General features: G+C 48.2%; 1 long non-coding RNA gene across 1 annotated transcript; it reads right to left on the bottom strand.

Moving 5' to 3' along the window:
• Nucleotides 1-44,746: 44,746 nt before the first annotated feature.
• LOC135330635 (uncharacterized) lies at nucleotides 44,747-62,797 on the bottom strand. Its single transcript, XR_010392619.1, has 3 exons — nucleotides 62,730-62,797; nucleotides 51,178-51,249; nucleotides 44,747-45,256 (listed from the first exon to the last, which is right to left on the bottom strand). It is a non-coding gene; the product is annotated as an uncharacterized LOC135330635 (long non-coding RNA).
• Nucleotides 62,798-71,169: the final 8,372 nt, after the last annotated feature.

Raw genomic sequence — 71,169 nt, 5'->3', positions numbered from 1 at the left:
GTGCCTCCTAGGCCAGTGTCAGGCTCATGGCTGCTGGCTGTGCTTGTGAGGTCACAGCAGCCTCAGTGCCTCCTAGGCCAGTGGCAGGCTCCTGGCTGCTGGCTGTGGTTGTGAGGTCACAGTAGCCTCAGTGCCTCCTAGGCCAGTGTCAGGCTCATGGCTGCTGGCTGTGCTTGTGAGGTCACAGCAGTCTCAGTGCCTCCTAGGCCCGTGGCAGGCTCCTGGCTGCTGGCTGTGCTTCTGAGGTCACAGCAGCCTCAGTGCCTCATAGTTTAGTGTCCAGCGTCCCCTGCTGGCTCTACTTGTGAGGTCACAGCAGCCTCAGTGCCTCCCAGGCCAATATCAGGCTCCTGGCTGCTGGCTGTGCTTGTGATGTCACAGCAGCCTCAGTGCCTCCTAGGCCCGTGGCAGGCTCATAGCTGCTGGCTGTGCTTGTGAGGTCACAGCAGCCTCAGTGCCTCCTAGGTTAGTGTCCATCGCCCCCTAGTAGCTGTGCTTGTGAGGTCACAGCAGCCTCAGTGCCTCCCAGGCCAATATCAGGCTCCTGGCTGCTGGCTGTGCTTGTGAGGTCACAGCAGCCTCAGTGCCTCCTCTGCCAGTGGCAGTCTCACGGCTGCTGGCTGTGCTTGTGAGGTCACAGCAGCCTCAGTGCCTCTCAGGCTAGTGGCAGTCTCATGGCTGCTGGCTGTGCTTGTGAGGTCACAGCAGCCTGGAAGCCTCCTAGCCCTGTGGCAGGCTCATGGCTGCTGGCTATGATTGTGAGGTCACAGCAGACTCAGTGCCTCAAAAGTTAGTGTCCATCGCCCCCTGCTGGCTGTGCTTGTGAGGTCACAGCAGCCTCAGTGCCTCCTCTGCCAGTATCATGCTCATGGCTGCTGGCTGTGCTTATGACGTCACAGCAGCCTGAATGACTCCTAGCCCAGTGGCAGGCTCATGGCTGCTGGCTATGATTGTGAGCTCACAGCAGCCTCAGTGCCTCATAGTTTAGTGTCCAGCGTCCCCTGCTGGCTCTGTTTGCAAGCTCACAGCAGACTAAGTGCCTCATAGTTTAGTGTGCAGCGCCCCCTGCTGGCTGTGCTTGTGAGGTCACAGCAGCCTCAGTGCCTCCTAGGTTAGTGTCCATCGCCCCCTGCTGGCTGTGCTTGTGAGGTCACAGCAGCCTCAGTGCCTCCTCTGCCAGTGTCAGGCTCATGGTTTCTGGCTGTGCTTGTGAGGTCACAGCAGTCTCAGTGTCTCCGTGGATAGTGCCATGCTCATGGCTGCTGGCTGTGCTTGTGAGGTCACAGCAACCTCAGTGGCTCTCAGGCCAGTATCAGGCTCATGGCTGCTGGCTGTGCTTCTGAGGTCACAGCAGCCTCAGTGCCTCCTCTGCCAGTGGTAGTCTCATGGCTGCTGGCTGTGCTTCTGAGGTCACAGCAGCCTCAGTGCCTCCTCTGGCAGTGCCATGCTCATGGCTGCTGGCTGTGCTTGTGACATCACAGAAGCCTGAATGCCTCCTAGGCCAGTGGCAGGCTCATGGCTGCTAGCTGTGCTTGTGACATCACAGAAGCCTGAATGCCTCCTAGGCCAGTGGCAGGCTCATGGCTGCTGGCTGTGCTTGTGAGGTCACAGCAGACTTAGTGGCTCATAGTTTAGTGTCCAGCGTCCCCTGCTGGCTCTGCTTGTGAGGTCACAGCAGACTCAGTGCCTCCTAGGTTAGTGTCCAGCGCCCCCTGCTGGCTGTGCTTGTGAGGTCACAGCAGCCTCAGTGCCTCTCAGGCCAATATCATGCTCATGGCTGCTGGCTCTGCTTGTGAGGTCACAGCAGCCTGAATGCCTCCTACACCAGTGTCAGGCTCATGGCTGCTGGCTGTGCTTCTGAGGTCACAGCAGCCTGAAAGCCTCCTAGGCCAGTAGCAGGCTCATGGCTGCTGGCTCTGGTTGTGACGTCACAACAACCTCAGTGCCTCCTCTGCCAGTGCCATGTTCATGGCTGCTGGCTGTGCTTGTGAGGTCACAGCAGACTCAGGGCCTGATAGGTTATCTCCAGTGCCCCCTGCCGGCTGTGCTTGTGAGGTCACAGCAGCCTCAGTGTCTCCTCTGCCAGTGTCAGGCTCATGGCTGCTGGCTGTGCTTCTGAGGTCACAGCAGCCTCAGTGTCTCCGTGGATAGTGCCATGCTCATGGCTGCTGGCTGTGCTTTTGAGGTCACAGCAACCTCAGTGCCTCTCAGGCCAGTATCAGGCTCATGGCTGCTGGCTGTGCTTCTGAGGTCACAGCAGCCTGAATGCCTCCTGGACCAGAGTCAGGGTCATGGCTGTTGGCTGTGATTGTTAGGTCACAGCAGCCTCAGTGCCTCCCAGGCCAATTTCAGGCTCCTGGCTGCTGGTTGTGCTTGTGATGTCACAGCAGCCTCAGTGCCCTATAGGCCAGGGGCAGGCTCCTGGCTGCTGGCTGTGCTTGTGAGATCACAGCAGACTCAGTGCCTCCTAGGCCAGTGGCAGGCTCATGCCTGCTGGCTGTGCTTGTGAGCTCTCAGAAGCCTCAGTGCCCTATAGGTCAGTCTCAGGCTCCTGGCTGCTGGCTGTGCTTCTGAGGTCACAGCAGCCTCAGTGCCTCATAGGCCAGTGGCAGTCTCATGGCTGCTGGCTCTGCTTGTGAGGTCACAGCAACCTCAGTGCCCCATAGGCCAGTATCAGGCTCATGGTTGCTGGCTGTGCTTGTGAGGTCACAGAAGCCTGAATGCCTCCTAGACCAGTGTCAGGCTCATGGCTGCTGGCTGTGCTTCTGAGGCCACAGAAGCCTGAATGCCTCCTAGGCCAGTGGCAGGCTCATGGCTGCTGGCTGTGATTGTGAGGTCAGAGCAGCCTCAGTGCCTAATTGTTTAGTGTCCAGTGTCCCCTGCTGGCTGTGCTTGTGAGGTCACAGCAGCCTCAGTGCCATCTACACCAGTGGCAGGCTCATGGCTGCTGGCTGTGGTTGTGAGGTCACAGCAGCCTCAGTGCCTCCGAGGCCAGTGGCAGTCTCATGGCTGCTGGCTGTGTTTGTGAGGTCACAGCAGCCTTAATGCCTCCTAGGTTAGTATCCATCGCCCCCTACTGGCTGTGCTTGTGAGGTCACAGCAGACTCAGGGCCTGATAGGTTATCTCCATTGCCCCCTGCTGGCTGTGTTGTGAGGTCACAGCAGCCTCAGTGCCTCCCAGGCCAATATCAGGCTCCTGGCTGCTGGCTGTACTTGTGAGGTCACAGCAGACTCAGTGCCTCGTAGGCCAGTATCCGGCTCATGGCTGCTGGCTGTGCTTGTGAGGTCACAGAAGCCTGAATGCCTCCTAGGCCAGTGGCAGGCTCATGGCTGCTGGCTGTGATTGTGAGGTCACAGCAGCCTCAGTGCCCCATAGCTTAGTGTCCAGCGTCCCCTGCTGGCTCTGCTTGTGAGGTCACCGCAGACTCAGTGCCTCAAATGTTAGTGTGCAGCGCCCCCTACTGGCTGTGCTTGTGAGGCCACAGCAGCTTCAGTGCCTCTCAGGCCAGTATCATGCTCATGCCTGCTGGCTGTGCTTGTGAGGTCACAGCAGCCTGAATGCCTCCTAGACCAGTGTCAGGCTCATGGCTGCTGGCTGTGCTTGTGAGGTCACACAAGCCTGAATGCCTGCTAGGCCAGTGCCAGGCTCATGTCTGCTGGCTGTGATTGTGACGTCACAGCAGCCTCAGTGCCTCACAGATAAGTGTCCAGCGTCCCCTGCTGGCTCTGCTTGTGAGGTCACAGCAAACTCAGTGCTTCATAGGTAAGTGTCCAGCGCCCCCTACTGGCTGTGCTTGTGAGGTCACAGCAGCCTCAGTGCCTCCCAGGCCAATATCAGGCTCCTGGCTGCTGGCTGTGCTTGTGATGTCACAGCAGCCTGAATGCCTCCTAGGCCATGGCAGGCTCATGGCTGCTGGCTCTGCTTGTGAGGTCACAGCAGCCTCAGTGCCTCACAGGCCAGTGGCAGTCTCATGGCTGCTGGCTGTGCTTCTGAGGTCACAGCAGCCTCAGTGCCTCCTCTGCCAGTGGCAGTGTCATGGCTGCTGGCTCTGCTTGTGAGGTCACAGCAGCCTCAGTGCCTCCTAGGTTAGTGTCCATCGCCCCCTGCTGGCTGTGCTTGTGAGGTCACAGCAGCCTCAGTGCCTCCTCTGCCAGTGTCAGGCTCATGGTTTCTGGCTGTGCTTGTGAGGTCACAGCAGTCTCAGTGTCTCCGTGGATAGTGCCATGCTCATGGCTGCTGGCTGTGCTTGTGAGGTCACAGCAACCTCAGTGGCTCTCAGGCCAGTATCAGGCTCATGGCTGCTGGCTGTGCTTCTGAGGTCACAGCAGCCTCAGTGCCTCCTCTGCCAGTGGTAGTCTCATGGCTGCTGGCTGTGCTTCTGAGGTCACAGCAGCCTCAGTGCCTCCTCTGGCAGTGCCATGCTCATGGCTGCTGGCTGTGCTTGTGACATCACAGAAGCCTGAATGCCTCCTAGGCCAGTGGCAGGCTCATGGCTGCTAGCTGTGCTTGTGACATCACAGAAGCCTGAATGCCTCCTAGGCCAGTGGCAGGCTCATGGCTGCTGGCTGTGCTTGTGAGGTCACAGCAGACTTAGTGGCTCATAGTTTAGTGTCCAGCGTCCCCTGCTGGCTCTGCTTGTGAGGTCACAGCAGACTCAGTGCCTCCTAGGTTAGTGTCCAGCGCCCCCTACTGGCTGTGCTTGTGAGGTCACAGCAGCCTCAGTGCCTCTCAGGCCAATATCATGCTCATGGCTGCTGGCTGTGCTTGTGAGGTCACAGCAGCCTGAATGCCTCCTACACCAGTGTCAGGCTCATGGCTGCTGGCTGTGCTTCTGAGGTCACAGCAGCCTGAAAGCCTCCTAGGCCAGTAGCAGGCTCATGGCTGCTGGCTCTGGTTGTGACGTCACAACAACCTCAGTGCCTCCTCTGCCAGTGCCATGTTCATGGCTGCTGGCTCTGCTTGTGAGGTCACAGCAGACTCAGGGCCTGATAGGTTATCTCCAGTGCCCCCTGCCGGCTGTGCTTGTGAGGTCACAGCAGCCTCAGTGTCTCCTCTGCCAGTGTCAGGCTCATGGCTGCTGGCTGTGCTTCTGAGGTCACAGCAGCCTCAGTGTCTCCGTGGATAGTGCCATGCTCATGGCTGCTGGCTGTGCTTCTGAGGTCACAGCAGCCTGAATGCCTCCTGGACCAGAGTCAGGGTCATGGCTGTTGGCTGTGATTGTTAGGTCGCAGCAGCCTCAGTGCCTCCCAGGCCAATTTCAGGCTCCTGGCTGCTGGTTGTTCTTGTGATGTCACAGCAGCCTCAGTGCCCTATAGGCCAGGGGCAGGCTCCTGGCTGCTGGCTGTGCTTGTGAGTTCACAGCAGACTCAGTGCCTCATAGGCCAGTGGCAGGCTCATGGCTGCTGGCTGTGCTTGTGAGGTCACAGCAGCTTCAGTGCCTCCTAGGCCAGTGTCAGGGTCATGGCTGCTGGCTGTGCTTGTGAGGTCACAGCAGCTTCAGTGCCTCCTAGGCCAGTGGCAGGCTCATGCCTGCTGGCTGTGCTTGTGAGCTCTCAGAAGCCTCAGTGCCCTATAGGTCAGTCTCAGGCTCCTGGCTGCTGGCTGTGCTTCTGAGGTCACAGCAGCCTCAGTGCCTCATAGGCCAGTGGCAGTCTCATGGCTGCTGGCTCTGCTTGTGAGGTCACAGCAACCTCAGTGCCCCATAGGCCAGTATCAGGCTCATGGCTGCTGGCTGTGCTTGTGAGGTCACAGAAGCCTGAATGCCTCCTAGACCAGTGTCAGGCTCATGGCTGCTGGCTGTGCTTCTGAGGCCACAGAAGCCTGAATGCCTCCTAGGCCAGTGGCAGGCTCATGGCTGCTGGCTGTGATTGTGAGGTCAGAGCAGCCTCAGTGCCTAATTGTTTAGTGTCCAGTGTCCCCTGCTGGCTGTGCTTGTGAGGTCACACCAGCCTCAGTGCCATCTACACCAGTGGCAGGCTCATGGCTGCTGGCTGTGATTGTGAGGTCACAGCAGCCTCAGTGCCTCCGAGGCCAGTGGCAGTCTCATGGCTGCTGGCTGTGTTTGTGAGGTCACAGCAGCCTTAATGCCTCCTAGGTTAGTATCCATCGCCCCCTACTGGCTGTGCTTGTGAGGTCACAGCAGACTCAGGGCCTGATAGGTTATCTCCATTGCCCCCTGCTGGCTGTGTTGTGAGGTCACAGCAGCCTCAGTGCCTCCTAAACCAGTGTCAGGCTCATGGCTGCTGGTTGTGCTTGTGAGGTCACAGCAGCCTGAATGCCTCTCAGGCCACTATCAGGCTCATGGCTGCTGGCTGTGCTTCTGAGGTCACAGCAGCCTGAATGCCTCCGAGGACAGTGGCGGTCTCATGGCTGCTGGCTGTGATTGTGAGGTCACAGCAGCCTCAGTACCTCATAGTTCAGTGTCCATCGTCCCCTGCTGGCTCTGCTTGTGAGGTCACAGCAGACTCAGTGCCTCTGAGGCCAGTATCAGGCTCATGGCTGCTGGCTGTGCTTGTGACGTCACAGCAGCCTCAGTGCCTCCTCTGTCAGTGGCAGTCTCATGGCTGCTGGCTGTGCTTGTGAGGTCACAGCAGCCTCAATGCCTCCTAGGCCAGTATCAGGCTCATGGCTGCTGGCTGTGCTTCTGAGGTCACAGCAGCCTGAATGCCTCCGAGGACAGTGGCAGTCTCATGGCTGCTGGCTGTGATTGTGAGGTCACAGCAGCCTCAGTGCCTCATCGTTTAGTGTCCAGCGTCCCCTGCTGGCTCTGCTTGTGAGGCCACAGCAGACTCAGTGCCTCTGAGGCCAGTATCAGGCTCCTGGCTGCTGGCTGTGCTTGTGACGTCACAGCAGCCTCAGTGCCTCCTCTGTCAGTGGCAGTCTCATGGCTGCTGGCTGTGATTGTGAGGTCACAGCAGCCTCAATGCCTCCTAGGCCAGTATCAGGCTCATGGCTGCTGGCTGTGCTTGTAAGGTCACAGCAGCCTCAGTGCCTCCTAGGTTAGTGTCCATCGCCCCCTAGTGGCTGTGCTTGTGAGGTCACACCAGCCTCAGTGCCTCACAGGCCAGTATGATGCTCAAGGCTGCTGGCTGTGCTTGTGAGGTCACAGCAGCCTCAGTGCCTCCTCTGCCAGTGCCATGCTCATGGCTGCTGGCTGTGATTGTGAGGTCACAGCAGCCTCAGTGCCTCCTAGGCCAGTATCAGGCTCATGGCTGCTGGCTGTGCTTCTGAGGTCAGAGAAGCCTGAATGCCTCCTAGGCCAGTGGCAGGCTCATGGCTGCTGACTGTGATTGTGAGGTCACAGCAGACTCAGTGCCTCAAAGTTTAGTGTCCAGCGTCCCCTGCTGTCTCTGCTTGTGAGGTCACAGCAGCCTCAGTGCCTCAAAAGTTAGTGTCCAGCGCCACCTGCTGGCTGTGCTTGTGAGCTCACAGCAGCCTGAATGTCTCCTAGGCCGTGGCAGGCTCATGGCTGCTGGCTCTGCTTGTGAGGTCACATCAGCCTCAGTGCCTCCTAGGTTGGTGTCCATCGCCCCCTAGTGGCTGTGCTTGTGAGGTCACAGCAGCCTCAGTGCCTCACAGGCCAGTATCAGGTTCATGGCTGCTGCCTGTGCTTGTGACGTCACAGCAGCCTCAGTGCCTCCTCTGCCAGTGCCATGCTCATGGCTGCTGGCTGTGCTTGTGAGGTCACAGAAGCCTGAATGCCTCCTAGGCCAGTGGCAGGCTAATGGCTGCTGGCTGTGCTTGTGACGTCACAGAAGCCTGAGTGCCGCTGAGGCCACTGGCAGGCTCATGGCTGCTCGCTGTGTTTTTGACGTCACAGCAGTCTCAGTGCCTCCTAGGCCCGTGGCAGGCTCATGGCTGCTGGCTGTGCTTCTGAGGTCACAGCAGCCTCAGTGCCTCCTAGGCCCGTGGCAGGCTCATAGCTGCTGGCTGTGCTTGTGAGGTCACAGCAGCCTCAGTGCCTCCTAGGTTAGTGTCCATCGCCCCCTAGTGGCTGTGCTTGTGAGGTCACAGCAGCCTCAGTGCCTCCCAGGCCAATATCAGGCTCCTGGCTGCTGGCTGTGCTTGTGACATCACAGCAGCCTGAGTGCCTCCTAGGCCCGTGGCAGCCTCATGGCTGCTGGCTGTGCTTGTGAGGTCACAGCAGCCTCAGTGCCTCCTCTGCCAGTGGCAGTCTCATGGCTGCTGGCTGTGCTTGTGAGGTCACAGCAGCCTCAGTGCCTCTCAGGCTAGTGGCAGTCTCATGGCTGCTGGCTGTGCTTGTGAGGTCACAGCAGCCTGGAAGCCTCCTAGCCCTGTGGCAGGCTCATGGCTGCTGGCTATGATTGTGAGGTCACAGCAGACTCAGTGCCTCAAAAGTTAGTGTCCATCGCCCCCTGCTGGCTGTGCTTGTGAGGTCACAGCAGCCTCAGTGCCTCCTCTGCCAGTATCATGCTCATGGCTGCTGGCTGTGCTTATGAGGTCACAGCAGCCTGAATGACTCCTAGCCCAGTGGCAGGCTCATGGCTGCTGGCTATGATTGTGAGCTCACAGCAGCCTCAGTGCCTCATAGTTTAGTGTCCAGCGTCCCCTGCTGGCTCTGTTTGCAAGCTCACAGCAGACTAAGTGCCTCATAGTTTAGTGTGCAGCGCCCCCTGCTGGCTGTGCTTGTGAGGTCACAGCAGCCTCAGTGCCTCCTAGGCCAGTGTCAGGCTCATGGCTGCTGGCTGTGCTTCTGAGGTCACAGCAGCCTCAGTGCCTCTCAGACCATATGCAGTCTCATGGCTGCTGGCTGTGCTTGTGAGGTCACAGCAGACTCAGTGCCTCGTAGGCCAGTATCCGGCTCATGGCTGCTGGCTGTGCTTGTGAGGTCACAGAAGCCTGAATGCCTCCTAGGCCAGTGGCAGGCTCATGGCTCCTGGCTGTGATTGTGAGGTCACAGCAGCCTCAGTGCCCCATAGCTTAGTGTCCAGCGTCCCCTGCTGGCTCTGCTTGTGAGGTCACCGCAGACTCAGTGCCTCAAATGTTAGTGTGCAGCGCCCCCTACTGGCTGTGCTTGTGAGGCCACAGCAGCTTCAGTGCCTCTCAGGCCAGTATCATGCTCATGCCTGCTGGCTGTGCTTGTGAGGTCACAGCAGCCTGAATGCCTCCTAGACCAGTGTCAGGCTCATGGCTGCTGGCTGTGCTTGTGAGGTCACACAAGCCTGAATGCCTGCTAGGCCAGTGCCAGGCTCATGGCTGCTGGCTGTGATTGTGACGTCACAGCAGCCTCAGTGCCTCACAGATAAGTGTCCAGCGTCCCCTGCTGGCTCTGCTTGTGAGGTCACAGCAAACTCAGTGCTTCATAGGTAAGTGTCCAGCGCCCCCTACTGGCTGTGCTTGTGAGGTCACAGCAGCCTCAGTGCCTCCCAGGCCAATATCAGGCTCCTGGCTGCTGGCTGTGCTTGTGATGTCACAGTAGCCTGAATGCCTCCTAGGCCATGGCAGGCTCATGGCTGCTGGCTCTGCTTGTGAGGTCACAGCAGCCTCAGTGCCTCACAGGCCAGTGGCAGTCTCATGGCTGCTGGCTGTGCTTCTGAGGTCACAGCAGCCTCAGTGCCTCCTCTGCCAGTGGCAGTGTCATGGCTGCTGGCTCTGCTTGTGAGGTCACAGCAGCCTCAGTGCCTCCTAGGTTAGTGTCCATCGCCCCCTGCTGGCTGTGCTTGTGAGGTCACAGCAGCCTCAGTGCCTCCTCTGCCAGTGTCAGGCTCATGGTTTCTGGCTGTGCTTGTGAGGTCACAGCAGTCTCAGTGTCTCCGTGGATAGTGCCATGCTCATGGCTGCTGGCTGTGCTTGTGAGGTCACAGCAACCTCAATGGCTCTCAGGCCAGTATCAGGCTCATGGCTGCTGGCTGTGCTTCTGAGGTCACAGCAGCCTCAGTGCCTCCTCTGCCAGTGGTAGTCTCATGGCTGCTGGCTGTGCTTCTGAGGTCACAGCAGCCTCAGTGCCTCCTCTGGCAGTGCCATGCTCATGGCTGCTGGCTGTGCTTGTGACATCACTGAAGCCTGAATGCCTCCTAGGCCAGTGGCAGGCTCATGGCTGCTAGCTGTGCTTGTGACATCACAGAAGCCTGAATGCCTCCTAGGCCAGTGGCAGGCTCATGGCTGCTGGCTGTGCTTGTGAGGTCACAGCAGCCTCAGTGCCTCATCGTTTAGTGTCCAGCGTCCCCTGCTGGCTCTGCTTGTGAGGTCACAGCAGACTCAGTGCCTCATAGGTAAGTGTCCAGCGCCCCCTGCTGGCTGTGCTTGTGAGGTCACAGCAGCCTCAGTGCCTCTGAGGCCAATATCAGGCTCATGGCTGCTGGCTGTGCTTGTGACGTCACAGCAGCCTGAGTGCCTCCTAGACCAGTGGCAGTCTCATGGCTGCTGGCTGTGCTTGTGAGGTCACAGCAGCCTCAGTGCCTCTCAGGCCAGTGGCAGGCTCATGGCTGCTGGCTGTGCTTCTGAGGTCACAGCAGCCTCAGTGCCTCCTAGGTTAGTATCCATCACACCTACTGGCTGTGCTTGTGAGGTCACAGCAGACTCAGTGCCTCATAGTTTAGTGTCCAGCGTCCCCTGCTGGCTCTGTTTGTGAGGTCACAGCAGACTCAGTGCCTCACAGGCCAGTATCAGCCTCATGGCTGCTGGCTGTGCTTGTGACGTCACAGCAGCCTCAGTGCCTCCTAGGCCAGTGCCATGCTCATGGCTGCTGGCTCTGCTTGTGCCATCACAGTAGCCTGAATACCTCCTAGGCCAGTGGCAGGCTCATGGCTGCTGGCTGTGCTTGTGAGGTCACAGCAGACTTAGTGCCTCATAGTTTAGTGCCCAGCGTCCCCTACTGGCTGTGCTTGTGAGCTCACACCACCCTCAGTGCCTCACAGGCCAGCATCAGGCTCATGGCTGCTGGCTGTGCTTGTGAGGTCACAGCAGCCTGAATGCCTCCTACACCAGTGCCATGCTCATGGCTGCTGGCTGTGCTTCTGAGGTCACAGCAGCCTGAGTGCCGCTGAGGCCACTGGCAGGCTCATGGCTGCTGGCTGTGTTTTTGACGTCACAGCAGTCTCAGTGCCTCCTAGGCCCGTGGCAGGCTCCTGGCTGCTGGCTGTGCTTCTGAGGTCACAGCAGCCTCAGTGCCTCATAGTTTAGTGTCCAGCGTCCCCTGCTGGCTCTACTTGTGAGGTCACAGCAGCCTCAGTGCCTCCCAGGCCAATATCAGGCTCCTGGCTGCTGGCTGTGCTTGTGATGTCACAGCAGCCTCAGTGCCTCCTAGGCCCGTGGCAGGCTCATAGCTGCTGGCTGTGCTTGTGAGGTCACAGCAGCCTCAGTGCCTCCTAGGTTAGTGTCCATCGCCCCCTAGTGGCTGTGCTTGTGAGGTCACAGCAGCCTCAGTGCCTCCCAGGCCAATATCAGGCTCCTGGCTGCTGGCTGTGCTTGTGACATCACAGCAGCCTGAGTGCCTCCTAGGCCCGTGGCAGGCTCATGGCTGCTGGCTGTGCTTGTGAGGTCACAGCAGCCTCAGTGCCTCCTCTGCCAGTGGCAGTCTCATGGCTGCTGGCTGTGCTTGTGAGGTCACAGCAGCCTCAGTGCCTCTCAGGCTAGTGGCAGTCTCATGGCTGCTGGCTGTGCTTGTGACGTCACAGCAGCCTGGAAGCCTCCTAGCCCTGTGGCAGGCTCATGGCTGCTGGCTATGATTGTGAGGTCACAGCAGACTCAGTGCCTCAAAAGTTAGTGTCCATCGCCCCCTGCTGGCTGTGCTTGTGAGGTCACACCAGCCTCAGTGCCTCCTCTGCCAGTATCATGCTCATGGCTGCTGGCTGTGCTTATGAGGTCACAGCAGCCTGAATGACTCCTAGCCCAGTGGCAGGCTCATGGCTGCTGGCTATGATTGTGAGCTCACAGCAGCCTCAGTGCCTCATAGTTTAGTGTCCAGCGTCCCCTGCTGGCTCTGTTTGCAAGCTCACAGCAGACTAAGTGCCTCATAGTTTAGTGTGCAGCGCCCCCTGCTGGCTGTGCTTGTGAGGTCACAGCAGCCTCAGTGCCTCCTAGGCCAGTGTCAGGCTCATGGCTGCTGGCTGTGCTTCTGAGGTCACAGCAGCCTCAGTGCCTCTCAGACCATATGCAGTCTCATGGCTGCTGGCTGTGCTTGTGAGGTCACAGCAGCCTCAGTGCCTCGTAGGCCAGCATCCGGCTCATGGCTGCTGGCTGTGCTTCTGAGGTCACAGAAGCCTGAATGCCTCCTAGGCCAGTGGCAGGCTCATGGCTGCTGGCTGTGATTGTGAGGTCACAGCAGCCTCAGTGCCCCATAGCTTAGTGTCCAGCGTCCCCTGCTGGCTCTGCTTGTGAGGTCACCGCAGACTCAGTGCCTCAAATGTTAGTGTGCAGCGCCCCCTACTGGCTGTGCTTGTGAGGCCACAGCAGCTTCAGTGCCTCTCAGGCCAGTATCATGCTCATGCCTGCTGGCGGTGCTTGTGAGGTCACAGCAGCCTGAATGCCTCCTAGACCAGTGTCAGGCTCATGGCTGCTGGCTGTGCTTGTGAGGTCACACAAGCCTGAATGCCTGCTAGGCCAGTGCCAGGCTCATGGCTGCTGGCTGTGATTGTGACGTCACAGCAGCCTCAGTGCCTCACAGATAAGTGTCCAGCGTCCCCTGCTGGCTCTGCTTGTGAGGTCACAGCAAACTCAGTGCTTCATAGGTAAGTGTCCAGCGCCCCCTACTGGCTGTGCTTGTGAGGTCACAGCAGCCTCAGTGCCTCCCAGGCCAATATCAGGCTCCTGGCTGCTGGCTGTGCTTGTGATGTCACAGCAGCCTGAATGCCTCCTAGGCCATGGCAGGCTCATGGCTGCTGGCTCTGCTTGTGAGGTCACAGCAGCCTCAGTGCCTCACAGGCCAGTGGCAGTCTCATGGCTGCTGGCTGTGCTTCTGAGGTCACAGCAGCCTCAGTGCCTCCTCTGCCAGTGGCAGTGTCATGGCTGCTGGCTCTGCTTGTGAGGTCACAGCAGACTCAGTGCCTCCTAGGTTAGTGTCCATCGCCCCCTGCTGGCTGTGCTTGTGAGGTCACAGCAGCCTCAGTGCCTCCTCTGCCAGTGTCAGGCTCATGGCTTCTGGCTGTGCTTCTGAGGTCACAGCAGTCTCAGTGTCTCCGTGGATAGTGCCATGCTCATGGCTGCTGGCTGTGCTTGTGAGGTCACAGCAACCTCAGTGGCTCTCAGGCCAGTATCAGGCTCATGGCTGCTGGCTGTGCTTCTGAGGTCACAGCAGCCTCAGTGCCTCCTCTGCCAGTGATAGTCTCATGGCTGCTGGCTGTGCTTCTGAGGTCACAGCAGCCTCAGTGCCTCCTCTGGCAGTGCCATGCTCATGGCTGCTGGCTGTGCTTGTGACATCACAGAAGCCTGAATGCCTCCTAGGCCAGTGGCAGGCTCATGGCTGCTAGCTGTGCTTGTGACATCACAGAAGCCTGAATGCCTCCTAGGCCAGTGGCAGGCTCATGGCTGCTGGCTGTGCTTGTGAGGTCACAGCAGACTTAGTTGCTCATAGTTTAGTGTCCAGCGTCCCCTGCTGTCTCTGCTTGTGAGGTCACAGCAGACTCAGTGCCTCCTAGGTTAGTGTCCAGCGCCCCCTACTGGCTGTGCTTGTGAGGTCACAGCAGCCTCAGTGCCTCTCAGGCCAATATCATGCTCATGGCTGCTGGCTGTGCTTGTGAGGTCACAGCAGCCTGAATGCCTCCTACACCAGTGTCAGGCTCATGGCTGCTGGCTGTGCTTCTGAGGTCACAGCAGCCTGAAAGCCTCCTAGGCCAGTAGCAGGCTCATGGCTGCTGGCTCTGGTTGTGACGTCACAACAGCCTCAGTGCCTCCTCTGCCAGTGCCATGTTCATGGCTGCTGGCTGTGCTTGTGAGGTCACAGCAGACTCAGGGCCTGATAGGTTATCTCCAGTGCCCCCTGCCGGCTGTGCTTGTGAGGTCACAGCAGCCTCAGTGTCTCCTCTGCCAGTGTCAGGCTCATGGCTGCTGGCTGTGCTTCTGAGGTCACAGCAGCCTCAGTGTCTCCGTGGATAGTGCCATGCTCATGGCTGCTGGCTGTGCTTTTGAGGTCACAGCAACCTCAGTGCCTCTCAGGCCAGTATCAGGCTCATGGCTGCTGGCTGTGCTTCTGAGGTCACAGCAGCCTGAATGCCTCCTGGACCAGAGTCAGGGTCATGGCTGTTGGCTGTGATTGTTAGGTCACAGCAGCCTCAGTGCCTCCCAGGCCAATTTCAGGCTCCTGGCTGCTGGTTGTGCTTGTGATGTCACAGCAGCCTCAGTGCCCTATAGGCCAGGGGCAGGCTCCTGGCTGCTGGCTGTGCTTGTGAGATCACAGCAGACTCAGTGCCTCATAGGCCAGTGGCAGGCTCATGGCTGCTGGCTGTGCTTGTGAGGTCACAGCAGCTTCAGTGCCTCCTAGGCCAGTGTCAGGGTCATGGCTGCTGGCTGTGCTTGTGAGGTCACAGCAGCTTCAGTGCCTCCTAGGCCAGTGGCAGGCTCGTGCCTGCTGGCTGTGCTTGTGAGCTCTCAGAAGCCTCAGTGCCCTATAGGCCAGTGGCAGGCTCCTGGCTGCTGGCTGTGCTTGTGAGATCACAGCAGACTCAGTGCCTCATAGGCCAGTGGCAGTCTCATGGCTGCTGGCTCTGCTTGTGAGGTCACAGCAACCTCAGTGCCCCATAGGCCAGTATCAGGCTCATGGCTGCTGGCTGTGCTTGTGAGGTCACAGAAGCCTGAATGCCTCCTAGACCAGTGTCAGGCTCATGGCTGCTGGCTGTGCTTCTGAGGCCACAGAAGCCTGAATGCCTCCTAGGCCAGTGGCAGGCTCATGGCTGCTGGCTGTGATTGTGAGGTCAGAGCACCCTCAGTGCCTAATTGTTTAGTGTCCAGTGTCCCCTGCTGGCTGTGCTTGTGAGGTCACAGCAGCCTCAGTGCCATCTACACCAGTGGCAGGCTCATGGCTGCTGGCTGTGATTGTGAGGTCACAGCAGCCTCAGTGCCTCCGAGGCCAGTGGCAGTCTCATGGCTGCTGGCTGTGTTTGTGAGGTCACAGCAGCCTTAATGCCTCCTAGGTTAGTATCCATCGCCCCCTACTGGCTGTGCTTGTGAGGTCACAGCAGACTCAGGGCCTGATAGGTTATCTCCATTGCCCCCTGCTGGCTGTGTTGTGAGGTCACAGCAGCCTCAGTGCCTCCTAGACCAGTGTCAGGCTTATGGCTGCTGGTTGTGCTTGTGAGGTCACAGCAGCCTGAATGCCTCTCAGGCCACTATCAGGCTCATGGCTGCTGGCTGTGCTTCTGAGGTCACAGCAGCCTGAATGCCTCCGAGGACAGTGGCGGTCTCATGGCTGCTGGCTGTGATTGTGAGGTCACAGCAGCCTCAGTACCTCATAGTTCAGTGTCCATCGTCCCCTGCTGGCTCTGCTTGTGAGGTCACAGCAGACTCAGTGCCTCTGAGGCCAGTATCAGGCTCATGGCTGCTGGCTGTGCTTGTGACGTCACAGCAGCCTCAGTGCCTCCTCTGTCAGTGGCAGTCTCATGGCTGCTGGCTGTGCTTGTGAGGTCACAGCAGCCTCAATGCCTCCTAGGCCAGTATCAGGCTCATGGCTGCTGGCTGTGCTTCTGAGGTCACAGCAGCCTGAATGCCTCCGAGGACAGTGGCAGTCTCATGGTTGCTGGCTGTGATTGTGAGGTCACAGCAGCCTCAGTGCCTCATCGTTTAGTGTCCAGCGTCCCCTGCTGGCTCTGCTTGTGAGGCCACAGCAGACTCAGTGCCTCTGAGGCCAGTATCAGGCTCCTGGCTGCTGGCTGTGCTTGTGACGTCACAGCAGCCTCAGTGCCTCCTCTGCCAGTGCCATGCTCATGGCTGCTCGCTGTGCTTGTGAGGTCACAGCAGCCTCAATGCCTCTTAGGCCGTGGCAGGCTCATGGCTGCTGGCTCTGCTTGTGAGGTCACAGCAGCCTCAGTGCCTCATCGTTTAGTGTCCAGCGTCCCCTGCTGTCTCTGCTTGTGAGGTCACAGCAGCCTCAGTGCCTCAAAAGTTAGTGTCCAGCGCCACCTGCTGGCTGTGCTTGTGAGCTCACAGCAGCCTGAATGTCTCCTAGGCCGTGGCAGGCTCATGGCTGCTGGCTCTGCTTGTGAGGTCACAGCAGCCTCAGTGCCTCCTAGGTTAGTGTCCATCGCCCCCTAGTGGCTGTGCTTGTGAGGTCACAGCAGCCTCAGTGCCTCACAGGCCAGTATCAGGTTCATGGCTGCTGCCTGTGCTTGTGACGTCACAGCAGCCTCAGTGCCTCCTCTGCCCCTGCCATGCTCATGGCTGCTGGCTGGGTTTCTGAGGTCACAGAAGCCTGAATGCCTCCTAGGCCAGTGGCAGGCTCATGGCTGCTGGCTGTGCTTGTGACGTCACAGCAGCCTCAGTGCCTCCTCTGCCAGTGCCATGCTCATGGCTGCTGGCTGTGCTTCTGAGGTCACAGCAGCCTGAGTGCCTCTGAGGCCAGTGGCAGGCTCATGGCTGCTGGCTGTGCTTTTGAGGACACAACAGTCTCAGTGCCTCTTAGGCCCGTGGCAGCCTCATGGCTGCTGGCTGTGATTGTGAGGTCACAGCAGACTCAGTGCCTCTGAGGCCAGTGGCAGTCTCATGGCTGCTGGCTGTGCTTGTGAGGTCACAGCAGACTCAGTGCCTCATAGGTTAGTGTCCATCACCCCCTACTGGCTCTGATGGTGAGGTCACAGCAGACTCAGTGCCTCTGAGGCCAGTATCAGGCTCCTGGCTGCTGGCTGTGCTTGTGAGGTCAGAGCAGACTCAGTGCCTCCTCTGTCAGTGGCAGTCTCATGGCTGCTGGCTGTGCTTGTGAGGTCACAGCAGACACAGTGCCTCCTAGGCCAGTATCAGGCTCATGGCTGCTGGCTGTGCTTGTGACGTCACAGCAGCCTCAGTGCCTCCTCTGCCAGTAGCAGCCTCATGGCTGCTCGCTGTGCTTGTGAGGTCAAAGCAGCCTCAATGCCTCCTAGGGCAGTATCAGGCTCATGGCAGCTGGTTGTGCTTGTAAGGTCACAGCAGCCTCAGTGCCTACTAGGTTAGTGTCCATCGCCCCCTAGTGGCTGTGCTTGTGAGGTCACACCAGCCTCAGTGCCTCACAGGCCAGTATGATGCTCAAGGCTGCTGGCTGTGCTTGTGAGGTCACAGCAGCCTCAGTGCCTCCTCTGCCAGTGCCATGCTCATGGCTGCTGGCTGTGCTTGTGAGGTCACACCAGCCTCAGTGCCTCCTAGACCAGTATCAGGCTCATGGCTGCTGGCTGTGCTTCTGAGGTCACAGAAGCCTGAATGCCTCCTAGGCCAGTGGCAGGCTCATGGCTGCTGGCTGTGATTGTGAGGTCACAGCAGACTCAGGGCCTCATAGTTTAGTGTCCAGCGTCCCCTGCTGGCTGTGCTTGTGAGGTCACAGCAGCCTCAGTGCCTCACAGGCCAGTATCAGGCTTATGGCTGCTGCCTGTGCTTGTGACGTCACAGCAGCCTCAGTGCCTCCTCTGCCAGTGCCATGCTCATGGCTGCTGGCTGTGCTTGTGAGGTCACAGCAGCCTCAGTACCTCTTAGGCCAGTATCAGGCTCATGGCTGCTGGCTGTGCTACTGAGGTCACAGAAGCCTGAATGCCTCCTAGGCCAGTGGCAGGCTCATGGCTGCTGACTGTGATTGTGAGGTCACAGCAGACTCAGTGCCTCAAAGTTTAGTGTCCAGCGTCCCCTGCTGTCTCTGCTTGTGAGGTCACAGCAGCCTCAGTGCCTCAAAAGTTAGTGTCCAGCGCCACCTGCTGGCTGTGCTTGTGAGGTCAAAGCAGCCTGAATGTCTCCTAGGCCGTGGCAGGCTCATGGCTGCTGGCTCTGCTTGTGAGGTCACAGCAGCCTCAGTGCCTCCTAGGTTAGTGTCCATCGCCCCCTAGTGGCTGTGCTTGTGAGGTCACAGCAGCCTCAGTGCCTCACAGGCCAGTATCAGGTTCATGGCTGCTGCCTGTGCTTGTGACGTCACAGCAGCCTCAGTGCCTCCTCTGCCAGTGCCATGCTCATGGCTGCTGGCTGTGTTTCTGAGGTCACAGAAGCCTGAATGCCTCCTAGGCCAGTGGCAGGCTCATGGCTGCTGGCTGTGCTTGTGAGGTCACAGCAGTCTCAGTGCCTCCTCTGCCAGTGCCATGCTCATGGCTGCTGGCTGTGCTTGTGAGGTCACAGCAGACTCAGGGCCTGATAGGTTATCTCCAGTGCCCCCTGCCGGCTGTGCTTGTGAGGTCACAGCAGCCTCAGTGCCTCCTCTGCCAGTGTCAGGCTCATGGCTGCTGGCTGTGCTTCTGAGGTCACAGCAGCCTCAGTGTCTCCGTGGATAGTGCCATGCTCATGGCTGCTGGCTGTGCTTGTGAGGTCACAACAACCTCAGTGCCTCTGAGTCCAGTGCCACACTCATGGCTGCTGGCTGTGCTTGTGAGGTCACAGCAGACTCAGTACCTCCTAGGCCAGTATCAGGCTTATGGCTGCTGGCTGTGCTTGTGAGGTCACAGAAGCCTGAATGCCTGCTAGGCCAGTGGCAGGCTCATGGCTGCTGGCTGTGATTGTGAGGTCACAGCAGACTCAGTGCCTCATAGTTTAGTGTCCAGCGTCCCCTGCTGGCTCTGCTTGTGAGGTCACAGCAGACTCAGTGCCTCACAGGCCAGCGTCAGGCTCATGGCTCCTGGCTGTGCTTGTGACGTCACAGCAGCCTCAGTGCCTCCTCTGCCAGTGCCATGCTCCTGGCTGCTGGCTGTGCTTGTGAGGTCACAGCAGACTCAGGGCCTGATAGGTTATCTCCAGTGCCCCCTGCCGGCTGTGCTTGTGAGGTCACAGCAGCCTCAGTGCCTCCTCTGCAAGTGTCAGGCTCATGGCTGCTGGCTGTGCTTCTGAGGTCACAACAACCTCAGTGCCTCTGAGTCCAGTGCCATACTCATGGCTGCTGGCTGTGCTTGTGAGGTCACAGCAGCCTCAGTACCTCCTAGGCCAGTATCAGGCTCATGGCTGCTGGCTGTGCTTGTGAGGTCACAGAAGCCTGAATGCCTCCTAGGCCAGTGGCAGGCTCATGGCTGCTGGCTGTGATTGTGAGGTCACAGCAGACTCAGTGCCTCATAGTTTAGTGTCCAGCGTCCCCTGCTGGCTCTGCTTGTGAGGTCACAGCAGACTCAGTGCCTCACAGGCCAGCGTCAGGCTCATGGCTCCTGGCTGTGCTTGTGACGTCACAGCAGCCTCAGTGCCTCCTCTGCCAGTGCCATGCTCCTGGCTGCTGGCTGTGCTTGTGAGGTCACAGCAGCCTCAGTGCCTCCTAGGCCAGTGGCAGGCTCATGGCTGCTGGCTGTGCTTTTGAGGTCACAGCAGTCTCAGTGCCTCCTAGGCCCGTGGCAGGCTCATGGCTGCTGGCTGTGCTTGTGAGGTCACAGCAGACTCAGTGCCTCAAAAGTTAGTGTCCATCGCCCCCTGCTGGCTCTGCTTGTGAGGTCACAGCAGCCTCAGTGCCTCTGAGGCCAATATCAGGCACATGGCTCCTGGCTGTGCTTGTGAGGTTACAGCACCCTCAGTGCCTCTGAGTCCATTGGCAGTCTCATGGCTGCTGGCTGTGCTTGTGAGGTCACAGCAGCCTGAATGCCTCCTAGCCCTGTGGCAGGCTCATGGCTGCTGGCTATGATTGTGAGGTCACAGCAGCCTCAGTGCCTCATAGTTTAGTGTCCATCGCCATCTGCTGGCTGTGCTTGTGACGTCACAGCAGCCTCAGTGCCTCCTCTGCCAGTGCCAGGCTCATGGCTGCTGGCTGTGCTTATGACGTCACAGCAGCCTTAGTGTCTCCTAGACCAGTGGCAGGCTCATGGCTGCTGCCTGTGCTTCTGAGGTCACAGCTGCCTCAGTGTCTCCGTGGATAGTGCCATGCTCATGGCTGCTGGCTGTGCTTCTGAGGTCACAGCAGCCTCAGTGCCTCTCAGGCTAGTGGCAGTCTCATGGCTGCTGGCTGTGCTTGTGAGGTCACAGCAGCCTGGAAGCCTCCTAGCCCTGTGGCAGGCTTATGGCTGCTGGCTGTGATTGTGAGTTCACAGCAGACTCAGTGCCTCAAAAGTTAGTGTCCATCGCCCCCTGCTGGCTGTGCTTGTGACGTCACAGCAGCCTCAGTGCCTCCTCTGCCAGTATCATGCTCATGGCTGCTGGCTGTGCTTGTGAGGTCACAGCAGCCTGAATGACTCCTAGCCCAGTGGCAGGCTCATGGCTGCTGGCTATGATTGTGAGCTCACAGCAGCCTCAGTGCCTCACAGTTTAGTGTCCAGCGTCCCCTGCTGTCTCTGTTTAAAAGCTCACAGCAGACTAAGTGCCTCATAGTTTAGTGTGCAGCGCCCCCTGCCGGCTGTGCTTGTGAGGTCACAGCAGCCTCAATGCCTCCTAGGCCAGTGTCAGGCTCATGGCTGCTGGCTGTGCTTCTGAGGTCACAGAAGCCTGAATGCCTCCTAGGCCAGTGGCAGGCTCATGGCTGCTGCCTGTGCTTCTGACGTCACAGCAGCTTCAGTGCATCTGAGGCCAGTGGCAGTCTCATGGCGGCTGGCTATGATTGTGAGGTCACACCAGCCTCAGTGTCTCACAGGCCAGCATCAGGCTCATGGCTGCTGGCTATGCTTGTGATGTCACAGCAGACTCAGTACTTCATAGTTTAGTGTCCAACGTCCCCTGCTGTCTCTGCTTGTGAGGTCACAGCAGACTCAGTGCCTCAAAAGTTAGTGTCCATCGTCCCCTGCTGACTGTGCTTGTGAGGTCACAGCAGCCTCAGTGCCTCATCGTTTAGTGCCCAGCGTCCCATGCTGGCTCTGCTTGTGAGGTCACAGCAGACTCAGTGCCTCAAAAGGTAGTGTCCATCGTCCCCTGCTGACTGTGCTTGTGAGGTCACAGCAGCCTCAGTGCCTCCTAGGCCAGTGTCAGGCTCATGGCTGCTGGCTGTGCTTCTGAGTTCACAGAAGCCTGAAAGCCTCCTAGGCCAGTGGCAGTCTCATGGCGGCTGGTATGATTGTGAGGTCACACCAGCCTCAGTGCCTCACAGGCCAGCATCAGGCTCATGGCTGCTGGCTGTGCTTGTGACGTCACAGCAGCCTCAGTGCCTCCCAGGCCAGTGCCAGGCTCATGGCTGCTGGCTGTGCTTGTGAGGTCACACCAGCCTCAGTGCCTCACAGGCCAGTATCAGGCTCATGGCTGCTGGCTGTGCTTCTGAGGTCACAGCAGCCTGAATGCCTCCTAGACCAGTGTCAGGCTCATGGCTGCTGGCTGTGCTTCTGAGGTCACAGCAGCCTCACTGCCTCCATGGACAGTGCCATGCTCATGGCTGCTGGCTGTGCTTTTGAGGTCACAGCAACCTCAGTGCCTCTCAAGTCAGTATCAGGCTCCTGCCTGCTGGCTGTGCTTGTGAGGTCACAGCAGCCTGAATGCCTCCTAGGCCAGTGGCAGGCTCATGGCTGCTGGCTGTGCTTGTGACGTCACAGCAGCCTCAGTGCCTCCTAGGCCCGTGGCAGGCTCATGGCTGCTGGCTGTGCTTGTGAGGTCACAGCAGCCTCAGTGCCTCTGAGGACAGTGGCAGCCTCATGGCTGCTGGCTCTGCTTGTAAGGTCACAGCAGCCTGAATGCCTCCTAGACCAGTGGCAGGCTCATGGCTGCTGGCTGTGCTTGTGAGGTCACAGCAGCCTCAGTGCCTCTCAGGCCAGTATCATGCTCATGGCTGCTGGCTGTGCTTGTGACGTCCCAGAAGCCTGAATGCCTCCTAGACCAGAGTCAAGGTCATGACTGCTGGCTGTGCTTCTGAGGTCACAGAAGCCTGAATGCCTCCTAGGCCAGTGGCAGGCTCATGGCTGCTGGCTGTGCTTGTGAGGTCACAGCAGACTCAGTGCCTCATAGGTTAGTGTCCATCACCCCCTGCTGGCTGTGCTTGTGAGGTCACAGCAGCCTCAGTGCCTCCCAAGCCAATATCAGGCTCCTGGCTGCTGGCTATGCTTGTGACATCACAGCAGCCCCAGTGCCTCCTAGGCTAGTGGCAGGCTCATGGCTGCTGGCTGTGCTTGTGACATCACAGCAGCCTGAGTGCCTCTGAGGACAGTGGCAGCCTCATGGCTGCTGGCTTTGCTTGTAAGGTCACAGAAGCCTGAATGCCTCCTAGACCAGTGACAGGCTCATGGCTGCTGGCTGTGCTTGTGAGGTCACAGCAGCCTCAGTGCCTCTCAGGCCAGTGCCATGCTCATGGCTGCTGGCTGTGTTTGTGAAGTCACAGCAGCCTGAATGCCTCCTATACCAGTAGCAGCCTCATGGCTGCTGGTTGTGCTTGTAAGATCACAGAAGTCTGAATGCCTCCTAGACCAGTGGCAGGCTCATGGCTGCTGGCTGTGATTGTGAGGTCACAGCAGACTCAGGGCCTCATAGTTTAGTGTCCAGCGTCCCCTGCTGGCTGTGCTTGTGAGGTCACAGCAGCCTCAATGCCTCAAAAGTTAGTGTCCAGCGCCCCCTGCTGGCTGTGCTTGTGAGGTCACAGCAGCCTCCGTGCCTCCCAGGCCAATATCAGGCTCCTGGCTGCTGGCTATGCTTGTGACATCACAACAGCCTCAGTGCCTCCTAGGCTCGTGGCAGGCTAATGGCTGCTGGCTGTGCTTGTGAGGTCACAGAAGCCTCAGTGCCTCCTGTGTCAGTGGCAGTCTCATGGCTGCTGGCTGTGCTTGTGAGGTCACAGAAGCCCCAGTGCCTCCTCTGCCAGTGGCAGGCTCATGGCTGCTGGCTGTGATTGTGAGGTCACAGCAGCCTCAGTGCCTCATAGTTAAGTGTCCAGCGTCCCCTGCTGGCTCTGCTTGTGAGGTCACAGCAGCCTCAGTGCCTCATACGTAAGTGTCCAGCGTCCCCTGCTGGCTGTGCTTGTGAGGTCACAGCAGCCTCAGTGCCTCACAGGCCAGTATCAGGCTCATGGCTGCTGGCTGTGCTTGTGACATCACAGCAGCCTGAATGCCTCCTAGACCAGTGTCAGGCTCATGGCTGCTGGCTGTGCTTCTGAGGTCACAGCAGCCTCACTGTCTCCATGGATAGTGCCATGCTCATGGCTGCTGGCTGTGCTTTTGAGGTCACAGCAACCTCAGTGCCTCTCAGGTCAGTATCAGGCTCCTGCCTGCTGGCTGTGCTTGTGAGGTCACAGCAGCCTGAATGCCTCCTAGGCCAGTGGCAGGCTCATGGCTGCTGGCTGTGCTTGTGACGTCACAGCAGCCTCAGTGCCTCTGAGGCCAGTGGCAGGCTCATGGCTGCTGGCTGTGCTTGTGAGGTCACAGAAGCCTATGTGCCTCCTAGGCCACTATCAGGCTCATGGCTGCTGGCTGTGCTTGTGAGGTCACAGCAGCCTCAGTGCCTCATAGTTTAGTGTCCAGCGTCCCCTGCTGGCTCTGCTTGTGAGGTCACAGCAGACTCAGTGCCTCATAGGTTAGTGTGCAGCGCCCCCTGCTGACTGTGCTTGTGAGCTCACACCAGCCTCAGTGCCTCTCAGACCAGTATCATGCTCATGGCTGCTGGCTGTGCTTGTTAGGTCACAGCAGCCTGAATGCCTCCTAGACCAGAGTCAGGGTCATGGCTGCTGGCTCTGCTTGTGAGGTCACAGCAGACTCAGTGCCTCAAAGGTTAGTGTCCAGCGTCCCCTGCCTGCTCTGCTTGTGAGGTCACAATAAACTCAGTTCCTCTCAGGCCATTATCAGGCTCAGGGCTGCTGGCTGTGCTTCTGAGGTCACAGCAGCCTGAATGCCTCCTAGACCAGTGTCAGGGTCATGGCTGCTGGCTGTGGTTGTGATGTCACAGAAGCCTGAATGCCTCCAAGGCCAGTGGCAGGCTCATGGCTGCTGGCTGTGCTTGTGAGGTCACAGAAGCCTGAATGCCACCAAGGCTAGTGGCAGGCTCTTGGCTGCTGGCTGTGCTTGTGACGTCACAGCAGCCTCAGTGCCTCATCGCTTAGTGTCCAGTGTCCCCTGCTGGCTGTGCTTGTGAGGTCACAACAGCCTCACTGCCATCTAGACCAGTGGCAGGCTCATGGCTGCTGGCTGTGGTTGTGACATCACAGCAGCCTCAGTGTCTCCTAGGCCAGTGTCAGGCTCATGCCTTCTGGCTGTGCTTGTGAGGTCACAGCAGACGCAGGGAGTGATAGGTTATCTCCAGTGCCCCCTTCTGGATGTGATTGTGAGGTCACAGCAGCCTCAGTGTCTCCTAGGCCAGTCTCAGGCTCATGGCTGCTGGCTGTGCTTCTGAGGTCACAGCAGACGCAGGGAGTGATAGGTTATCTCCAGTGCCCCCTTCTGGCTGTGCTTCTGAGGTCACAGAAGCCTGAATGACTCCTAGGCCAGCGGCAGGCTCATGGCTGCTGGCTGTGCTTGTGACGTCACAGCAGCCTCAGTGCCTCATCGTTTAGTGCCCAACGTCCCCTGCCGGCTGTGCTTGTGAGGTCACAGCAGCCTCAGTGCCTCCCAAGCCAATATCAGGCTCCTGGCTGCTGGCTATGCTTGTGACATCACAGCAGCCCCAGTGCCTCCTAGGCTGGTGGCAGGCTCATGGCTGCTGGCTGTGCTTGTGACATCACAGCAGCCTGAGTGCCTCTGAGGACAGTGGCAGCCTCATGGCTGCTGGCTTTGCTTGTAAGGTCACAGAAGCCTGAATGCCTCCTAGACCAGTGGCAGGCTCATGGCTGCTGGCTGTGCTTCTGAGGTCACAGCAGCCTCAGTGCCTCATAGTTTAGTGCCCAGCGTCCCCTGCTGGCTCTGCTTGTGAGGTCACAGCAGACTCAGTGCCTCAGAGGTTAGTGTGCAGCGCTCCCTGCCGGCTGTGCTTGTGAGGTCACAGCAGACTCAGTGCCTCCCAAGCCAATATCAGGCTCCTGGCTGCTGGCTATGCTTGTGACATAACAGCAGCCCCAGTGCCTCTGAGGCCCGTGGCAGGCTCATGGCTGCTGGCTGTGCTTGTGACGTCACAGCAGCCTCAGTGCCTCTGAGGACAGTGGCAGCCTCATGGCTGCTGGCTGTGCTTGTAAGGTCACAGCAGCCTGAATGCCTCCTAGACCAGTGGCAGGCTCATGGCTGCTGGCTGTGCTTGTGAGGTCACAGCAGCCTCAGTGCCTCTCAGGCCAGTATCATGCTCATGGCTGCTGGCTGTGCTTGTGACGTCACAGAAGCCTGAATGCCTCCTAGACCAGAGTCAGGGTCATGACTGCTGGCTGTGCTTCTGAGGTCACAGAGGCCTGAATGCCTCCTAGGCCAGTATCAGGCTCATGGCTGCTGGCTGTGCTTGTGAGGTCACAGCAGTCTCAGTGCCTCATAGTTTAGTGTCCAGCGTCCCCTGCTGGCTCTGCTTGTGAGGTCACAGCAGACTCAGGGCCTCATAGGTTAGTGTCCAGCACCCCCTGCTGGCTGTGCTTGTGAGGTCACAGCAGCCTCAGTGCCTCCTCTGCCAGTGTCAGGCTCATGGCTGCTGGCTGTGCTTCTGAGGTCACAGCAGACTCAGTGTCTCCGTGGATAGTGCCATGCTCATGGCTGCTGGCTGTGCTTGGAGGTCACAGCAATCTCAGTGCCTCTCAGGCCAGTATCATGCTCATGGCTGCTGGCTGTGCTTCTGAGTTCACACAAGCCTGAATGCCTCCTAGGCCAGTGGCAGGCTCATGGCTGCTGGCTCTGCTTGTGAGGTCACAGCAGACCCAGTGCCTCATAGGTTAGTGTCCAGAGCCCCCTACTGGCTCTGCTTGTGAGGTCACAGCGGACTCAGTGCCTGATAGGTTATCTCCAGTACCCCCTGCTGGCTGTGCTTGTGAGGTCACAGCAGCCTCAGTGCCTCCGAGGCCAGTGGCAGGCTCGTGGCTGCTGGCTGTGCTTCTGAGGTCACAACAGACTCAGTGCCTCATAGCTTAGTCTAGAATGTCCCCTGCTGGCTGTGCTTGTGAGGTCACGGCAACCTCAGTTCCATCTAGGCCAGTGGCAGGCTCATGGCTGCTGGCTGTGCTTGTGAGGTCACAGCAGACTCAGTGTCTCATAGCTTATTCTACAGCACACCCTGCTGGCTGTGCTTGTGAGGTCACAGTAGACTCACTGTCTCCTAGGCCAGTGGCAAGCTCGTGGCTGCTGGCTGTGCTTTTGAGGTCAAAGCAGCCTCATTGCCTCCCAGTCTAGTGGCAGGCTCCTGCCTGCTGGCTGTGCTTGTGAGGGCACAGCAGCCTCAGTACCTCCGAGGACAGTGCCATGCTCATGGCTGCTGGCTGTGCTTGTGAGGTCACAGCAGACTCAGTGCCTCTCAGGCCAGTGGCAGGCTCATTGCTGCTGACTGTGCTTGTGAGGTCACAACAGACTCAGTGCCTCATAGCTTAGTCTACAGCGCCCCCTGCTGGCTGTGCTTGTGAGGTCACGGCAGCCTGAGTGCCATCTAGGCCAGTGGCAGGCTCGTGGCTGCTGGCTGTGCTTCTGAGGTCACAGTAGACTCAGTGTCTCCTAGGCCAGTGGCAAGCTCGTGGCTGCTGGCTGTGCTTTTGAGGTCAAAGCAGCCTCATTGCCTCCCAGGCTAGTGGCAGGCTCATGGCTGCTGGCTGTGCTTGTGAGCTCACAGCAGCCTGAATGCCTCCAAGGCCAGTGGCAGGCTCATGGCTGCTGGCTGTGCTTGTGCGGTCACAGCAGCCTCAGTGCCTAATAGGTTAGTGTCCATCACCCCCTGCTGGCTGTGCTTTTGAGGTCACAGCAGACTCAGTGCCTCATAGATTATCTCCAGTGCCCCCTGCTGGCTGTGCTTGTGAGGTCACAGCAGCCGCAGTGACTCTCACGACAGTATCATGCTCATGCCTGCTGGCTGTGCTTGTGAGGTCACAGCAGCCTCGGTGCCGCATAGGTTAGTCTACAGCGCCCGCTGCTTCAGATGCTTGTGACGTCACAGCAGCCTCAGTGCCTCTGATGCCAGTGGCAGGCTCATGGCTGCTGGCTTTACTTGTGAGGTCACATCAGCCTCAGTGCCTCATAGGTTAGTGTGCAGTGCCCCCTGCTGGCTGTGCTTGTGAGGTCACAGCAGACTCAGTGCCTCCTAGGCCAGTATCAGGCTCCTGGCTGCTGGCTCTGCTTGTGAGGTCACAGCAGACTCAGTGCCTCTGAGGCCAGTATCAGGCTCTACTCTGCTGGCTGTACTTGTGATGTCACAGAACCCACAGTGCCTCCTAGACCAGTGGCAGGCTCATGGCTGCTGACTGTGCTTGTGAGGTCACAGCAGCCTCAGTGCCTCATAGTTTAGTGTCCAGAGTCCCCTGCTGGCTCTGCTTGTGAGGTCACAGCAGACTCAGTGCCTCAAAGGTTAGTATGCAGCGCCCCCTGCTGTCTGTGCTTGTGAGGTCACAGCAGCCTGAGTGCCTCCTACGCCAGTGGCAGGCTCCTGGCTTGGCTGAGACTTCCAAAGTGAAGTGGAAGTGGGCAATCAAAGCAGGGAGTCCCCTGCATCGTTGATGGGGAGCTCCAGAAGGCAGCTGCTGGAAGCTGCCTGGGACTGCACACGCCGGGTGAGCTGGTGTGAGCACCAGAGGGGTTTGGTCTCTGTGCCCTGCTGCCGAGCTGTGCGCCTGCCTGCGCCGCAGCAGGTGGTCCTGCAGGAGAGGGAGGTAGATGCGACTGCAGGCGTTGAAATCCACAAAGCAAGGGGCAGAGAGACAGAGGCACAAGAGGAGGCTCTAATTCCTCGTCAGGAGTAAAACGCAACCGATGGCAGAGTCTCCCCAAACCCTGGCACGCGCTTGCCCCTCCCAAGGAGACGTACCTCCCTGGGCCAGGTGCCCATCACTGTTGCCAGGTCACACAGCTGTTGTGTCCATGGGAATCACCTCACTCCCCCATGGAGCACACGGCCCCCCTTTTCCCTGGCCCAGACTCTCCCCTGGTAGGAGGCTCCTTGCCCACCCCTTTCTGCCTGTTGCTGCCTCCAGATGCATGGCAGTTATTGCAGGTGGAGGAGGCCCCCCTTGAAGGAGGAGGTGCAGCAAAGGGCGATTCCCTTTCTGACAAGGGAAAGCCCTTGGGACCTGTGTCTCAGGGACTCTATGAGCAAGGACGCCAGGCATCCCTGCTTGCACCAGGGGTAAAGGTGTCTGCAGTGGCCATCCGATTTTCCTGAGGCCAAAAGAAAGGAAGTTTGGGCACTTTCAGACTCCTCCAAGGAAAGAGCAGTTTGCAAGGCAGGCGAGGCAGTGGATTGCCATGGGAAAAGATCCCTTGGAGGGTAGGCTTCTCTAAGTATTTGTGCTTAAAGGTGACCTGATAGGCTTCTCCGTGGAGATGACTAGCTTGGTGCCTGAGGGGAGAGCAGTGGAGGTTGTTGCCCTGGACCTGAGTAAGGCTTGCGAACCTGGAGGCTTTCAGCTTGCACAAGATGGCCAGAAAGTGTGTGGAAAGAATCAGGGACCAGAGTGGAGTAAAAGAGTGACTGTTCCCCTTGGACAACCCTGTTATTTTTCATACATGTAGCACTCTTGAAACGGTTTTTTTAAAGAACAGGGTTCTCTTCTGTTCCTTGCTTTCCACAGGCTACTAGTCACATTACAGGAAGCAGCCACTCCCCTGCCCCAGCGCGGGTTCCCCCCAAGGCAGCTGTCCCTCAGGCGTGTGCCTGCTCCAGCGTGGGTCCTCCCCGGGCGGTGGTCCCTCGGGGCTGTCCCTGCTGCAGCGTGGCTCCTCCCCGGGCCACAGTGCCCTCAGAGGAGGACCACCTCCTTGCAAGAGTGCGACTCCAGCCATTTGCCTGACAATGTCCCCTGCCATGTAGCTCCTGCCTTTTGTTTCTCCAAACATGGCTCATGACAGTTCTCCTCACGGGGGCCCTCTCGTGTCTCCCATGTCTTGTCCCTTGTGCCTCCTTGTTATGGAAACTAGGCTTGTTGGCCACCATAACAGGGCTCGACCCTAGGTTCCCGCAAGTAAAGTTCAGAGCCAAATCAAAACAAATTAAATTTTAATCACGCACGTGCCGTAATTACAGCTCGAGCTGGGTGCCTCCAAAGAGGTACCCTAACGTAAAAAATCCTGGGCAATTATAGTTTTTTCAACTTACATTTCCCACCCCTCACGTGGTAGTTCAGACCAATAGCAATTTTTTTGGTCTGGGGTCTCCTGCTCCTCACTGGGTCTCATCGTCGTTCTTAGGTAAGCTGTTTTTCTCCTTATTCTTGTTTTTTGCGGTCTCTGATGAAGGTTGTACCTCTGTTTTTGTTGGGTCTGGCAGTTGTCTCCCAAGGTGTTGTTATTCAATTGTTTTGTCATCTTCCCTTTCGGAGTGGGTAACACAGGAACGCAGACTGCGTGTGGCTTCCTTATTTTCACAGCCTGAACGAGCTCTGAGGCACTATTTTTTACTAAACTAGGTAAAGGTTTATTACTTCTCTCAAATGCGGACTAAGGCTTCAGCAAATTTAGCTCCTCATGCTAAGCAAGTCTTATAGAAGTTGTGCTAAGCAGCTATTTCCAGACAGTTTCAATTCACTATTCTTTAACACTCCTCCTGTGTCTCCTGCCTGCAGCGTCTCCTGCCCGTTCTTCAGCACGTTGGAGCAGAGGCACCATGGGCTCCTCTGACTGCCTGAAGTCCTGCTGCGCAATGGGCTCTTGTCATCTGTGGCAGAGTTGGCTGGAAGGGGCTGAGCCTGGCCCAGGGCAGCTCGCACACTGGTCTCCTCGCACACAGGGCCCCTGCAGAGCCCTGCTCCCAAACCGAGCCATCTGTGCCCAGCACGGCCCTCACTCACACACACACACACACACGCGCACACACGCGCACTGTGGCTCCCTCCAAGAACTGCCCTTAGACACTCAGTCGGTCCTGTAGTTGGCCCTGGATCCCTGGTTTCCCAGTTGCCTCACGCACAAACCACACACACACACACACACACACACACACACACACACACACACACACACATATTCAGCAAGGCCCTGCCCATGGGGGCCCCCTCCAGCCCCCAGGATCTCCCCATGGGGCAGAGCCCGGCAGGGTCCCCACAGGTGGGGACGGAACCAGGCATGCCGTCACCACGGCCCACCCATGTCATCATCAGTGACCTCAGCACCGCTGTTCCAGAGCCGTTGGGAGACCGTTGGTGGGAGAAGGGCCAGGAAGGTGCTCTCCGTTCCTGCCCGCCATGAGCCAGCCGGAGCGGCTGTGGATGAGGAGGAAGGCGGCGCTGCGCATCAGGAGGAAGGTGGGCCCGACCATTTGGGACCGCCACGCCGCCCTCCTGCCGAGTGCCGCAGCCGCCCCGGAGCCCGTGGAGGTGGAGCGCGTGGAGGAGGAGGAGGAGCCCATGCAGGTGGAGCCTGTGGAGGGGCAGCCCGCCCCGCAGCCCCTGGACCTGCCCCAGGGGCCAAAGAGGAGGAGGAGGCGCTAGCCCGGCAGAAGTCCCCGCTGCCCACAAGCCAGGGCATGGCCCCCCAGCAAGACCAGGCTGGGGCTGGCACTCAGCCCGGGGCAGCCGAGCCCAAGGCGCCAGGCTTGGAGGCTGAGGAGCGCCGGGCTGCGCGGCACCTCCTGGCCCGCCCCTGACTGCCGGGCACCAACATCTGCCCGGCAGAGGCAGGGCTGACCACGGGGCACAGAAGGGAGGCAGAAGCCTGGAGGGACTAAGCTGGGCTGGCCTTCACAGAGCTGGTGCTTGCAAAAGCTCCTGTAGCAGGGAGGCAGCAGCACTGCCACCAAGGAGCATCTTGCACACACATGCATGGGGTGCCCGGGCACCTGGGCTCAGTCACCTGGGCTACAACTGGAGGCAAGAGTGCATCTGTGTGCAGCTGCTTGTAGGACTGGGCCCCCCCAAACCACCCTCTTGCCCTCTGCGGAAAAGCAGCTGGACTCTGGCATCTCCTGTACGGGGACGTGAGGTTAGAGAGTTTCACCAAAGAGGCCTCTAACGCCAGGATTTAGGAACAGGGGAAAGTCCCTTGCAAAGTGCCTGCGGCCACGAGGCTGTGGTTCATTTCTGCCTTCCTACAAAACCTGCTGAGGAGCCTTGGGGAAGCGCAAACAACAGGAACTTGACTCCCTGTCTCTCCTGAAACCTTGCATCTCCTGAACCGGAGGTTCTTCCCTGGGGCCCTCCGACGCTTGGATGCCCATCACCTGGCTGTCTCGTCGTCTGGGTCCCCTGACGCCTGGCTTCCTCATCGGACGCCTGAGTCCCTCCAAGGCTTGGGTCCCTCGATGCCTCCTTTGCTGGGACAGCTGCATTCTCTGACGCCTCCATTCCTCGGACACCTGTGATCCCTGATGGCTCCATTGCTCAGACACCTGCATAGGTGGGGTGGATGCCAGGGCTGGTCCAAAGAGAGGATCTCAAGGCAGGATCCCAGGGTGGATCCTAGGCACATCTCAGGGCAGGATCCCAGGGCAGATCCTGCGTTAGGGAAAATTTCCACTATACCCTCTTTCACAGAAAGGACACACAAGGTCACAGTAACCCTGCCAAAAGCAATTTCACCTTTGGAGGAGAAGGGACTCCTACAGCCCCTCCTGCTGCCCCACACTGCCCACGGTCAGAGCTCCTTCCCCTGCCATGCCCCACACCAAGCCTGCGGCTGAGATCTGCTTCATCCTGGCTGTCTCTGCACCCAGAGCAGTTGGGTCCCGGGGCACAGAGGTGATCACCCAGCTGCAAATGCCTTCTGGATAAAGATACTATCCTGCTGCAGGAGCTAGGGGGGTTGGCAGGATTTCCCTGTCCTGGGTCTAGTGTCACCCCGTGTGGCGGACAGATGAGTGAACTTTTGCCTTAAACATTTCTTGGTACATAAGGTGCAAGCAAACCATCACCCCAAACAAGCCATCTGTTCCCAGCGGAAACAAGACTGAGCTGCTGCGACCCCCGAAACGGTCTCCCTGTGACCACCTGGGACACACCGAGCCTGTGCCGAACCACGGCACGATCGGGCAGAGACTTTGGGACCTGGCCCTAGTTCAGTGAGAAAGGGCCCCAGAGCTGGTGCAGGCTGGAAAGATAAGGGAGTTACAAGCAGTCTGCATTCCTATGCATCACACTCCAGGAGGGAGGATGTGAAGGCTTTGAAATAAGGCCTGCTTGGGCGTCACGACCCTGGGAAACAAAGCCTCCTCTCACTGCTGAAACAGTGTTACTTAAGGGGGGGTCTGGATTATATCCTCTTCCTCAGGACCTTGGAAGATAACACCTACTGTCACTGCTGGGGCAGTGCTAATTGCTGGAACAACACCTCTTTGTGTTTGTGCCTTGAGAGACAAGGGTGGGACCCAAGGAATCAAAACACATCTGTCAGCAGAAACAGCAACAGTAAAGATAAGGGAGAAAAAGAGCCTGCCTAGGAACAAGGATGAGAGCCAATAAGGAGCAGGAGACCCCAGACCTAAAAATTACTCTTGGTCTGAACTACCGCGTGAGGGGTGGGAAACTTAATTTGAAAAAGCTATAATTGCCCAGGGATTTCTTTGCTCGGGGTCCCTCTTCGGAGGCACCCAGCTCGAGCTGTAACTACTGCACGCGTGTCATTACAATTTATTTATTTAATTTGCCTTGATTTGGCTCCGAACTTTTCAGTGGGAACCTAGGGTCGGACCCTGCTCAAGTTGCAATTACTGCACACGCTTCGCTAAAATTTACACCCAGGGTGAAGAGGACCAACAGGACGCTGCTGGATCCACTGGTGGTGATATCTCTTTCTCTCTCCCCCTTTTTCTCTCTCTCTCTCTCTTTCTCTCTCTCCTCCCCTTCGCCTTTCCCCACCTTTTCTCCCCACTCCGTGGAAAATAAAGTTAAAAGGTTGTACGATATTTGACCGGTTTTAGCATCTTAATCTCGTCCTTGGGATCGTAACGAAACCCCCCCGGTATTGGATCGGCACACCCCGGCCCTCTCCTGTGTCATTGCCCATCTCTGGGGATGGCAAAATGATGAGGACCCTGAAGCACAGCAGGCAGCAGCTGAGGTCCTGCGTGACAACTGGCCAGAAGAAACGCTGGGAAAGTAGGATAATAAAGCTCAGTGCAAGGCCCTAGGAAAGGGGAAAGCGATATCCATTTACAAACTCTCCAAACAAGGTGATCTCACCTGCTCACCCTCGGTCTCTCCGCGGTTCAGCCGCTCACATCTTTTTTTTTGTACCCCTCAGGTGTCATTAACTGTTAGGGGATGGCATTTTGCCTTGGGGTCTTGCTGACTTCAGGCCCCACCAGTCTGAGGCCCAGCTGCTGCCCTGGCTGGTTTCCCTCTTTTGTTTGAAATCAGCATGCATTTCCCTGCGGGATCAATGGGACAAGGCCTGGCAGAGTGGAGGCACCAGCCAGCCTACAAAGAAAGGAGGTTTCAAAAATTGGGCGGTGTTACTTGAAGGCATCTTTTGGGAAAAAGATTTTCAGTTCTCAGCAGCAGCTCTTTGTTGTATCAAGGTTCAAGACTCAGATGCCTTTGCCCATTCAAACTACTGCAAGCATTCAGCACACACAAGACCAAAACTGTCGCTCGGGAAAATATTAAAGCAGCATCTTCCCTGCACAGGTGACCCCCAGAAAGGCTCTACATAAAGGGGGAGCTGGGGAGCAGGATGATGGTTTGCAGTGCTGACTGCATTCGGGCCCTTTGGAGCGAGACATATAAGCACCACACGTGTGCGCATCTGAGCACACGCATGCATGCTGGCCAGGATGTTTGTGCACGCGCTGTATTGCACTGTGTGTTAGGATGCGCAGGTGGGGGGTATATGGACATATAGGGGCTTCCTCATGTCGGTCCCCTGTCTTTTGCACAGCCGCCATTCTTCATACCACCCCCTGCGGTGAGTACCAGCCTCTTCTCCGAGTGCTGGAGAGTTAAACCAAAAGAGGGACAGCTGCATGAGCAGGGAGAAGGCAGAGAAATAGTGCAGGCCTAACGCGGGCCAAATGGTATGGCATCTGCTTCTGGGGGAGTTGCAAGGTCTCTGCGATGAGACAGAGGCCCCTTGTGTCCAAGCCCATGACAGGGTCCCATATGCAGCTAATCAGCTGGGGCTGAGTCAGGTGGGGCTGAGACCTTGGCCTGAACAGGGAACCACCCTCACGGCAAGGCATCTTGGTGTCCCTGCTCTGCAAAGGAAGGACAGCGTATGCGGATTGGAAAAGGTTGAGCCACCTCTGGCGGGGCCCAACAACTGCCCCTTGGAGTTCAGAGACATCCAGGTCAAGGCCAGAGCCAACAACCTGCTCCTGTCCCCAGAGGGCTGCCAGAGAAAGAGCCCCTTTGCCCGGCTGCTGCTGCCAGGGGCAGCAGGGGCATTGCAGCAGGGGGAAGCCCCCTCCCTCCTTGCAGCTATTTAGCAGGGCAACTGCTGCTGCTCCTCTTGCTGTCGTCCCTTCCTCTTGGCAATGCACCTGAATGTTTCCCGCCGGGCTTGATAGGGCTCCAGTCTTTGGAGAATCTGGGCTGCTCGAGGGGAAAGGTGGCTGCAACAACAGGACAAAACTGTCTCAGTGGCTGGCTGGGCCCCTGCCTGCCTCTGCCCTGCTCCAGCCCCTGCACCCACCCAGGCCCCTGCACCCACAGCCCCTTTCAACCTGGGGGGAGTGTTCGGGCTTAGCTGTGGGCTGCAGAAAGGCCCCTGGGAGGAGGGAGATGTAACCCAGGTCATTCCTGTGTCACCAGAACGCCAAGGGTGTTGTACGCAACCCCAGGCCTCCGGGATTTGGAGCCATAACACCCTGCAGGGGCCATGGCCGCTCATCTGCCCCAGGCTGGGGCTGGGCTCAGCGCACACTTACCGGGGCTGGACTGTCTCCAGCTTGGCCGCTGCTTTCTTCTCCTCCACTGCGAGAGGCTTTTCAGGCCTTTTCCACCTCTGCCTGTGCTCCTTTCTCCTGGGCTGGGTGGGAGGGTGGGAAGCCCAAATCTCTTCATGGCCAGACTCCTGCTGAGGAGGAGACACTGTCTGCAAAGGAGATGAGCAAGAGAGGAGCCCTTTCCCAGAGGCCCTCTGGCAAGCACCCGGCAGCAGGAGCTGGGCAGCCAGGAACCTCTCCACCACAGGCCCCCAGGGCAAGGGCAGGGTGGGAGCCGGGCTTCGCTGCAATTCCCAGCTGGCCCTCTGCTTTCCTGCTGACATCACTGAGAGCATGGGAAATGGGGAGGAGGGAATTGCCATTTGCAGGTCAGTCTCTGCGCAAAAGCCTTGGAGGGGGTGTGCAAAGTAAGGAGGGGGAACAACTTGCACCCTAGACACTAAGTGCTGGGCAGGGAAGGGAGATGCAACTGTAATCCAGTACTAGCTGGGTGGGAGTCCGAAGACCACGGGTGGTAATTAGTTGTGCTGCAGTTGCAAAGTGTCCCATTGACTGAGCAGCAACACTGCCCCCAAGGCCAGAGGACCTCCCGCCCTCGGCTCCGTGATGGAGAGGATGGCTGTTGTTCTGAAGGGTGTCCAATGGGGCCGGTACCTGAGCCGGCTCGGGAGCCTCCCCTGCACACCAGGCTTCCCACGCAGCCCAGGCGGCCTCTGCTTGTTCCTGCCGCTCTCTGTACAAGGAGCCCAGGCTCTGCCTTCAGTCCCACTGCGCACACAGCTCGCTGCTTTCCTGCGGGGCCACAGAAACACCACAGCACACAGGATTAGTCTCAGCTGCCGCCAGGGCATGGCTTTCTGCAGGTCGTACCCTCCCTCCTGGGCTCTCTCTTCAGCCGGCCTATCGCCAGAGTTTGGCTCCGGAAAGCTGAGGAGGCCTGAAGTTACGCCCGGCTCCTCCCTCCACTGCACACACCATTGAGCGGTCTGGGAGGACCAATGACCTCAACTACCAAGGGTCTGCAAAAGACCTGCGCATTGCCACAGCCTCAGAATGCAGCAGGTCCTGCTGCTAGAGCCAACAGTGCCCCGGGGAAGTGTCCGTGGCTGCTTCCTGCAAGTACAGGAGGCAAAGACACACTGGAAAAGTAGAGCAGGCCTTCGGCCCTCAAGAAGATCTGAAGGAAGGAAGGGCAATGGTCAAAGGAAGAGCTCTTAAGGCATCTGGGCAGAACTGCTCTGCACACAATGGGGCTTTGGCAGCGTTTGCAACAGCACAGTCATTACAGCAACCCAGGGCAGGTACCTGCAATAGTCTCCGACAGCTTTCAGGAATAGAGAGTGCAGCCGTGGACCTGGCTGGAGGAGGTGGGTGCTGCTTGCCGGCCTCCTTGGTCCTGGGGGAGCTGCCTGGACACGGTGGGAGCAGACTACAAGGAGATAGCAGGAGGAGTTGGCATGAGCACAGCGGGAGGTTGTTCTGCGCCCCGTGTGCCCATGCTGGGCCCCTGCCTCTGCAGCGGGAGGCAGTTCTGCCAAAGACTAATGTGTCACTAATCGTGTGCACATCAACAAAAACAGAGATGACCCCCAGCTTCAACACTCAGCTCTGGCCCAAGGTGGCCTCAGCAATGCGCAGGGGGCCCCTGCAGAGGCCCCTCTTCTTCGGCTCCAAGGAGAGGAGCAGCATCTTTGGCAACAACAGGCTCCTACAGGTACTGCTCTACCCTGCCTGGCCACTGCTTCCACTGCTGCTCTGTGGGCCATAATGCGTTGTTTCTCAATGCAGAAGAGCTTCTTGCTGGGAAGCCAGTGTCAAAGAAGGAGCAGAGGCTTAACTCAGAAAAGCAGTCCTGCCATTTCCCTAGGCCTGGCCCTCTCTTGTGCCTGCCACAAAGATGGGATTTCTTAGGAAAGGGGAGGCTAAAAGGAGCTCCCTCCTCTGGTGTCAGTGCTTCCCAGGCTTGCAGAAGAAACGGGGCAGATGGGGCCGATTCCCATGGCAGGGTGGCGGGTGGCCGCTCTGCGGACCCTGAAGCTTTGAAGAGCCTTTGCTGTGCCATGTCGCCTAGACGGACAGGAGAAGCAACAGAGAGGACTGCACAGGACCCCCTGAAGATGATGCTGATGCCCCCTCCCTGCCCTCCCTGCTCCCCTCTGATGAGAGCAGCAAATGCCCCGCCAGTGGCTCCAGACCTCAGTGCAGCCTTTGCTGGGATGTGTGTCAGGAAGCTTTCCCAGTCCCTGCCCGCAGCTGGCGTGGCCAAAGGGACATCTCTCCCGCAGGCTTACAAGGGTTCCCCTTAGGCCTTTGCCCAAGGGTCTCACCTGGCAGGAGTCTCCTTCTCCACGTCTTGCTGCCTGCTGCCTGCCCGCGACCTTGGCAGCATGGGCAGGGGAAGCTGCTGCCGGCTCTGCAGGAGCTGGCCAGGATGGCCCTCTGGAAGGAGGAAAGGAGGGTGCTCTTCAGAGCAGCCTCTTGGGCAGTGCCTTTGTGGCTGGCTGAAGTCCCCAGGCATGAAGGACAGCCAGTGGGGGCACAGCCTGCTCAGGAGGGAGCTGTTCCCTCACCACTGATGCTCGTGGTGCTCCGGAGCTCTCCCAGGGCCTTTACTTCCCAGCGGCACCATCGGGGGGCTGCCTCGCCCTTTGCTTTGCCTTCCAGGGTGAGCTGAAACCTGGGAAACAAATGACCACACCAAGCAGAGGAAAGGCCACCATCTACCCTTGCAGCTTGCCAGCACTAATCCTCCTCGCTGTCATCTGAGACCTTGCATGCCTTCCCCTTTGTGTTGCAGGCATGGGTGGTTTTGGCACTCTCCCCCAAAAGACACAAAACGTAGCCTCAACTGCTCTCTGCGTGCCATCAGTTCTCTCTCCCTGATGGCAGTGATGGCAGGCTGGGCATGAGAAATGCAGTCACCGTTCCCCAGCGCTCCAGCTGACACACACACACACGTAGCCCCAACTCAGCGTTGGTTAAGCAGGACCCAGTCCCTGCGGGAGGGAGTTTCTCCCACCTCCAGGCTGAGCGTCCAGCCCCAGCAGTGTGCGCTCCCCTGCAGGAGAGGAGCCGGGAAACCTCCCGCTGGGTGAGCCGAGGGCTGCAGAGGAACCCTGCTGACCTTGGGAAGACGTGGGCAGGGCTAGCCTGCAAGCCTGGACTGCTGGTTTCTCCTCCAGAGCTGTCTGCCTCCATCGGCCACGGTCTCTGCAATGCAACACACACCCGTTGGGAGGCTTACAAGGCAGTTTTCTCCTTGCGACCCAACAGCAGCACACTTGATCCTGCTCCAAGGGGAACCTGCCTCTCCAAAGCCCTCAGCTCTAAAGCCTCTGCCATGAGGAGCAGCCCCTAGTTCTGGTGCACAGCAGGGAAGGAAGAGGGGGCACTAATGGCGCCAGGCTTCTTCTTAGGAGCAAGAATCAAGCAACTCAGCAGAGGCTCTCTTTGCTAGTGCAGGAGTCAGTGGGGCAAGGCCTGGGGAAAGCATTGCATTAGCCCACCACGTTGCAGGGAGCCAACAGAGAGCAGATTGCTGGTCCTCTGAGAGCATTCCCAAAGAAAGCCAAGGAGCCCAGGAAAGCTGGGCAACTTACACTGTGCAGGGCTGCAAGAAGGCCTGCCTTGCTCTCCAGCCTGTGAATGAGGTAGGGACAGAACTGCATGCCCACTTGGTCTCCTTTGCAGGCCAGAACTCCCATGTCCTTGAAGACAAAGGTGACGTGCTCCTTGTTCAGCAGGTGGGATGAGAACAGGAGGACGGTCTCCTGCACGCAGCCCTCCACCACGCGCAGGGGGAAGCCTGTGTCCCATGACAAGCGCCGGTAGTTCAGCAGTTTGATCCTGACATTGCCTGCAAGGCAGGGCAACAACGTCACTGCCACAGCAGGCTACACTGCCAGTGCTGGGCCAGGTGGAGCCAGTTGTCTGGGTGGCTCCGAGAGAGCCCAACTTCATGCACTCTTTTTAAAAGCCTATTCCCAAAGCAGTTGCTTAGGGAAAGGGCTCTTTGGGCAGAGGTTTGTTCTGGGGGAGCTGAAGCTGTCCACCATCCTTTGGAAGGACCTTCTCAACAGGGAGAGTCACTCTGCGGACATTAAGCCCGAGGCATGGCTGCAGAGCTGGGCTTTGCCCCAGTTACAGACTGCCAGCCTTACTCCTAGGCCAGGGGACGTCCCGAGTGGAACTAGGGACATGGGAAGGCTTTTTGAGCTCTGCCAAACATGTTCTGCCAAGCTGGAGGCACAAGAGGACCCCTGCGGAAGGACCAGAGGCTGTGACCTCACAAGCATAGCCAGCAGCCATGAGCCTGGCACTGTCCTCGGAGGCACTGAGGCTGCTGTGACCTCACAAGCACAGCCAGTAGGGGGCGCTGGGCTCTAACCTATGAGGCAGTGAGGCTGCTGTGACCTCACAAGCACAGACAGCAGGGTGCACTGGACACTAATCTATGAGGCACTGAGGCTGCTGTGAACTCAAAAGCACAGCCAGCAGCCAGGAGCCTGCCACTGGCCTCAGAGGCACGGGGGCTGCTGTGACCTCACAAGCACAGCCAGCAGCCAGCAGCCTGCCGCTGTCCTAGGGGACACTCAGGCTGCTGCGATGTCAAAAGCACAGCAAGCAGACATGAGCCTGCCATTGGCCTAGGAGGCATTCAGGCTGCTGTGACCTCACAAGCACCAGTAGCAGCCAGGAGCCTGCCACTGGCCTAGGAGGTAAAGAGGCTGCTCTGACGTCACAAGCACAGCCAGCAGCCATGAGCCTACCACTGGCCTCGGAGACAGTGAGGCTGCCGTGACATCACAAGCACAGCCAGCGGGGGGCACTGGACACTAACCCATGAGGCAGTGAGGCTGATGTGTCGTCACAAGCACAGCCAGCGGCCATGAGACTGCTACTGGCATCAGAGGTACTCAGGCTGCTGAGACCTCACAAGCACAGCCAGCAGCCATGAGCCTGCCACTGGCCTGTGAGGCACTCAGGCTGCTGTGACATCACAAGCACAGCCAGCAGCCAGGAGCCTGCCACTGGCCTAGGAAGCATTCAGGCTGCTGTGACCTCAGAAGCACAGGCAGGAGCTATGAGGCTACCACTGGCCTATGAGGCACTGAGGCTACTGTGACCTCACAAGCACAGCCTGCAGCAATGAGCCTGCCACTGGCCTAGGGAGCACTGAGGCTGCTGTGACCTCACAAGCACAGACAGCAGGGGGCGTTGTAGACTAATCTAGGAGGCACAGAGGCTGATGTGACCTCAGAAGCACAGCCAGCAGCCATGAGCCTGCCACTGGCCTAGGAGGCATTCAGGCTGCTGTGACCTCACAAGCACACCCAGCAGCCAGGAGCCTGCCACTGGCCTAGGAGGCAATGAGGCTGCTGTGACCTCACAAGCACAGCCAGCAGCCATGAGCCTGCCACTGGCCTCGGAGGCACTCAGGCTGCTGTGACCTCAGAAGCACAGCCAGCAGCCATGAGCCTGCCACTGGCCTACGAGGCACTGAGGCTGCTGTGACCTCACAAGCACAGCCAGCAGCCATGAGCATGGCACTGGCAGAGGAGGCACTGAGGCTGCTGTGACGTCACAAGCACAGCCAGCAGCCATGAGCCTGCCACTGGGCTAGGAGGCACTGAGGCTACTGTGACCTCACAAGCACAGCCAGCAGCCATGAGACTGCCATTGGCAGAGGAGGCACTCAGGCTGCCATGACATCACAAGCACAGCCAGCAGAGGGTGCTGTAGACTAACCTAGGAGGCACGGAGGCTGCTGTGACCTCACAAGCACAGCCAGCAGCCAGGAGCCTGCCACTGGCCTAGGAGGCACTCTGGCTGCAGTGACCTCACAAGCACAGCCAGCAGCCAGGAGCCTGCCACTGGCCTCGGAGGCACTGAGTCTGCTGTGACCTCACAAGCACAGCCAGCAGCCATGAGCCTGCCACTGGCAGAGGAGGCACTCAGGCTGCTGTGACCTCACAAGCACAGCCAGCAGCCAGGAGCCTGCCACTGGCCTCGGAGGCACTGAGGCTGCTGTGACCTCACAAGCAGAGCCAGCAGCCATGAGCCTGCCACTGGCCTCGGAGGCACGGAGGCTGCTGTGACCTCACAAGCACAGACAGGAGCCATGAGCCTGTCACTCATGAGCATCACATTCATCAACCCTGTTTTATTCATCTTCTTAGTTTACCATGAAGAATTAATAGATTCATAAGATAGAAATGACAATTACTTCTTATTCCGACTGCCTAATTTCTGCTATATTTTATTTATGTAGGGGAACATTTCTTGATGAAACTTAGAGGGTGATTCAGAATCCTATTTCTCAAGCACCACTTAATTCCTAAAGATGCCTAGAAATAATCAATGTGTTTGTTTTGACTGCAGAGTTGCTTAGACACCCAAAGTCTTCTGAGTTCTCGGAAGAGCTAGGTTAGCTGTGATACAAACATGAGTAGGGAGATACCTATTCTCTGCCTCTGCCTTGGCTTTCCAATACCCCTCTAATTACATATTACTTGAGTCCAACAATATTGTGATGGATTTATAATGGAATATTATGCTGTAATTATTTAGCAGTCTCACCCAGATTTTGATATTTACAGATTTTATTTTTGAATAGAAACATTAAAATAGAAAAAAAAGTTTAAAATATACGAGTAGGCTAATATTAATCATGATCACAGAAGAACTGGATACAAGACTGCATTGCTATTCATTGCAAAAATAGTTTAGAAGCTATTTGAATTTTTATCTAGTGGAATCTCTTCAGCTAACTCCTAATTTTGAAAACAATGGGAGTTTTATTGATACCTCCAGTGGACTGAGAATAATATCCAAAATATACAAGTTAATTTTGTTTCTTTCTGGAGCAACTTTTTTTGGAGCTATTCACCTGTTTGTTTATTTTGGTGAAAATGCAGGTTTTTAAAATGTCAGTGCAGTTTTGTGCAGTTTTCTATTTGACCTCTCACAGCTATCAATATATCAATATATAAAATATCACAAAAGCAAGTATGTGATTTAAAATATAAGCAATACTTTTCATATTATAAAACAATTATTGCTAATGAAAGGTCAGGAAGTAGTACATAGGCATATAGTCACTACTATGTTGATATTATATATAATATAGTCAAATGAATGCATTTAAAGGGAAATTATTAGAAAACACTGGTTTCATGCAAAGGCTACTGAAATCAGTTGGAGCTAATCTATTCACTTCTGTATGATTATTGATCAGTGCTAGTGACCTCTTTCAGGGCATTTTTAATAGAATACACATGCAAAATTAAATAATACTTCAGAACAGTGAGCAGTTGTAGGAATGAGGAGATTGTATAGATCATTGTCTGAGTTGCAAAGGATAGATGGAAAGAAAGTATTATATGGGTATGTTTTACACAGAAAATTTTAAAACCATACATATTTACTAGGAAAACAAGAAGTGAAAAACAAAACATAAACACAGAATGGATTCTGAAAGAATTTAAGCAATGGATATTTCATGGAAAATAATCTCATCTTCTCAGACCTGAATATTATGTTTGGGTTAGAAATGAATTAAACTGATGAACTCGTAAAATCTATGACAAGATATTAAAGAGGAAATTTAGAAAGACTAATAGAAGAGAAGATGTCAAAAATACCCAGGACTAGATACTCAATCAGAGATAGTCCATCAAGCAAAACAGGAAAGAGAAACAAAGCTGAGGAAAGGATATTGTATAAAACATTTCTTTAAAATTATTATTTGACTTGATCATCCTGAAGAACATTCAGTGGATAGAGGGAAATGCTAAAGTCTGGAATAAGAAGATAACGAACTCAGGATACTTTGAGATAAGTTAATTTCAGCTCTGTGATCTTTCATAACTGTGGAACATTGCTTATGATCACAGAGCAAAAACAGGGATTGGCAGGACACACCAGCATTGAAAAGTAATTCATCGCTGCTGACAAAACAGAAAAGGAACTGATTAATTGCATTTGTTTTAACTATTCTTGTTTCTTTTTTAGGAATTTTAATTTCTAAAAAATTAAATATTAAAATAGTGTTTTATCAGCATAATATTTCTGAAATGAAAACTGAAAGCTTCCCACTGCAATTATGGTCCTTATTCAAAAGAAAGAAGTCTTATGGACAAATGAACCTACAGGTGACAACCTTTAATTTTCTGGATGCTGAAATGTCAGTCCCCTTTATGTGGCTAGAAATATTCTGAGTAACATTAAATTGCAGACTTCATTCATGCTACTCCTGATATCCTTCTGAAAAGATGGACATGAAAAGCAGCATTTATTTTTTGAGGTAAGAAAGGAAATAGTGGAATCAGAAAGATTTTTCACTGCTGGAGAGTGACCACAACACTTTGTACCCTACTGGCATACTGGTTTATAGCAAACTTGAATGTATGAAACTGACTGACAGAAAACTAAGATATGGGAATACACACACAGGAACTTAAGCATTGCAACCAGATTTTTAATCTAATGCCTCTGCTGGAGTCTTCAGATAGGCTGAACCATGACTGGAAGAAATATTAATATCTTTTGCGCTATACTGGGCTAGCAGATTCTTGAATTCAAATGACAAAGATCATTGCACAAGTGAATAATTGTCCCTTAATTTTGAGATTGTTAGAATGTAACAGAACATCAGGTTTTGAGATTTAACAATAAACACTTCACAATGTCATATAAGACAAAATAATGTCTTTTAAATCAGTTACCAAATAATTTGATCCCCACCCTTCTTACACTTTAATTCTATATTATCTGGTTTTTATATGGATGATGGATAAGATAATTACGTGGTTGGTCAAATGGATTCATCACTATTTCTTGAAGAGTTTGCGTGAGAAAATCCTTTATGCATTACTAATCCCTCCCTGAAACCTAGCAATTTTTCAGGAAGAATCACATTTTTTCTGAAGGACTGCATTCCTTCTCAGAAGTGCACGAACAACAACATTGCCATTACAAAATCTCTTTTGTTACCCTATCAGTCCAAAGAGATTATTAAAACTCTTCTAAGTGAACATGCAGAAATCTCCTGGGAATTCCAAATATACATAAACTTAGAAAAGCTGGTTCAACAGTCTTGCTGGGACTCCCGTTCCTTGCAAGCTGTGCTAATGCAATACCATGATCCAGTGTGCTTTGGCTAGCATAAACATCTTTAGGAGGCCCCTGCAAACTAGCACACACCAGCTCAAGCTTGCATTTGTGCTAAAATGTGTAAATAGATTTTGAAATAGAGAAGGCTTATACTCTTAACCCATACATTCACGTACTACTCATCCAGTTCAGTTGGGAGTACAGATATAGATATTCAGCAATAACTTCCTTATGTATAGCAATGGTATATAGTATAAATATGCTGTAAGTTACAACTTAACTCAAAATCAATATAGCTGCTCTGTCTTCATACCACAAAATACCTCCTTTAGGATACAATATCTGCTTTAGGATAAGCACAATCATTCTCTGGGTTCCATTCACTAACTCTCATGGGAGCTTAGACACCACAAGGCTAATAGGCACCCACTTGTAGATAACTGTATGAGGAATCTGCATCTTAAATTTCATATCACCTAATGGGAAATGTATTCTCTGGTCTGAGAAAAGAATAGCTTGAGAGAATTTTACTATTCAGTAAAGAGTGATAGAGTGATATGACAAAATTTGTTCTCACAATGATTTTACAATGATTTTTCAAATTCTTCCAATGTTAATAAAGTCATTCCTAATTTACAATTAACAATGTAAGAGCAAAATACTTCTTTCTTTGTTCTTTGAAAATAGAACCATTATGCAAAATACAATAAATTTATATTATGCAAGTGGAAAATAAGCTTTATGGAGGACACTGTTTAAGGTGTCCTGAAGAAACTCCACAGAAATTTTTTTCCAGTTGCAGAATGTATCAATTTCCAGTTTATTGTAATCAAAGTAAATTTATACATTACTACTTCTAATTTTCAAACTGTCATAATATACTCATACAGTGTTATCACACAGTCATAGACAGATAAATATTTATGTGATGATGAAGCTTTCAGAAGCCTTTGGTGTATTAAAGTATACTCAGATCTTTACTCACAGTGCATATTAATCTGAAACAATTATTAAACATATGCAGTAACTTTGCTAAAATTTGTTACAGAATATTTTACTGATGAAATGGCTCCAGGATTCAAATTATTCATTACTTACCCCTGTTCTTTGAACTTCCAAGAAAATTGCTCTTTGAAAAGATTTCTCCCACACTGCCAACTCACTGCCAAGCTCTACATTGAAATAATGACTCTTGCCATGTCCAACCATAACACTGAAACAGTATGGCCTCTGGTCTTCAAGATCATAGTCTTGATGAATACCTAAATACAAGTTTGCTTGTAGCCAGCAATCATCAGCAAGCCAGAGCTGAAAGACATGTTTCAGTATGTGACTCTTCGTCTAGCAAAAACAAGCAGTTACGGCAACATTGTCTTCTGTAAATGACAGGTACTCACTTATTTATGTTGTTATATTAACAATTATCTTGAAGCAATGTTTTGAGAATTAAGGAATATCTGCAAAGACAACTTCTCTTTTACTTTTTATTCACTTTAACCTGTATATACAATCTGAGCTACTTCTGTACTTCCAAAATACCATCAAAGTAATCTAAGCAATACATACATTGTAATTTAAAAGGATTTTATAGTAATGAAGTTGAGGAGGAAGGGATGATTAGGAGGGTGACCAGAAGGAAGTTCTCTGACTAAGGTTAGAGAACAAGCCTACCAACGAAAGAGGGAAAGAAGGATTTTGGAGAGATACTGGGGATAAATTTGGGAGACAGCATATGGGAGTGCATCAGAACTTCTAAGAAAGCCACTGGCTGTAGAGCAGATAGCATACTATTGTTTCTCCAGAGGATGGTGGGAGAAGTTTCTTAAAAATTCATCCATGATTCCAGGTGATGACTAAAAGGTCTGCACTATCATGCTGAAGAGAGAGAGGAACACCTATTAGCAGGTGTGTTGATAATATATGGAACTATATTTTATATCCTTCCAGTTCTGTTTCTCCCCTTTTCCAGCTATCCTGTGATCAACCATTTGGAAGTGAATTGCTATTTTTTGTTTTATATGTGAACTTGAATTCAAACTTCTATAAGCAAAATGGTGTCTTACCTACTTTATAAAAATGGACCATTTAAAATAGCAAAAATTGTGACTATGATGTCAGATACCAGTTCCAAGTAAAGCAATTCCCTCTAATTTAAATATTTTAGCTTTTGAATTTATAATCTATTATAAAAGTAAATATATAAATATATATAAATACATATTATATAATATATATTCTTTTATGTTTTTTCATCATAGGTTTTTCAAATGTCTTCATAATAGCACCCCTTTGAACTAGCATATTTATGAAAAAATCGGCAGGAAATAGCCCCTCGCAGTCAGTGGAGTTGTATCTGAGATAAATTTAGCTGACCACATACCTAGTTTAAGTTGCACAGTTAATCAAGGAACTGATTAGTGTGATTTTGTGAAACAAAAAAAAAAACACCTTTTAAAGATGAAATAAAACAAAAGACTCCCCCATATAGTGATAAATGCTTCTACGAAAGAAATTACTTTTGAAACAGACTTAAATGAATGGTATCTTATTTAAAGTGTTTCCCAAACACTAAACTCAGATTTGTAAGATTGAAAGATTGAGTTTCTTTTTCTTGAAGCACTTTTAATGAGCCCATTTCATTTTACAGTTTTGGTCCAGTCATAGATTACTCAGAGGTGACACTGAAAAGAACTTCTTATAAGCTCAAAGAAATGACATTTTGTTTACAATCAAGTGGAGGGAAATTCCTGACTTGCTTGAACGCAGTTGAAGAGCTCTGCACCAGCCTTACAGCAGAGTACAAGTACTCCACGCTAGTTGGATTCCAGTCTGCTAATGCAGTAAGTTATTAACAATCTAATGGTTATTCTGGAAATGACAACATGAGCTTACACAGGTCCCTTAGTAGCTGCCAGTGTGCCCTGCAACTACAAGGGCAGTGAAGTGAGTCCCTGCCATCAACTTCAGGACAAACCAGAACTTCCACATTACTCTTTTATAACCAAAATACATCCCTGTAACACAAGGTTTTGTAAATGAAAACACACTCTTACAAGAAACTTCCTTTATGTTTCAGTTTATCATTGATTAGCACGAAAACTGAGAAAAACAAAACTAAATTAAAAAGCCAGTCTTTCCAGCTGCTTATAGATTTAAATATTTTCACCAGTTGAATTTTCAAATTATATATGTTTTAGTTTCTATATATTAGATAGGGCTCTTTCCCACCTCCCTTTCTCTTTGATGGCACAGGGAAGAGAACAGTGAAAGAACAAAAGGGACTTCGCAGAGAATCCCATTTGTTACGCTCTAATGTCACCTATAAAGAGCGTTTTGTTTCTGGGTTTAGGAGAGGTCTCTAGTCAGGCAGATATGGGATAAAAGCAGATGCTGGACTGGACATAGGTGGCTTTGAAAAGATCAGAATGCAGCTTTGTACCCAAGTCCTAGAATCCTGTAGTCAGAATAAGCACTTTAAAGATTTTGCATTCATTTTTCCAGGACCTATAGTAGTCTATCATAACCTACCAAAGTCTGGACCTGCAACCCATGTACATAAAAACAAACAAATAAGCAAACAACTGGGATCTGAACATCTAAATGTAATCTACAATCATGTATATAAAATAAATGCTTACAAGTTTAGGGTCCTGTGTCCTTCCTGTTCTAGATGAACACACAACCACCTTCACAGGAGAGCAGTGAAGGCTCCCTTTTCAGTAATAAAAAGCAGAAGAAAAAACTGCTCTGCTAGCACATTCTCCTCCAGGTACTGCCCCATATTCACAAACAGCACCAAACTTCTCATGTGGGAACTGAAAATTTTGCTTGTGTTCGTGAACTACTGAGTAACATAAAGCTGGCATATCTAACTTTATGCAATTTACTCAAACCTAAGCTGTGATGGGTGTTTTAGGGGGCACCTTGGACGTGGCATGTAATACCACCAGGGTACACTGCACTTCATTGTCAAAAATGGCCCTGCAGCTATTCTAGGAGAGAATGGTCTTGAGGCAGTTCAAACCGATTTTCCCATGCTTTTTTGGACTGATGAAATGGAAGCTGAGCAGAGATTCTCCTGTGTTCCCAAGTGTCACCTCTTTTTCAGCAGCCATGGACTAATAGGTATTAAGCCTACTTCTGCTTTGAGACTCAGTAATGCTTACCCTGGCTCTTAGACTAATACATATATTTTTTTTTACTTTGACTGAATGTGAAAATGTGATGTGTGGAAACACTATGTATTAGAAGAAAATGAAATGTTTTTTAAGGCAGATTGATTTTTAAAAAGTATCTAATGTTCTTGCCTCTGAACTATACAGATTTTCAGTAACAGTTCCAGTAAATATGGAGTATGAGTTAAGATGTAGGGGGAAAAATGAGATAAATGAGATCAGATTTTCAATCATCTGGTTGTTACCACTAAATGTTCATGTATATTCAAGTGTGAGAATGTGAAATATGAATACTCATTCACATATTTGCATATGTATATGTTTGCATGTGTGTGTGTATATATGTACATATGTAAACACACACAAACCTAAAATATAGCAAGTGTTTTGTGTTAAAATCTAATTTCCATATTGAATTCTTATTTTCCATTTTTAACTTGTGTTATAATCAACACGAGAAGCTTACAATCTGATGTGTAACAACTGACCTTGCCTTAAGAACCATCTTTCCTAAGAACCAAAATGATACAATATTCTCCACTACACCCTTACAGTAGTTCTAACTAGCTTCGGAAAATCTTTAAAAACGCTCTCCCAAAACTGCAGTCTTTACAACATGAATTCCACCTTTGAGTCTGCCATGCAGAAGCTTTAATCTCTTAAGAATTTTGTCCATGTTTGTTGACTCACACAATTTCCTTCATTTGTCATGTATACTAAAGAACCAACAGAAAAGAAACTTAAGTGTTGAGTTTAAGCTTTTGTAATTTAGTTAATTTAATCACTAAGATTTGGAATTAAGCATTCATCTATTAAAATGTCAAGGACATTATGAGTTGAATTGTGGGTAGTTTATTTCCCACTTTTTCTTAATGAAAATTAAGAATTTTCATTTTTTTCATTTTTTTCAGAATTTACTTCAAGCAAATTCTTGTGATGTCCTTGAAATTAACCTTACCAGAATATTCAAGGAAGGACTGAGTATGAAATCAGTAGTAACATTTATAGGAGAGAAAACAAAAACAATGCCTACTATACAGCAAACCCTTCTCAAAAGGCTTGACGAGTATCTACTTTGTCGCTGCCCAATTTATTTATCTGGAAAATATAAGGTTTAATAAAATTTTAAGGAAATAGAATCAATAACCTGGGACAGAGCCTCTGCCCTTTGCTGCAGTGATAGGCAGTGAAGGAATCTCCTCACTCTGGCTGAAGGGCTGGAACTGCTGAACTTTTCATTTACAACAGCAAAATTGGCCACTGAAATCAGTAGAGGCTCCTTTAGCTGTCAGCTAAAGGGAATGACACCTCTGTAAAGTGCAGATGTCAGCACATGTTTAAGAACTATTTTTGTAGTTTCTGTCATCTCACATATTCTTTGCTCTGTGGTTATAACTTGATCATATTTTCAAGTTTGTTCTTTTCTATTTTTTTTTTTTTTTTTTTTTTTTAGTCATTATCAGCAAAACAAGCATAGGAAGTATGCCTGTGTTGTTGAAAGCTAGTTTGGAACAAATAGTTTGAGTGGTCGAGATGTTGTACCTATCCATACCTGTCACCCCATTCTTTAAAGAATTTGGTCATTACAGGGAACTCCATTCTGAGCCAGACAGAAAAGGGGGATCGAATGTTATTGTCAGCTCTCTGAAAGGTATATTTTTTGATCTTCTCCTTCTGTAACTTGTCCTGAATAATAACTGTGTTGCATCAGAGAAGCATCCGTAACTAGCACTCCCTTACAGTAATGGAACTTAAGTCGGCGAGCTACTGTTCTCCTTCTGCAGTTACGTACAGACAGCAGACCAACCCGTCTTCTTTAGAACACTAGCACATGGTCAAAGGAATAACAGTAAGGAAAGGGTCAGCAGCTGGTCAGAATTGTTTTCAGTTGGTTTGGAATTTTTCAATGAAATAGCATTTCATGAAAAAAGACTGAATTATTGAAAACCTTTTTTTCTGGGAATTCACTCATTTTTATTTTCTTAGAAATATCTCTTATTTAGGATGGCATTTCTTGATGTAATTCTAACAGCAAGTAGTTAAAGCACTCATACAGAACGTGAGAGAGATAAGTACAAGTTTTTTCCAGCTAACTTCCCATTTGGATGGCTGCAAACTGGTACCATTACTGTCTTTCTGGACATCATCCTGTGTAAACTTCATAGCTTGCAAATATAGTGAAGGAAAGTATAATTTCACAGTTAGAGCGCAGTCTGGGAACTCAGGTGAATTACAGTCTTCTTATGGCTCTACTTTCAGTCTTCTGCGACTCTACAAGCATACTTTTAATATACCTATGCTTGGGTTTCCCTGTCCAAAATGATGATGATCAAGTTATTTCCCTCACCTGCAAAGCAGTTTCCGATTAGCTGGTAAAGAACTAACTTAATCTATCTGATGGAACTTATCACAAAAATATCTTTCACAAATCAATTCTATAAACAGACTGCTAATGTTTGGCCAAAAAGTCATTCCTCAGGACAAGCTAAAGAGATAAAACATGACAACGTCTCTAGACTATGCAAAAAAGAAAAGAAAAAAACCCTACAATACATGAATGCACCATGTTGTCCTTTGTAAGGTAAAACCAATTATAGTGTTAGTAAGTTACTCACAATCTAACAAGGACAGAATTTTGTATTCCTTATTATGCAAATTAAATAACAGTACCTTACATAGATCAAAATTACAAAGAAAGCATTTTTTGTCACAGTCATGTAAAAATCTGACTCATTAAAGAGAAATGCAATATCAAGCTTCATTATGATTAGCTGTTTGTTTCATTCATAATTGACATGGCTGGCTGTAATACTGAAAAATGTCTTCAATTTGGAAGTATTTTAGTAAGTTGCTCGCTTGGAACCTAATCCATTTGCTGTAGTCTCTTATACTTACATAGACAATGCAGCTGCTGCAAAGAATAGGCTTTATAACAACAGATAAACTACTTGAATGTTAGCTACTACCAGTTAATCTTAACTTGAGATCATCATTAACCTGAAGAGGTAAACTCTTTTTACTAAATAGCATAATCGTAATTTTTGGGAAACCTACCTTGTGAATTTTAAACAGAACCTCACAGAGGTTATAGATTTTTTCAGCTCGTACCCAGTCTAGTGTGCTTACCTATAATATCAAAAGAAAATATTAAAAAACATATTTCTTTTTACATATTTCTATTAAAATTATGAAAAGATGAAAAATTAAAAAGATTTCACCAATGATTATTCTACTGGATACTATAAAAAAATTCAAACGTTACTACACTTAATATCCAGGATTTAAAAAAGACTGCCAAATAGCATTTCATTTTTAAAGAAACAGAACCTAGAGGGTTCTTACTAAAATTAAAACATATTTAATTACATTTTTTCTATTATTACTTCAGTATGATGGAAACCTCTTTGTAATCTCTGTGGTGAGGTACATAACCATATTTATTTTACAAAATGCTAACAGACAGAACTTTCTCAAATTCGGAGTCATTCAAATGCACTCCCCAATTTAATAAAAATTTTAAATCAATAAACCAAGATGTGATCCTAAATTCAGCTTTGAATTCACATACACTAGAACACGAGGACCTTAATTTTATATTAAAAATGAAAAAGGACTATATATTTACAATATCTGACATTAGAAAGAATGTCAGCTGTGTGCCTATATTTCTTAATACTAAAAAGAAATGGAATTTTTTGTTTTCTTTTGATTTTGTTAGAGTATCCTGTTGACATTAATGGCTGCTATAGCTTGACAGTTGGAATGATATTTGAAGTTTTTCTCTCTAATGTCTAGGTCATGGTATCATGTGATAATCATCTGCTTTATTTTAAAAACAGGATCTAGCCTATGCAGTTCAAGAAAAAAACCATGAACCTCTAAGTATAAAAAATACAAGGCGAATACACATTATTTTCTTTATATTATTTACAGCAAAGTCATGTTTTTTTCTTGGTGAATGCACAGGTATGACTGTTCATATACATGGAGAATGTGACTAAACCGAACTCTGAAAAGCACCACAAAACTCAGGAGCAGACTGTGGTGATTTTTGTCAGTAACTAAAAGTTATTTCACCTGAATGCTGTTTGAAGAGTAATGTGAACTCAGTGTTAATTTCTGTCTAATCTTATATGCTCTTGTGTCCACTCCAACAGGAACTAATGGGCATTATTGCCACATATCTGTCACAGCTATGAGTTTAAAAGCAGTGTTCCAGAATTTACCTAAAATCTTTCTTCCCAGCATGCAAAACATCTCACTTAAATTTAGATATCAGAAGTGTGTAATATTAACAATCTAATCTAATTCTTCATAAATCTAATTTTAATTCCCTCATGTTTGGGAAAGAAAAAAAAAAAGACAAGACAGTGGTTCCTCCAAGTTGTCTTACATCCTTGCCATAGGGTTTATGAACAGACTGTGCAAATGCTTTTTCTTTTTCTGTCACTGGATATAGAAGTTGGTAACTACTTTAGATTAGATATGTAGCTTTCAGAAAACCAAACTTAGTTGAGATGAATCACATATTACAAACGAGACTGAAGACCCCTGGAAGTGAAAGCTGTATCACCACATCTTTTCAGGATGTAAAGGGACTCATATTCCATGGTTGTCCATTTGACAGTTTTTATATTTTAAAAATTAAATTAAAAAATCACCTAAATACAATGCAATACAATTCTTTCTGTAATATTATAAGCATTGTTTCATCATAAATTAAAGCTCAAGACATTACTTAATGATAACTTTAAAAGTACTTAATACTTTGTCAAATTTAAATCTAATGTCAGCTGCTTTAGAAAACCAATTTAAAGCAATTTTAAATATTACACTTGTCCTCCCATTACTTTATAAAGTGCAGTAATTTTTGGAGTCATACATTACTGATTTTAAATATTCTGTTACTATTTTCTTTCTAGTGAGGTGCAATCAGTATTTTATTTGAATTTTGATTTTTAATTATTGTTAGGAGTTGGCAATAACACAAGATTAGAAGCAACTGGAACTGAGGAATTATGGCAGATTCATAAGGGAATGCCGTACATTCAAACATGCTGACATCGGGCTAAGTACTGCAGGTCTTTCCTTGATTCTTATTTAAAGGGAAGTCTTTTTTACTTTGATAGTCGTTTTGAAAATAAACTAATTAAAGATAACAGGTTCTGGCCCATTATTGTTGACTCTCAAAAGATCTCAATGCTTCTTGCAAAATAAGATTTATAGCAGAGTGATATCTAGTTCATTATTTGGTCTTGAGTTTCTGGAAGGAAAAAATTTCTTTTCATTCTCAGTTAAAACTATGAGAATCCTCCATCCCTATTAGTGGCTAGACAAGACATAAAAGCAGAAGCACCTGCTTAATTTGCTGTTTATGAAAGTGAACTTAATGACAGAGGGTATAACTTAAAAGTTGTCCAGACAACTGAATTTTCATTTGCTCCTACCTTCTGTTTTGATTCCTGAAGACTAATTTAAACTGCTAGGGTTTTTTGCTACTATTAATGATGCTGCCATGGACACTGGTAACACTGCTGTGCCATTAAATTCACTGTGAATACTTCAGAATTCTCCCCATTATCCTGTGGATCTCTCTCATCCTTTGACTCTCTGTAACCTCTTATGACCTTTTGTGCAGAGATAGCAAGGGATGATAGATCACAATCAACAGCTATATAAGCCAAGTCTTTATTTTACTGTGTGTATCAAGGAAAAACTACCATACTTACAGCCAAGAGTGAAACAGCCTGAATATCACAGTGTGCAAGGTCATCAGGAGAACACAAATGACATTTGGAGGGATTTTAAGGAAGGGAAATAAACATAATGCAAAGAGATGTTGGAATCCAAAGGGGCAGTTGACATTATTTATAGTTTTCTCCTTAGAACTATCCTAGAATGTCTAAGTTTAAAATGTTGTTGTTATAGTCTGCATTGCTTTAAAAATATCGCAAGTGATCATATACTTCTAGTCAATGAGAAAAGCTGCAAAGAATCAGAAGAGTTCACAAAAAGTGCAATACACTTCATTTGTTTTAAAAGATGTCTCAATTTATCATGAGCATATCCATCATAACACAGTTAATAAATAGGTCTAAGATAAATGAGACACTGAAATATATTCCTTAAGCAATAAAGAAGTTTTCCTCATTATTGTCTTTTGGAATTGTTCCTCTAAATATTCCATACATTGCAATATTTTGGAATTGTTTTAAAATGACAACATATTTACTTTTTAATAAAGCATTTGACAAAATATCTCAGAAAGTTATATTCAGAATGGGTCAATTAAGACTGAGACACACTTTCGTTCATGTGAATTTAGGTCTCACAAAGAGTAAAAACTAGTGTGAAAATATATGAGAATACCTAGTAGCATTCAGTCAGCTTCCACCTAACTCTTGTCTAATACATGAATTTATAACCAAATTTAACTGAATGCTATTATTCACAACAATATGGTGAAAGTCTAATTATACAGTATTAGAAAGAATTGCATTGTTTAGCATTTTTCAGGTGTATAGCCAACTCCTAGCTAACTCAATGCACTACCTGGTGAAAAATTGTAAAAGTTATTGAATACTGTTTTTGTAGATATTTGGTTATATTTATTCCTTCAGAAAGAGTGTAAAATAACACATTCATAAACTGGCAGATGATGCTGAGCTCAGATGAAAGGCCACATGAACACCCATGAGGACACAGGGATAATACAAATGAACAAAGATAAAACCTGAAGTGACAATTCTAAATCCATAAAGAGATACTGGAATAACAGACCTGATTTTCAAAAGTGCTAAGTGTTTAACAGGTACTTTTTCCTTCAGTGTGAGTTTCTGTGAGCTCCTCATTTTTAAAAAAGGCATTCTAATGGATTTAAGAAACTAAACTACACTGTTCAAGCCTTCTCGTTTTAAGTATTTAGACCAAGTAATCTGAACATCAGTTCAGAAGAATGCTCAAATTCAAAATATACTTAGCTCTAAATGGGCACATAATTCATTGATTTTTCTTAAAAACACTGTTAAGATTTTAGAACAGGAGAGAGAAAACAACAAAATTAAAATCATTTTGACACATGCATACAGGACATATGTATCCATGTGTTAGACAACAAACTGAACAACAGTTATTCCTTAGAAGAGAATTCTGCAATGATACCCAACAAAACATACTAAAGGATTACACTACAGATATAGAACATAAAGAAGGAGATACAGTCAATATAATTTTGGGGCATATATAAGGGAGCATCACACTTAATTAAAAATTGTAGCATGACTATACCTAGACCTAATCTAAAACTCACTGAAGGCAAAAGGAACATACTCTTTGGCTTCTGTGAACACTGAACCTGATTCTGGAAATTTACAGTACCTAAATAATATTAACAAATTTTAATATATTTAAAGAATAAAACTTAGGGGAAAAATGAAAAAGATTTTAATACCTGGACTACAGAGGAGCTTCACTATCTGACAAGTAAGCAGAATTATCCAATCAATCTAAAAATATTTACAAAGGTAAAGACAAAAAGATGAAATACTTCCAGGTCAATAGTATTCACTTCACTGGCTTCTTCATGAAAGGGGAAAAAATCATCCAAGAAAAAATTTCAAAAATTATATATAAACTTTAAAAAGAAAAAGATATATCAAGAGATGTTCCTGATGTGAACTATGATATAACAGTAGGAACCTAAAGATGTCTAAAACAACCTGAACTAGATGCTACAAAACACACAATAAAGAGTAGTCAGATCCAAGCAAAGATGTGAACTAAAGAAATAAGGATTTATATGTAGAGTTAGAAAGTCCACTGAAAGCATCCATGGCTACGCACTGCAGCTCAATTCCTATTATGTTACATTGGCAATATACACAACGTACAATTACAATTACAATTGCCAATACTTACTGTGGAGGACTGGCTTGAGGGCAGAGGTCATGTGAAGATTGAACAAATAAAGGAAGCAGAACTAAGTACATATCGCACACAGTTGATGTGAGCCAAGTCCCGTACGAGAGTAAAAACAGCTAGAGCCAAGGACACATTGTCCTTGGCTTCAATGTGTTACCAATGATTAGTCCTGGGAACTTGCGGGTGATGTAATGCAGAAGGCGTTGGGGTAAACAAAATTGCTATTACCAATAAGGAGCTCAGCTTTTGCAATATGTATGAGCCTGATTAGTCCTGTGCTATATAAAGGAAGATCACGCCTAATAAAGATGAAGTATACTGATCACTCATATTGAGCGTCTGGGTCTTCCCTCCGTCGGCTCCTCCCGTGCAAGTTTCCAACAACTTACCACTTAAATAGCGGTACTCTTTCATATCAAAGTACTGTTCATGTACCAATTAAATTACCTGTACTTTTCTTCTCTGTAATTTTTTGTCCAAGGTAAAAGACTGATAAAATAGAGTATATTAGCTTCCTTACTATTTCTATTGCTTTCATAGTACTGTTGCATTTATTCCTTTTGTTAAAAATAAAAGTAGGATAGACGGTCAACTGTCTTCACTTGAGTCACTTCAGTGCTATTTATCTAATCATCTCAAAAAACACATTAAAGACTACCACAACAGCTTCAAAGATATGATTACTTTAAAACTGGAACCTAAAAATGATATTAAACTACGAGGAAGAAGAAGATAGGAAAAACAAAACAGTACAACTTCCCCACAATTACAGTACTTATTCTGTGAACACAAAATATTTTTTTCTGGAAATTTTCAAGTAAATCTCAACTACTTTGTTATTAAATGAATGTTTTTGAAAATTTTGTTCACTGAATAATGTCTTCCCAATTTCTTCTAGGATATGAATTCAGAACTTTTTCAAGATTTGAAAATAGACAGAAATTTATCAGATGCTTTCGGAATGTAATAAAATAAAGCTTGCATAGTAACATAGCCCTAAAAATAATTTTTTATTTGTGATACGGTGTTTTTCATATTTGATAGTTTCAAAAGTGTGTCATAATTTTAAACTGTAAATACGGTATCTGTGAATTAAATCTGTAAATCTGTTAAATGCAGTCAGATAAGCTACTTCAGGGATGCAGGAAGAACATTCTTTGACAAACAGCCTTATTGTTTCAGCTTCTTTAAGTGAATTATGATCAATGATGTGATCTAGGAGTTTTTTTGGATCTTGGGAAGGTCAAAAAAGAGTGTATGTCCTGTTTCAGGCACATCTCTGTTGGCTGTAAAAAGGAAAAAAAGAAAGAAAAAAGAAAAATCTTTCCTTGGCATTCCTCTTGGCTTTTATAAAAAGTTCAGAAAACTCCTTTCTCACTACCTCACAAATACATCCACTCCATTTCTCTTCACCACTAACACTCTACACTACTTCATGTAGTTTCTATTTGTAGACTACTCACAAATTTTATACCAATACTTTTGTGAACTTGGGTTGTGGGTTATTACCAATACTGTCCTTTTATATCCCCCTGTCTTTCTCTATCTACCCCATATCTGTTCTCTCATTCTGTTCTCTCATAGTTACATTTCAGGTTTTCTGGAGAAGCGACCTTTTTGTTGAACCTTCTCTGAACAGCAACAAAACTCTGAAATATTGGTCCAGGACTATAATTACTAAGAATTACAGTAACAAAATAAGCAATAATATATTCTGCTTCAGCTATTTTGCCAATTTCAAGTTACAAGTCACTGAAATTTCCATACAAAACTGAATATGTGCCTCAGTTTTGCAATTTAGCATTATTTTACCAAGCTTTTCCAATCAGTCATTAATGCCATGAAAGTTGTTAAATATTTCTAATAAGAAAAAAATTCTCACAGGCAGCAACTATCAGTGATACTTATTCAGGAAAATCACATGAAAATTAAAGGGAAATCCAGTGACCAGTGATGAGCAGAGCCTGAAATAACAGGTTAATGGCAGATAACAAAGATGATCACAGAATCAGTAATCTAACACAGGATATGGTTCTAGATGTGCTATTATATATAATAGTCAGTGATTAATGCACTTATCTGAATGAGAGATGGAGAATCTGCTTCCTCTAGACAAACATAACTCTTTCTAAAACAACTGGCAGTTTGTCTCCTGAGGGCCATCACTGTTGTCATTTCACGTAATATTCATATTCACTTTCCACTTTCCTAGTTGTTTCAGCAGAGGTGATCATCTGCCAAACTCAAACTGACTGTTTTTTTGCCTTGAAGAATTTCTTGTCTTGAAGTTAATGAACATCTACATCGTGCAGCAAATTTGGTTTTCAGACGGATTTGAGAACAGGCTGTAGGTTGCTGATTATGCATTAGTTCTTAGATGTCTAGTATATTGCCTTAAGATCAAAATGAACTCTACAGAGAAGGAATTGTTTTAATTTATACATGCCTATTGTAACCACTACATTTTTTTCATTTGTATATCTATATAACCGAAACATAAATTTTGAGGATGGAGTCTTCATAATAATTTCAAAATAAAGACTCGATTTTTCATATCTTTATTTAAGAATTTTTAATTTTTAAATCAAATTATGTATACGATGAGATAACAAGATCTTCTCTTCACTGTCGGTCATGTTTATATTCTTGAATAAATTTCCACTCTTTTAAAAAATTAGCTTCTTCAGAAATAAAGTATTATCTTGCAAAAAAGAAAATCTCCCAGAATTCCTTGGATATAACTGAACTAAAATATTTTTACAGTAAATACAATTATAAGTGGAAACAGCATAATAACAGCTTATAGAAAGCACTTTGTAATCACATCTGTTTGCTGTTTTATTTATATATGGTAACATCTAGAGGGCAATAATTCAGACTCCATCAGCTGCAATAAAAATGCATGCATTTTTAGCCCTTAATTATCCCCTAGAGCCAGCCATGATTACAGAATAATTGACAAATCTTACACTGGTAATGACTCGAAGAGTTGTTTTCCCTTGAGTTATCTATTCCGTAATATTTACGGCACCTACCATATCTTTATCCATTTTCCATAAGGGCAATCTAAAATCTAGTTTCGCTAAATCTGCCAAGTTTTGTCCTGATGCTGTTGCATAAAACAGGAACCCCAATAAAACACTTCTTAGGCAGAGCAGACCTCAATACAGATATTATAGATATTCTAGTCTCAGCATTAAGCTGCAACTTCACCATAAACTCATTGGCTTTATTCAGGAATGATCTTGATCCAGAAAGATTCACATATTGTAAAGTGGGTGGATAAGAATTCTGTTACAGAGTGTATAATTAACTAACCAGACTGACATAAAAACAACAGGAAGAAATTTTTGAAATGAATGGAGTAAACACAGGCACTAGATCCATGCTTATGCCTTATAAACACAAATTACACATTCTTCAGTTCAGTCTCAATTATAGGTCAGTGCCTGCTGCAGCCATTCCCAAGCATCTGCTTTTTGAACTTTCACAGTCCAAGCTATTTAAACTCTGAGAACATCATATCAGTCTATTTGTCTCTATAAACTACAGAAAAGATGCACTTCTAGGGCCAGTGAAGATTCTGGGGAAGAAAGTGTGCAGATGTCATGTATATTTTACTTCTACTTAAAACAGGAAAACATGAGAATATACAGCATCTGATGACACAAAAAAATGACTTTGCTAAATCTGATATGAAACCTAATTATCTCTTTTCCAAGGCCTTTGTGGATATTAAATCTATGATAGGAAGTGTCATAAGTTATGACCTATAAGTCATAGGCGTATTTACCTAAAAGACATTTCGATTACTATCATTAGGTCTAAATGTAAAAGCGTTTCAGCACATCACCAATTTCTGTATATAAAACTCTCCTGCATACAGCTACAGCTATGCACACCATGCCAAACATATGTGACAATGTTTCACTCCATCATGAACAGGTGCTGGGTTTTGTATCTGTACATGCATATCTCTGTGTACATGTAGAACCTCTCATCAGTTCATAGTGACAAACCATGCAAATGAAATTATATGCACAACTGAAAACAGAAAAAGTTGAAAATGCGCCCATTACAGTCAAACAAGAATAAGCCTATGAGCTTTTTCCAGCATGGAAGATGTTAAATAACACTTCTTCTTGGAGAGGACAGAAGATATCATACAGCCTTTTAGAAAATGGCTTGTTCCTCATCATGGAGCTAGAAAACTCCCTGGTCTACACATCACAGCTGAGTTTTCTAGCCCATTTCTGTTACTGTGGTAAGCAACTCTGTTCTTGATATCTGTTCTTACTGGGAAGCGTCTACATTTTTGAAAGCACCATCTGAGAAACTGTTTAAGCAGAGTATAAATAGAACGCTACTCTCTACAGTAGCTTCTCTGAAATTACAAAATCTGTACTTGATCTGTACTTTTCTTGAATTTTGCTCATTGGTAGCTGTATTTTGTTTATTCTTTTGAAAGTTAGAAACTGTATTTGCCCCCTTATGATCTCTTATACACAAAGAAATAGAGTAAAAATTGTATTAGATGTTTTTATAAGCAGTTATAAATTATGGATAAGGTCATTACAACTAACTATATGACTTGTACATCATCTACTTCATGTACACTACAGTGTGGCATTGTCAATAGCATAGCATCAGAGAAACATGTCTGAAATAAAACATAATGGCAAACATTTAAAGATCAGGCAAGATAACAATATTAATATTTCTGCAGTAGAACAGTCCATTTGTTATATTTCACTTAATGTAGTAAAAAAAAAAAATCAGTGGGGATAATAAGAGCAGCATAATTAAATATCACTAAAAGTAGTGTAAGGCTTCTTGTGGGGATTTATGTTTGAAGCTACAAAGTTACTCGTGCTTGGACATGCAATACAGAACCAGTTTCAGGATGCAACATGGGCCAGGGCCTCCCCAGGGCTGGTACTGGCAAGGGCTGCTGGTGGGACAGGGCTGGGTTTGGCCTGGCTGCTGGGGCCCGTCCCCCTGCTCTGAGGGAGCAAGGTCCTGGTGACAGCTGGGGCAGCCCCAGCCAGCTTGTGGCTCGAGATCCAGGTTTGAATTCTAAATGGAAACTGCCAATTTCCTTTTTTTTTAATTTTTTTTTATTCCCTGATATAAAACATCTGTGGTGTGATTATAGATCAGGAAAACTGGTCAATGGGTTTTGGGATTTATGCATTCTGTCATTGATATTGTACACCTAAGTGCATCTGATTACTGGGATGACGTAACACCATGACCAAAGGGGTCACCTTTGTTCCTTTTTTTTGAAAAGCCATTGTTTCTACAAATACGTTGCACAGAAACACTGTAGAGTGTAGTAGATAGTGACAAATAAGATGGTAAAAATGCTAACAAACATTTATCCTGACTTGCCTGTTCTTAGTAGAATATGATAAATGAAGTAGTTTATTCTCAATTAGTATCATTTAGATAGATAGTTTTAATTATATCAAAAATTTTCCTTCCAAAATAGGTCTGAACATCATAATTGAAATTCATAAAGTTAAAGACACATGAATAATTGGTGTGCTATTTATTTACTTTTTTGGTTTGTTTTTCACTATAATTGGATTCTAGTAACTGAATAAAATTTTAGTTCCTCAACTTAACATATAAACATGAATATTCTTTTGCAGAAAGGAAAAAAAAAAACTTTTTCCAGATGTGTTCTCTCATTTTAAGAAAAGTACTATTAATTTGCCATTTATAAATGTTAGAAGTTTATAGGAATCACTGGGTTTAGAATTTCAGTCTAGAGAAAGAGACTGTTATTAATTGCTTCTGTTCATAAATAAGGTTCAAAGAGTAAGTACTTCACAAAGGTATGCTGGTGGTACACATAAAAAATCAGATTTGCTTTTGCTTCTGGTGAAGAAATCAGGAGACTGACCACTTTCTGATCAAGAATTAAGAAAGCTATTTAGCTGCAAATGTATTTTAATTCTACATTTTGTTCTTTGTGATGTATTTAAAGCAATGGCTCTCTGAAGGGAGAAAGAAAGCATAAAAAAGTTTCCATGTGGTATTTATGGGTCACTTTTAGGAGCCGAGAATTTTCCAGTTCATTTCTCTTCCCTTCTTTTAAATTAATTTTTAGTGTTTTACAGTGGTATTAGGTAAGTCATCTGTTATGAAATACGATTCTAGTTTTTAGCTATGGAAATAATCAAAGCAGGATGTTGTCACTTATTCAAACTGTACGTTTAGGATTGGATTCTCTGTAATAGTTCAATCCCTAGCCTGTATGTAAAATTCACAACTTTAGTATCGGTGGTGTATTTCATGATGTGACTATCTTTAAGAAAACAGAGTAACTACCAAGTCATTACACCTGGAAAAATGCCTCAGAATAAATGTAAGAGATGAAATTTTGACTATAACCAACCAGAAAAGAATCTGAACACAACAACTTAAAAAAGTAACACAAATGTTCTCTATTAAGAATTTATTGAGATATCCAGATATGGTAGGATTTTCAGAGGACCTTGAAAAAGGTTAGATATCTAAAGCTTACTGAAACATAGTGGCATCTATGGCTTTAACTGTTTTTGAAATCTCAGCTGACAACTCTACTTGGTAGGAAAAAATAAACCCAGACATAACAAACAGGTTTCCATCTACAGTTAAATCCTCCCCCAAAGTAAATATATATGTGTATATATTTTTACCGGTGGAGTGCTGAAAATGTAGAAGGATGAACCCTTCAGTGCCAGAAACTTGAATTTGTAGAGCTGAGATGAATCAGTTCCTTCAAGTTTCTCATTTACCCATCCCATATGTATGACCTGTAAAACAAAGTCATTGAAAATTAAAGCTCATTTTTCTAGCGAGGCAGAAGACAGACCTGAATAGGTCAAATCTTTCCACAGGGAAGAGTGTCTTAGATTTGGATGCATCATTCCCTGCTTCTAAACTGCCCTTCCATTGCTATCACACTCTTAACCTTTTAACCATTCCAGTGTGTCAAAAGTCCTTGAAGAGACATAATCCATATTGAACAGGTTTTCTGAATCCCGATTCTATTCCAGGCAGCAAAGTTGTATCCATGCTGGTATGCTGTGTGCCAGCCATGGAGGAAAGGGGAAATTTAATATGTAAAAATTAAGCATAGTTATTATCGTAAAATTAGGTGTTCTAATATGATTAATTCAACCATATTAGAAGGTTCCAAAGATAATCTCCTTTTAAAAAGTCACCTACATATGTTTCAGCAGACTCTCATTTTAGCCAGCAGAAAAGCTGGGTGTACTAAAATAGTACAGCCAGTACTCTAGATTCTACTTTACCTTTAGGACAGTAAAAAGCTGGACAACCTAGAACCTCTGTGACACATACCTCTTAAGAGAGACATCTGAATAAGTCACAAGATTTATCTGAAAAAAACTTTCTGTACGCTCACCTTTGTTGTTGCTAATAAAGTGCCTTTGTCACATTGATTCTTTCTTTATATACCTTTTTTGGATTAACTTTATCACATAAGAAGGATATGTGCTTTATGTTGTAGTAAAATTAAATGTCAGTTTCACTCATCACATAACTTTGCTCTAACAGTATTATAATATGCCCCTTTACATTATAGATTACATTTTCTGATCAGCTGCAGACATATATTTTGGGCTTGTGCTCTAAGTGTTTTACTAAAATGGAAATGTACTATTACTATTTTTATTGTAGCCACATGATGCTGTGACCAGACTACTTGTGGTAGGTCAGAATCAAAAGTCTTGGTTTCAAGTATATCCTTTTCCACACTGCAAACAGATTTTTATAACTATTAGCACCTATAAACTCAGTGATAATCTGCCTTGGTATGATGGAATCTCTTTCAACCCCAGACCAAAAAACCCAAAATTATACAAAAACATATTCACTGGACTAGATTTTGGGGGGACTGTGAAACCTTTTTGGAGAGTATGGTCTTTCTATTAACTGATTGCAACTTTGTAATATTGCTCATTTAATTTCTTATAGAAACAAGTATATGGATCATCATGAGGTCATTTATTTGTTCTATTTCTTCAAAGACTACAGAAAAAAAGAGCAATACTTCAGTTACACTTTGAATACACTGGACAGCTTATTACTCTGCTTGACTGAAATGAGTAGCCAAATTAAAAAGTCCAATTCCAGAAACACAGGATCTAAATCAAAAAACCCAAATAATATAACATCATCAAAGCAAACAGTCTTAGAACCCTGAAAATTTTTTTTGTTTTTTTGGATGATTGATTTAATGATAATTGCCAAGAAATGTCAAAACTGATTAACAGCTTTTTCGGTTTCCATTTTTTTTAAAGCCACTACTTAGCTTCAGATTGTCAACACAGTTTCTTGAATGAGGAAGCAATTTTTGTGCCTAGCAGTAGAAATAAGAAAAAATGCTTTGCTGATTTCTATCTTACAAAAGAAAATAAAAACTCACCCAGAAAAACTAGCTAGTATGTTATAGTTCAATGTGAATTTAAAGAAAAGAATCCCCCTTCAAAAGCTTTGAAAGCCTTTCAAATCACAAGGTTATGGTTTCTATATTTACACTATGAGACTCTTACCTAAGTATTAAAGGTGCCAGTAAAAAAAAAAAAAAAAATCTATTGGCAATTCTTGCCTTTTCTAAAAGGTATCTATTCTTACATCATCTTGGTCCATTTTTTTTTTAATGAAAATGTGAAAAAAATCAACAAGGAGCCATTGGTAGATTGATCTAAAAGTCAAAGAAGAATACCCCTGTAGAAAATTTACTGAATGTATGAAGTCTCAGTACATACATATATTTAGGGAAAGAAATATAATATGGCTAGAAGACACAAAAAGTTGTAGTGGTTGTTTGGTTTAGAGTTTTCGTATATTTATGAGAAAGCAATATTTGAGCAGATTGCTCAAATGAGATACTGTCTACAAGAAGAAATAAAGTTAAGCTACGTGTTTGAAGAATGATTGCTACTGGAAGATTTGGAGTGAGCTCAGTGGGTTTAGAGCTGCATTACTGTTATTTGAATTAACTGAGGATAATAAAAGGGGAAACTAGAAAGTAAGTGCTAACGAGTATAAAAGAGAAAGAGGAAAGGCAAATGCAAACCAGAGAGACAAGGGAAAGGACATTCAGGAGGAGAAAGACACCAATATTGTAAGATGGAAAATAATGAAACAAAATAAACATGAAATTAAAATGAAAAGAACAAAACAGAAGACACTATACAGGCATGCGAAGAAGGAAAAATCAGGGAGAAAAATAAATCTGAGAGAAAAAAAGCCATAAAGAAAAGAGTGTAATAAATTTTTAATCAACTATAAAGACAAAAATGCCTAAAAAGTAAAGAAAATAGAAGAATTTTATCAGAATCAGTGTTTAATTAACATATGTAAGTAAAATTACGCATCTTTTATAAAAAATATGAAAAAAAGATCTAACATTTGTTTACTTTCTCTCCATCTCTCCTTCTTGTTGACTGGTTTATTTAATGGTCATTTAGGCCATATGAATGGGTAGAAGAATAATTATTCAGTTCAACAGAAGTTTGTATGGAAAAAAAAACCAACCAAATATTGGCACTCAATAATAAGCTGCTTGTGGTTGATAAGTATGCTAGGGAGATTTTGACTAGACCAAAACCTTCCATTTGAAATTTTAAGGAGTGCTGATTTGGCATAACACTACAAACTACCCCATTTTCAGCACTGCTTTTAGCACTCCTTTCCTGATCAGTCTCAGACTGCTATTTGAAACTGCATGGAAAAGTACCCATTCACCACTGCTGTGTTATTAATTTCCTAAAGTGTTCCAATATACTTTACAAAAGTTCCTGTAGGAACAAAATGAGCAATGGCACTCATTATGGGGTGATAATATGTCACTAACAAAATGTAATCCGATGATAGCAGATGAGTGAACATTCTTATTTGCACTTACTGTTTTGCTATAGGAATAGAGCATCTAGATGACTGGAAACGTAACATCTGTTACATTTAATAAAGTTATCTGTACATTTTGTGTGTAGTACTGTTAGTTAAACAGCTATGAAAAGTAAATGAAGCAAAACACTGAAGGGGAAAATAGTTAAAGAAAATCAAGTAGATCTCTGACATATGAAAGGTTAGAACAGATGCGATAGAATGCTCAATTAGTTAAAGGAGGAGAAGAATCTACAACAGAAACCAGCTTTGACTGCAAGTCAAAAACTAATGTTGTATCATAAAGCATCATGGAACAATGCAAATATAAGAAAGCTAAGAGAAGTATATATTGCTTTAATTTTAGCTTTAGTTCTTTTTCTGGTCTTTTCCAAAGCAAGTGGCAGACTTTATATTCTAACTAGTACTTGGTGGGGGGGGGAGAGAGGGACTAATAGATTTTTCTGTATCTTTGTGACCTGCAGGCCTCTCACATACATAATTATCATGAAAATAATACATTTTCAAAAAAAAAAAATTGGCATGCCAGAAGATCTGATGCATTACATTGATGTTTTCCATTGTATTTAACTTAATCCATTTCTGTCAGAATGACATATTTAACATTTATTTAAAATAACATGTTTTAGGGATGAAACTACAGAGGAATTTAGAAATGACGATACCCTATTTTTACATGCTTCAACCCCAGAGGGAATTTTTTAAGTCCAAGCTAGGCACAACTTGAACACCACAAAAAGCAACATGTCCACATTAACAGATAGGAAACCATGAAGATGGGTATGCATCTGACTTCATTCATCTTCCCAGGAGCTGGCTGCCTATGTCAAATTTGGATTCAGAGTCCTTTGGGTAGTGACTACTGTTTCCATTACAGGGCTGCTGGTAAAATTGGGGATGATGTCACCCACTTTTTTTCATAATAACCTACTGGTTATTTCATAATAGCCTTCTCTTTCAAGATAGGATCTAAAACCTAAAGCTTTCTCTTGAGAACAGCTATCAATAAGTTGCCTTTGAAAAAATCCTTTTCTGAATGCAGCAGGAAGTGATACACCTGTGTTTGCCTTTTATACAATAGCTCAGTGTAATGCCAAACCTACTGGCCAAAGTTTGAATTCTGTGGCACAGTTGCCCGCTATGTGATATGAGCACCTGATGAGTAGTGTACATGTAGGTCAGTGTCCATGGCTAAATGTCAGATATATTTTGCCGGAGTAGGTGTGACTAAAATTAACGAAGGGTGCACACCTGTACTAAAGTCAAGACTATCCAGCTCTCAGCTTCTTGTCCAGAAATGGTATGTGAAAACAGTTATTACAGCCCGTATTGCTCTCTTTGATGACATCTGGGAGCCTTTCAGAAAAAAAGATCCAAACAGAATCATAGAATAATTTAGGTTGACAGAGACCTCTGGAGCTCATCTTGTCCAACCTCCTGCTTGAAGCAGTACCAATGTAGATCTTTGATGACATCTGGGAGCCTTTCAGAAAAAAAGATCCAAACAGAATCATAGAATAATTTAGGTTGACAGAGACCTCTGGAGCTCATCTTGTCCAACCTCCTGCTTGAAGCAGTACCAATGTAGATCAGGTTACTCAGGGACTTATCCAAATGAGTTTTTAGTATCAACACAAATAATATAACATAACATAATATGTATTTTTTTGAATATCTCTCAAAGATGAAGATTCCACAACCTGTCTGGGTAATTTGCTCCGGTGTTTGACCAAATTACCAAAAGTTCCAATATTTGAACATATTCAGATGTTCTTCTTTTGGGAGACCATATGTGGTGTAATGATTAGTGAGCTGGGCAGTTGTTCCTCTTCTCTCTCCCAAAGCAGCATTCATATCTCAACAGCTGATGGTCAAGCCTTATTTAACTATTGTGATTCTTGTTCTTCCCTATTAGTAGATGCCCTGTTCTTCTACATATTCTTGTATTTTTTTAAAAAATCAGTGGGACTACTTGTGCAGCAGGAACCCAATCCAAGTAACAGTGGAGAACTCAGGTCCTTAGTTACTCTTTTCTTAAATTTCTGTTTAGTTTTTTATCAAAATTACAACCACCGTAAAGTGAGCTTAAAAAACAACTCCTCACCTAATAAGGACTCAAATTGTTTCTTCTGCTGTTCTGGAAAATTTTTTAAAAAATCAATCTATAGCTGCTGCAAAAAGATCCTCAAAAATAAAATTCAGTCTGAAAATTTACTCCCAGCTTCCTTCTGCATGTTATCCCCTAATCAATCACATGATAATTCTGCTTAAAAATGCGTCAACATAATTTTAACTGGAGAATCATCCTGAAGGAGAAGGACTGATCTTATAGTGTGAATCCAGTGAAATCACTGTTCTATAAAACTGAGTAGAAAAGCAATTAGTTCTAAAAGCTGTGAAGAGGAGCTCCCTGTGCAGAAGCCTATATCTTCTAGATTCTTTCTCACAATCATAAAGCAGAAATAAACAAATCAAATTGAGAGATAAAATAGAACTAGAAAACTACAGAAAATGGCAATACGGATGTCCAGACATAAAGACAGGAAATCTATACAGTAGGTCAGCACTCAGCCTGGAGAGCAGAAATTGAAAAGAGAGTAGGGAGAGGTCAGAATGGTATGGAAACAGAGAATAAAGAACAATTGTTAACAATTTTTTATATTCTAGGAGCTTATGGAAGCTCAATGAAATTATCAGGAAGACAGCTTTAATCAGAGAACATGATTTTTCACAAAAAACAGAATTACATTGTCACTGTCAGAGTATCTGTAGACCCAGCTGACAGCTGGAAGCTATGGTCAACATATTAGGGTAAGAAATGCTGTTTAAATACTGTGTTTCATATACTTAGTTCTTCAATAGGAACTATTGGTCAGTCTTTGAGACAGAATTCTTTAGTCTGACCCATTCTAGAGTTTCTAGAATCAAATGTTTCGAAGTCTTCCAACTTTAAAAGAGTAAGCTAATACAAGCTATTTCACTAACACAAATATGTTCCATTCTAAAGAGAGAAAAGTGGAACATACAAACACCATGACACACTGTGAAATGTGTTAGTTTTAGAGGGCACAGTGAGATTTTTGAAATATGTTCAGAAATGCAACAAGGATAATCAGAATATATTGATTTGTTCCATCAAGTTTGACAAATTTCTTAACCTTAGTATCTACAGTTTCTCCATCTTCAAAATTGGTATAATAGTAATATTACATCACAGAGGAATTACATTGTAACTATCTGACTAGAGGTTCAACTGTTTATGTGCTTTGAAGTGGTGTTTATTTGTTCCAATAACTTTTATTTTATAAGTGAAAGTGTTGAGGTCCCAGAAAAATCTCTGAAACAGATCAAGAGAATTTCATTAAGAAGTGCATAACTGACCTTCCATATAAATAAAGTAAGAACAATTACAAAGGAATATCTCAATTCTATCTTTAAGTGGTTGCATTATGTTCAAAGGAGTTTACTCTTGCTCTGTTTCCAGATGTGTGAGTCCTAAAACTATAGTCTGCAAGAATCTAACTTTTGAAGACTAACTTTTGAAGTTTGGAGAAACTAAATTTATCATGTATATGATATAATTGTAAAATGTTTTTCTCTAATTTATGAAAATGAAAAAAGAGAAATTGATCTTGTAAGAGTATGTGCAGTGTATGAATCTGCAGCATGAAGCCAGAGTTCATGGCATGCCTGAGACAGCAGTTCTACTATGAAGAACAGTGGGAAAACCCCTCATATTTGAAAACTTATTCACAATTAGGTTCATATAATCATCAAAAACAGAGACGAAAAGAGGCTTCTCAGAAATTGTTTAAAACCCGCTCTGAAATGCAGGACCCATGATACATATTTTATTTCTAAAAGATGTTTTCTTAACCTCTTAAGGACCTCCAGTAATGGAGACTCTATAATTTCTTCCAACAATCTATTCCAGCACTTTATCAGCTTTACCAGAGATGAATGTGGAGGACTGGCTTGAGGGCAGAGGTCATGTGAAGACTGAACAACTAAAGGAAGCAGAACTAAGTGCATATCGCACACAGTTGATGTGAGCCAAGTCCCGTATGAGAGTAAAAACAGCTAGAGCCAAGGACACATTGTCCTTGGCTCCAAGGTGTTATCAATGATTAGTCCTGGGAACTTGCGGGTGATGTAATGCAGAAGTTGCTGGGTAAACCAAGTTGCTGTTACCAATAAGGAGCTCAGCTTTTGCAATATGTATGAGCCTGATTAGTCCTGTGCTATATAAAGAAAGACCACACCTAATAAAGTTGAAGTACACTGATCACTCATATTGAGCGTCTGGGTCTTCCCTCCGTCGGCTCCTCCCGTGCAAGTTTCCAACAAATGGCGCCCAAACAGGGACCCTGCCGGTCAGGGACTCAGTGATTAAAAACTCAGGAGTCGACAGAGTGCTAGAGACAGCTGGTCCTGCTGTGCTAAAGGCGACGAGACACAAAAGGGGGTCTACGTGCCAGAGTTACAGAGGAGGTGGAGAGGACACAAACAAAGGGGGTCCGTGCCCAGGACGAGACGGGGTCCTGCCAGAAAGTCTCGCCGCAGGTCTTGCAAAGGTTGCAACGGTAAGTGAGTAACCACGGAGCGACAAGCGGCTTATGATTTATTAAGATGCTTTTTAGAAAAACGAGGTACTCAAGGAATAGAATGTCATAAGGAACTCCCAGGGCTATTAGCTTACGGAGTGGCTAAGGGGTGTTTTGTTAACCCAGATAAGGAACTCCCAGGGCTATTGGCTGACGGAGTGGCTAAGGGGTGTTTTGTTAACCCAGATACCGTGTTTGAACAAACTGAATGGAAAAAATTTGGGGACAAGTTGTTTGATGAAGTAATAAGTGACAACAAGACAGCAAAAAAGCTGATGAAGCCGTGGAGGGCAGTTACTAATGCTCTCGCACCTCAGAAAAAAAAAAGAAAAAAAAAAAAAAGAAAAAAAAAAGAAAAAAAAAAGAGAAAAGAAAAAAAGAAAAAAAAAGAAAAAAAAGAAAAAAAAAGAAAAAGAAAAAAAAAAAAAAAAAAGGGGGGGTATCCCATCTTATATGGGAATAAAGCAGGGCCGGGAAGAGCCTTTCGGCTTATTTATTGACAGAGTAGCCAATGCTATACAAGCAGCAGGGGTACCAGATTACCTGAAAGGGACTATCTTGAAACAATGTGCAATACAGAATAGTAACCCTTCAA

The sequence above is a fragment of the Dromaius novaehollandiae genome, chromosome 22 (assembly GCF_036370855.1).
Source record: "Dromaius novaehollandiae isolate bDroNov1 chromosome 22, bDroNov1.hap1, whole genome shotgun sequence".
In the NCBI taxonomy this organism is placed as follows: Eukaryota; Metazoa; Chordata; class Aves; order Casuariiformes; family Dromaiidae; genus Dromaius; species Dromaius novaehollandiae.
Note: the sequence above shows the minus strand (reverse complement) of the source record. Positions and strands in the feature narration are given on the sequence as shown.